Raw genomic sequence first — 70,441 nt, forward strand, 5'->3', positions numbered from 1 at the left:
GAGCAACCAATTGGAAACGATTTAAGTGTTCATCAAAAGGAGAATGGTTAAATAAACTATGAAATACCATGTGGCCCCAGGAAATCATGAGACAGCACTTTCACTCTCAGGAATTTAATACTAAGGACACTGATGTGGGAAATGATGTATCTACAGGAAGAACAGACAATTGGAAAAAACCCATATGCTCATCACTAGGGGACTGCTTGAATTAAGAATGTTCTCTCCATATAATGGAATGCAAGCTGCTGTAAAAGAGAAGGAGAAGCCGTGTGCTATCTGCATTTGCTAAGATCTCCAAGGTACATTGTTAAGTGGAAATAAACACCACACGAAGTGAGTTGCACGGTATGCGTAGACTGTCACCACTTACATTTTATTTATTTTTTTTTTAAAAAGATTTTTTTTATTTGGCAGAGAGAGAGAGAGAGATCGCAAATAGGCAGAGAGGCAGGCAGACAGAGAGGGGGAAGCCGGCTCCCCGCTGAGCAGAGAGCCCAGTGCGGTGCTGGATCCCAGGACCCTGGAATCATGACCTGAGCTGAAGGCAGAGGCCCAAGCTACTGAGCCACCCAGGCGCCCCACTACTTACATTTTAAAAAGAAAAAAAAAAATTTTTTTAATTCCAAGAAGGGCGCCTGGGTGGCTCAGTGGGTTGAGCGGTTGGTTAAGTGTCTGCCTTCAGTTCAAGTCATGATCCTGGGGTTCTGTGGTTGAGTGAGCCACATATCTCGGGCTCCCTGCTCAGGGGAGAGTCGCCTTGTCTCTCTCCCTCTGCCCCTTGCCTCGCTTGTGTGGTCTCTCTCTCAAACAAATGAATAAAAATCTTTTTAAAAAATAATGAATTAATTAAAAGACAAAAAAGAAAAGAAAAGAAACAAGATCATACACCTGTTTCGAGTTTGCTTATATCTCACTTTGAGACCGATCACCGTCTCTGCCTCTGAAGAGGATAAGAGAGATGTCCACACTCTCAAAATATTATGCTGTGAGCATGTATTATGTATTCAAAAATGAAATGAAAATGTAAAGGGGAGAGGTCTAGACCCAAACAAGATGAAGGGCGAGGGCTGTATCCCGGGAGGGACTGTGTGGTTTGGAGACCCCGGTGGATGCTGAGTCTGAGAACTGCACCTGAGAATCAGAACCATCTGGAAGTGGGACCCAGAAGGGGGTGGCCCTTGGAGGTAGTGAATGCCACCCCCCCCCCACTCCCGCCAGGCTAAGGGCTCAGAGACAAGGGTCTCTCTAGAATTTCCTTTTTTTTTTTTCCCTTTTAATAGCTTTATTGAGTTACAATTCACATATTATACAATGCACCCATTTGAAGTGTACAACTCAGTGGTTCTCAGTCCATCCTGGACCTGTACAACCTTCATGACAATTTTTTCATTTTCATCCAAATGTTCTAAAGGAAAAGAAGTCCTGCTTGTATTAGCAGTCATGCTCCATTTGCCCAACCTCTCAGTCCCTGGCCACTAACTTAGTATCTACTTTCTGCCTCTAGATTTGCCTATTCTGGATACTTCATATAAGCAGGGGCCTCAGACTGAAGGCGGACCTTCCCTTATCATTGTATGTACTTCTGTATGATCTCCTTTTTCATAACAAGCTATTTTTTTGTATAAAATCTGATTAAAATGATAACAATCATTGTAGAGAATTTGGAAATATAGATCAGCTCTAAACAAAATTAAAATCATTCTTAATCCTATCCCTGCCCCCATGAATGCCGAGGAAACCTCTGAATATTCAAATGTGTGCCAGGGGTGCTGGATTTGGGCAAGCTGCAGGAAGGCAATTTCTGCACTGGAGAGCAGCAGGGATGGTGGGGGCAGAATCTAGTGATTTCCAAGGCTCCGTTTATTTATTATTTATTTATTTGAATAGAAAATAATACCTTTATTTATTTGTTTATTTATTTATTTAGATCAGCTCTTCCCCCAGTGTGGGCTTTAACTCAGGATCCTGAGATCAAGAGTGGCATGCTCGAGGGACTGAGCCAGCCAGGCGCCCCCAAGACTCCATTTAAAGAGGCAGTGAGGGGCCCCTGGGTGGCTCAGTCGTTAAGCGTCTGCCTTCAGCTCAGGTCATGATCCCAGGGTCCAGGCATGGAGCTCCACGTCAGAGTAAGCAGTGCGGAGACAGTTTGAAACCAGGCAGGGCCCAGGGCCTGGCACACAGGAGATGCTCAGCAGAGTATAAGAGACGAGGAAGCTGACTCCACTATCCAGAGAATAAAGACGGGTGCTTTGATTCTCAGTTACCTCCCCCGCTCAGTCCTCAGTTAGTAGGCCCCTACTGTGTGCCAGGCTGTCTGGCCAAGTCCTGGGGAGATAGAGATGAGTAACAGGTAGGCCTTCTTCCCTTCCTAGCTCCTTTAAGGACTTTCTGTGACCTTTTCCAGGATCATTATCTCACTCAGTAATTGTGATGGTGATAATGATGGTGGTACAGATCTAATATGGTTAAGACTTCAGGCTCTGGGGTGAGGCAGAACTGGATTACAGTCGTGGCTCTGTTGCTCCGAGGGATGGTGGTGCATGGGGCGCTCTGTCCATCTTCCCCGGGCCTCTGCGTCCTCTCCTGCAAATGGGATCCTAGAGGCGACACTCCAAAGGGCTGTGGTGGGGACACACTGTGACAAAGATGCAGTGATGACTGACAGTTTGTCATCTGGCAGGCTCTTTGCTGCCCACAGCCCATGCTTCCCAGAGCCTGGCGCTTAGCGCCATCCCCCAGGGAATCCTTCCAGCCACACTGGGACCCAAGTACCATCACCTCCATTTTGCAGATGAGGAAACTGAGAGCTTAGACTGCTGAGCGGCGGGGAGCAGTTGAAGACATGGGCACCCTCTCCATCTGACTCCCAGGACCGGGGGCAAATGGGGCTGGGGGCTGGGAGGAAGGGGCTCTTCTCCACCTTCTCCCTCCCTTCCCTGGGAAAGTCCAACAGGTGGCAGGCCAAGGCACTGGGGGCCATTGTGTGGGGGGCCTGGGAGGGTCGGAAGGCCCAGTGTGTGTCTGGGAGAAGATGGATGCCTTCATTACCATGTGAATCCTGGGAAACCGCGCTGAGGCTGGGTGGTGGGTGGGCGTGGGCCCCAGGGCTGGGGGCTTGGTGTTCTCAGGCCTGGACCACACAGCAGCTGGGAAGGGGGGTCCCCGTGGAATCCTAAGGGGCCTATTAAAAAAAAACCTAGATAATGGGATTTCCCCTCTTGTTTAATTTCTTATTTTAGGACATCTCCATCCTGTGGGGCTTGAGAGAGACACAGACTGAAAACAAAAAGATTTTTTTCAAGGACAAAACCCCCCTTTTCCCCCTCTCAGTTGATAGTGTGCACATTTGGGCCTGAACAGTTTAAGTCAGAGCCTCGCGCTGCTTGGGATCAGCTGCTCTGTGGGGGCATTTTCCTGGCTGTTCCTTGAATGGCTCTTTCATTCTTGTAAAATCTGTCCTAGGTAAATCCAGGGGGATTAGCCAAGAGTCGGTGAGCAAATTGGGAAAAGCAGGTTTTAAGCTTAAGAGACAAAGATATCATCAATTTGACAGGAGCAGAAAGGCCGGAGCCAGCGTTTGGAGGGGAGGCAGGTGGTGGGGAGAGTAGGAGTGATCAGAATGACAACCATGTCCAGTGACAACGTATCCATGTCTCATGGATAAGAGAACCGAGGCTTCAGAGTGACCTGTACAGAGGGGAGCAGGGACCAGAGAATGACACCTGTAACACGGACTTACACACGGGAGGGCAGGAGGAAGGTTGTAGAAGCTCCTCAGTGCTGAGCCTTTCCAGAAACCTTTTTACAAGCCCAGACGCCCTCCCAGTCACGCATGACCCTGCTCTCTCTCTCTCACACGCACAAACACCAATGCAGGCATTTGCTCACAAATGTTCTTACTGACACACACTCTTTTTTTTTTCTTTTCTTTAAAGATTTTATTTATTTATTTGAGGAAGAGCAATGAGAGACACCACAAGCTGGGGAAGTGGCAGACAGAGGGAGATGCAGACTCCTAACTGACTGAGCTACCCAGGTGCCCAGGCACACACACTTAAAATACACAATACACGTCCACGCCACCAGGCAGGGAAACGTTCACAACACCATCCACAGAAGACATCAGCACCCCCATGCTTCTGCACACTTGTGCAGACCCGGACACACAGGGATTCTCCCAAGAACATATTCATTCTCTCTCTCTCTGCGTGCACACACACACACACACTCCAGAGAAGCACGGAGGATCCCTCCTGCGGAAAGGACTGGTGGGGGGGAGGCTGGGCTACTGCCCCAACTCCACACTTTGGCAGCTGGCTTCCCAGCCTTAGCCCTGGGGGTTTCTCTACTTCCTGCCCCCCATCTGTGATGCGAGTGTCCCGTGTACCTCTACCTCTCCTCCCCCATTCCAGGGCCCTCACTGGACCCTGGAGGAGCCGGAGAAACGGTGGGCACCCAGCTCTTAGCAGCAAGGGTGGGCACCTTGCCTGCGAGGGACAGGAACGTGGAGGCCTTGTCTGCAGAGCCAAGGGGCTCGTTCTTCTCTGGGTCCTTCCCCCTACCCCCAATCCCCACCCGCCCGGCAGGGCTGTTCCCCGGAGGGTGCAGGGCCTGGCTCCTCAACTCTCCCAGCTCCGGGGCGGGCAGGGCACAGAGGGGAGGGAGGAAGGGCTCACGGCGGAGCCCAGCGGGCCTCATCCGCCTCGCGGGGGTCTGTCTTCACATGCAGATAGCCTGTTTGTCTCACCTGGTCCACCTTTAAATAACAAAAAAAGGTTGGATGCAGTCAGGGTATTAGATGAGAGGCCCACTGACCAAAATGGGAAGGGGAAAGTCGTTAACTGTGGAAACAAACTAGATGTCAAAATAGATGCGCAGTAGATACAATTTGCGTTACAAAAAAGACATAATAAGCATAAAAAAAAAAGACATCTGAAATCTATGTTGAAGTGTCAACAGCAATGATCTCTGGGTGGCAGGAATATACTGCTTTATTTCCCCTTTTTAAAAAAATACATATTCTAATTTTCTCCAAGGCATGGATATAAGCTTCTGGATAATAAAAGGTTTTTGTAAATGATTATTTAATGACAGAAAAAATATTACAAGGGGTGGTGGCCACATGTGAGCTCAGAGCTTGGGCACGCTGTTGGATCAGTCTGTGCGGGTCCCTTCCGTCCTGTCTGTGTAATGGACACTTGCCACATGGAGGGTGAGGTGAGGTTTAAGGATCTAATTCATGTAAACACTTGGAGTGATGGTTGGCACACAGTAAGTGCTCATAAAGGTAGCTGCCCCCCCCTTTTTTTTTAGGATTTTATTTATTTATTTGAGAGAGCAAGAGCACTAGAGCGAGCAGGCGGGCAGAGGGAGGAGAAGAAGTAGGGGAGCCTGACACAGGGGTCAATCCCAGGACTGCAGGAACGTGACCTGAGTGGAAGCAGAAACACTTAACCGACTGAGCCACCCAGGCGCCCCGAAGTAGCTGTTCTTTTTCTTCTTCTTCCAGTGCAGGTTTCTCTTTACACTGCCCAGTAGGGATTGGACACCTCCTGGGTGCCTGCAGGGAAGGGTGTGCTCCAGGCCCCTAGGCTGACTGCACGTGCAGGTTCACGCACATAAAGTTCCTCCCAAAGTATGGAGCATCAGCTACATGCCAAGCACATGCAAACAGGAGCCAGGCCTTTGGCCCAGAGCCTCTTGGTAGGAGGTGCTGACACATCTCCCGCTCTCCACCCTGCCCAGCACTCTGGTCCTGGGCCCCTTCAGCTCAAAGATGCTGGAAATCTAGGGGATTTTTTTGTTTGTTTGTTTTGTTTTTTAGATTTTATTTATTTATTTGACACAAAGAGAGAGATCACAAGCAGGCAGAGAGGCAGGCAGAGAGAGAGGAGGAAGCAGGCTCCCCACTGAGCAAAGATCCCAATGTGGGGCTGGATCCCAGGATCCTGAGATCATGACATGAGCTGAAGGCAGAGGCTTTAACCCACTGAGCCACCCAGGCGCCCCTAGGCTTTTTTTTTTTTTTAAAGATTCTATTTATTATTTGAGAGAGAGACAGAGAGAGAGAGAGATTGGGAGAATGAGTGGGAGGAGGGGCAGAGGGAGAAGCTGATTCCCCACTGAGCAGGAAGCCTGGGACTCCATCCCAGGACCCTGGGATCATGACTTGAGCTGAAGACAGATGCTTAACCAACTGAGCCACCCAGGTGCCTGGAAACCTAGGATTTTCCTAGCACTTCATGAGGCCCAGGACTGCTTCAGGGGTCTTAGGACATTTTTAAGGTTGAGGCTGGTGTGGGTTGAATAACCTTCAGGGGAAAGGACATTGATGAGGGGAGTTGGGACACCTGGGTTTGTGGCTCTGCCATGCTGTGGAGGGACATGTGGATGGGTGTGGGTCCATCGCTGCCTGGCTTTGAGTTCCCAGTCTCTCTTGTCCATTCACGTCCATGGCCCTTGCCCTTTTATCACTCAGAACATCATCATCTGGGGCCTGCAGCCCCACTCCTGGCTTCCTGATCTCCATTTCTAAAGCTCAGAAAGGACTATGTCACCCTGCTTAGAATCCTTCCTTGGCTCCCCACTGCCTCCCCACTGCTTGGTCTGGCTACGCTCCTTGGCCTGGCTTATTGGACTTGCTCACCTTTTCCTCTTTCTCTCACTCTTTCTCACTCTGCTGGCCTTTCCCCTCTACTCAGCCTGGGATCGCTCCTGGAAGCAGTGATCCCTCCTCTCTGTATTTAATTTGGAGTCCAACAAACTGCCATTCAAATTGCATCTTTGCCATTTCCTAGTCCTTTGTGACCCTGCGCAGCTTCAGACCCTCTCTGATTTTTATTTTATTATTATTATTTTTTTAAACATTTGTGTTTTTTTTTTTAAGATTTTATTTATTTATTTGACAGACAGAGATTACAAGTAGGCAGAGAGGCAGGCAGAGAGAGAGGAGGAAGCAGGCTCCCTGCTGAGCAGAGAGCCCGATGTGGGGCTCGATCCCAGGACTCTGAGATCATGACCTGAGCCGAAGGCAGAGGCTTTAACCCACTGAGCCACCCAGGCGCCCCCCCTCTCTGATTTTTAGATGCCTCCTTTGTCACATGGAAGTAATAGTTAATATTTCGTTCTGCTAGGGCTGGATTTCTTTTTATTCTGTTATATCTGTATTGTTTCAATTGTATTTGTTTTTGAAAACTATGTTCACCTGGCTCAAAATTTAAAAAATACAAAATACACAGGGGCGCCTGTGTGTCTCAGTCCATTAAGTGTCTGCCTTTAGCTCAGGTCATGATCCCAGGATCCTGGGATCCAGGGAACCTTTCATTAAGCTCCCTGCTCAGTGGGGAGCCAGCTTCTGTCTCTCCCACTCCCCCTGCTTATGTTCTCTCTGACAAATAAGTAAACAAAATCTTAAAAGAAAATAGAAAATATACAAAAGAATACATATACAAGAGAAATTTCCTCCCAAATTGCCCTCACATTTACCTGAATAGTATCTCTTTTTACACATCTGGTGGATACTTCCATAGATACCATCTATTGAGGACCTGGACCTGCTATGTGAGCTTCCCATGATTATCTCACTTAATCCTCACAGCCACGCACCAGGCGTATGGGGAAACAGGCTCAGAGACAAGACACTAGCTTGCAGCTATATGTCTGGTAAGCGGTAGACCCAAGATAACGTGTGTTCCTTTATGAAGTGCCTGCTATGAGTTAGGCCCCTGGGAATGTCCCAGACCTGGGACTTTCAACAAATATTGAGTGCCCTCATCTTTTGGTCACTGGGCCAGGCCCTAGGTTACAACAGTAGGGAGGACGGCTCAGCCCTCCCAGAGCTGATATTCCAGTGGAAATGGCTCGTCGTGGTCACCCCATTTCCCGGGTAAGGAAACCAAGGAACAGAAGAGCAAGAAACTGCTCACAGTCACAGGGTGGTAAGAGAAGAGGTAGGAGGGGCTATGGGATGCCTCCATAAGTTAGGCATGTGACTTTTTTTTTTTTTTTTAAAGATTTTATTTATTTGACAGACGGAAATCACAAGTAGGCAGAGAGGCAGGCAGAGAGAGAGGAGGAAGCAGGCTCCCCACTGAGCAAAGAGCCCGATGCGGGGCTGGATCCCAGGACCCTGAGATCATCACCTGAGCTGAAGGCAGAGGCTTTAACCCACTGCGCCAACCTGGAGCCCCGGCATGTAACTCTTGATTTGGGCTCAGGTCATGCTCTCAGGGTCCTAGGATGGAGCTCCATATGGGTTTCCTGCCCACTGGGGAGTCGCTAGTCTCCTTCTCCCTCTTCCCCTCCCCCTGCTCACTCTCTCTAAAACAAATAATTGTCTTAAAAAAAAAAAAAAGATCTAGGATAAACAGACCCGTTTCACTGGTGGGGAAACTGGGGGACACAGAAGGGGAGGACCTTGCCCAAGGGAACCCAGCTAGCGGAGGCGGATCCGGGAGTCAGGGCTCTCACGGGTTAGACGGCCCCTCCCCTCAGGGGGGAGGTCCCAGGGCGGTCCCCGCCCCCGGCGCTCGCGGCCGCGTCCCTGGCAGGCCCAGCGGCCGTTTCCTGCCTGCGTCGCTGGGCGGGCGGCGGGCCCATCTGGCGGCCCCCACGGGGCGGCGCGGGGAGGCGGCCCAGACTCGCTGGAGCCAGGCGCCGGCTCGCGCCCCCCGCCCGCCGGGGGAGCCCAGGTGTGGCCGCGGCGGGGGTGGGGGTGGTGCCTTCCTTCCCGCTCGGCCCTTCCTGACGCACCCGGGCAGGATGCAGCCTCCGCCTCCCAAGACCCGGCCTGGAGTCGCTGAGGGAATCCCAGCGGTGGGAAAGCCTGACGGGTCTGAGCAGCCCCCGGGATCCACTCCCTTGTGTGACTTTTGGGGGGTGTGGGGGAGTGCTCAGTCTTCCCATTTGTACAAGGACGCATGAGCTCTGACTTCCTGGATCTTGCAAGCTTTCGCCTTACCTCTCGGGTACCCCAGACAAGACTGGGGAAACCGGAGGCACCACTCCCGTCCCAAGTGTTGACTTGACATTTTTCACTTGTTCAGCCATTTTTCTTTTTAAAAATTTTAAAGGTTATTTATTTGGCGGGGAGAGAGGGAGAGATCTCAAGTAGGCAGAGAAGCAGGCAGAGAGGGGGAAGCAGGCAGAAAGGGAGGGGGAAGCAGGCTCCCTGCCGAGCAGAGAGCCTGATGCGGGGGCTCCATCCCAGGACCCTGAGATCATGACCTGAGTTGAAGGCAGAGGCTTAATCCACTGAGCCACCCAGGCGTCCCTGTTCAGCCATTTCAAGTCTGTTTCAGCGCTTGACATTGTGTTCCCTGCTGTGCCCAGCTTCTTGACCAGTACCCAACTCATTCCTGGTGTTTAGGCCTGAAAAGGTATCTCGAGGCTTTACCCCCAGAAGTTGGAGCCGCGCTGGGAGGGTCTTACCCATTTCACAGCTGAGGAAACAGGACAGAGTGGGCAGGCCCCTCCAGTCAGTGTGGCAAGCCAGCCCTGCTCCGCCAAGACGCTGACCCTCTTCTCCAGTGCCGCTCCCAACAAAGGGAACCCGGGATCCAGCAGCCTGATTTATGTCAAAACAGCACCTGTGGTGAACATCATGGTCTTGGAAGCCAGGCATCCTGGGTTCAAATCCCCCCTGTGTACTTAATTCTCTTTGCTGCCATTTACTTTATCTGTAAAAATGATGGTACTACCTTATGGGGTTGTTGTAACGACTAAATATTTCAAAAATACGTAACATATTGCTAGAAACATGTTAAGTACAAATAAAATTGTATTAAGGGCTCTCAGCAGGGCTGGTCTTCCCCCTTGGAGTCCCCTTCCACCTCCTGTAGCCAGGGGAGATTAAGGCCAGAGGGGAACACCTAACAAATCAGGGACAGGACTTGGGGATTTTGGAGCAGTTTCCCAAGAATCCACTCCCACCCCGGGGTGAGGCTGGCACTAGGCCCACCCAGAACCCTGCCCAGCCACCCACCCCCACCTCTCCAGCGTGCAGGCTCAATCCATGCCCGGCCTGGTGCCATTTTTCCATGGGACTCTGGTGGTGGCGGTTCACATCTGGAGTCTAGACTCGGAGGCTCTGCGGGCCGGGCCTACCGCCCGGGCTGGGCCACCGCTGCCCGCTGTTTGCTCAGCTGAAGCTGGTTAATTGGAATTAGAGTGGCCTCTGCGGTGCCGGCTGGCCGGGCGGGCCCTGGATGGCCGCTGCCGAGGTCTGTGGAACATCTGGCCGGGCTGGGCCGGTCATTAGGTGGCAGGCGCCCGGCGCCACTGCCACCTCAGCCTCTGCCGGGGGCCAGCGGTGACTCAATGAGGCCTTTGTAGGCCGTGGGCCACAGAGCCAACCATGCTGTGTGCCTGGGCCGCCTGCCCCATCTGCTGCCCTCAGAGGGGCCTTGTTCCAGGACCACACGGTCTCCCCTCCGGAGGTGGCAGGGGTCGGCAGGGATCCGAGAAGCCCCTGAAAGGGACTCCTGGCTGGGAGAAACCTTTGAGATTTCCTCGCCTTCCTTTCTGTCTCTATAGGCCCAGAGAAGTGGGGCAGCTATCTCAAAGGTGTCCAGAACACCAGCCAGGGACTCGGGCCCAGGGTCCTAGAGGGGAGCTGCACAGTCCTTAGGAACTTGGGAATTCAACATGGACTGCTTGAGGTCAAGTGCACATCTGTGGTAACCCACCTCAATGGTCTCATCTGCACAATGGGGCTCATACTAGTGCCTGGAGCCTAAGACTGAAATGAGGTGAAATCTTCGAGTGAGGTGCTTGGGAACAATTTAATACACGGATACTTCCCATTCTCTGCTCATACCTGTCTTTTGGCCACCTCCGAACTGTCTGGAAACGAGTTATTTTCAGCCTTTGAACCTGAAGCTTGGGCATGAGAGCCCTGGGTTGGGAGCTGGAGGCCCGAGTCCTGGGCTGGGGCTGGTGGTCACCCTCTTCCACCTGTTTTCTCCACCCAGTGACCCCACAGCAGGCAGGTGGATAAGGGCTGGGCCCACCCCTTGCCTGGTCCACTGGGGATTCTTGCAGGCCATGGCTCCTTGCTGTCTTCAGCAAACTTGCACTGGGCCCCATTCCTTCCCATTCCAGCCTTTCAGGGGCCCTGGTCCTTGTGCTGTGACTGGCCTCAGTGTGTGGAGGGGGTGGCTTCTAGCATCAGCATCCTTCTGGCCTTGCATAGTCATTTTGGGAAGAATGCTGGGAATGAGCAGAATAGGAATTATGGGGCCGTGATCTCCAGGGCGATCTAGAATCCATGTGCTCTCCAGCTGAAGCCATAAAGACCTGGGTCCTGCCAGCCTGGGAATAAAATCTAAATCCTTCCCTGGGATCCATGAGGCCCTGACCATTTCTCTAGCTTTGCAGATACTGGTCCTCTTGCTGAATCAGGTCAGCTTTTTGGTATCCTCCCTTGTTGTCTCGCCAGGGTAGGTGGGCGATACATGGAGCACCTAACAGCCTCACTGCACTCAAGTGTTGGGAAGAATGTGGTGAAGAAAACTAAAGGGGGGCCCGGGGTGGTAATGAAGGAGGGCTCGTGGGCCCCCTCTGCTGGCAGGAGGCATCCCTGGCGTGCTGAGCTAGCTAGGCACTAGTCGTGCATCCACGAAGATGGAAGGACCTGGAGGTCAGGGTCTCTCCCTGAGGTTTTGAGTTCCTAGTTCCCAGGAAGGGGCTTCCAGGGAAGTTTCTGAGTGGCAGGGTGAGAGCTAGTAAAGGCAAGATGCTGGGTGCAGAGAACCCCTCTAGGGGCATAGTGGCCTACCTGAGCAATGGGATGACATTTTTTTTTAAGTGGGCTCCACACTGGGCATTGAGCTCAAGCCCCAACCATGGGGCTTGAACTCACAACCCTGAGATCAAGAGTTGGACACTTAACCGACTGAGCTACCCAGGGGATCCTGGGATGAATTTTTAATGTAAGGCAAAGTCAGTCCACAATACAAAAATCTAAAAATCAGACCCACTTTTCCCGCCTGGCATCTGGGAGGGTGGGGGAGTTGGGGCTTCTTTTGCCTGCAGAGGATGAGAAGGGGCAGAGGAAGGCCAGAGAAGGGGGATGAGGGAACCAGGCCGTGGGAGTCCCCGCAGGAGGGATCCTGTTGCCCCCGCCCCTCTGCTGGAGCTGCCCAGCCTCCCACACCCTCGGCCTCCGGCGCCCTCTGCCCGCGCAGGCCTGTACTGGCCTGCCTCCACCTGCCTGGCCTGGCCCTCAGAGGGTCAGGCCCCAGCTGTATCATTTCTCCTTCTTCTCCAGCCCCTTCGATGCCGAGGCCTCTGTTCCCTCTTTGGATCCCTCTGTCACTGCTGCTGCATCCTTAGGATTTGACTCCTCATAACTGACCAAAAAAACAAAACAATAAGAACAACACCTTTAGAGGAGGGGGAGAGCAGAACTTCCAGGCCCCACCTCCCCACCATCCCAGGAAAATCCCTGGGCACACAAGGAACACCAGCCTGGCATTCACGGCCCAGCATCTTCCAGGCTTGGCCCCGGCCCCACCGTATGCCCTTCTCAGACAGGTTGCTCTCCTTTTTCTGTGCCTGGTGGTGCCAAGAGGTAGTGGAGGGCAGCGGCAGATGGAGAGGTTGGGCTTGGGTGGATTAACTTTAAGCTTCTTGGACCTTCCACTGGAGAGAGTGGGGAAAAAAATGGGGCAGCCAGGATGAGGCTACGGGAGGGGGGCTGCTTCCCAGGGTGCGTGGCAGGTGTCAAACAACTCAGCCCCAGGACACAGGCAGGCAGGGGGCTGCTCTTCCGGGAAGTGGCAAGGTGGCACTCTCGAAGGCTGCTACCCTGGCTCAGGTTTTGCTATGGGCCCCATTTATTGAGCAACTGAGTTCACGCCAAGGACAGTACCTGTATCTCTTCCCCCCCAAGGTCAACCCCAGGAGGCAGGAATATGCCCACTTAGATGAACAGAGAGAGGTTCTGGAAGAGGAAAGTGACCTGCCCAGGGTTTCTTATAGAGGCCAACAATAAGAGTATCTATTCCTGGATGATGAGGGTCGTTGCTCTCTGCTCTCTCACATGAAGCCCACACCACTGGCGAGGACGAGGTTCTAGAGCCCAGCTCCCGGCCCTGAGGCTGGGTATGGTGACTGCCTGGTGACAGTGGAGGACTTGCTGCCTGCCCCTGGCAATGCTCCCGGCCCCATCCACTGGATCTGGGGTGTCTGCCCTACCTTGGGCCCCGGGGCAGTGGGGGGAAGCAGGCAGGTGGGCACCTGCCAGGCATTACATGGCGCTGGGATTCTGCGGGCGCCGGCGGCGAGGGCCAGCTAGCTTCTGCTGCATGGAGTCGGCCAGGCTGGCGGGGGAGCCCGAGACTGTGGGGAAGTGAGTGAGCCTCGGGGTGTGAGGCAGGATTTCCGCCGAGGACTCGTAGCTGTGTGAGAGACAGAGAGACAGAAAAAAAGAGATGGAGAGGAAAAGACCAGGGGGGAAGGGAAGGGGACAGAGACTTCTCTTGGAAGGAGCAGGGAGCAGTGCGGTCTTATTTTTATCTTCCTCTGCATCTTCAGACTCAGTGGGAAAGCAGCTGGACTTACTAGGTGTATAAAAAAAAGATGCACCCATACAAAGGGACACCATGCAGCTGTGCAAAAGAGCAAGGATGTTCGAGATGTGCAGGTGCTGCTGCAGAAACACCTCTGAGACCTGCTGTTTGTGTGAAAAATCCAGATGCAGAATGCTCCAAGGGTGCTTCCATCCGTGCAGGAACGCGCACGCATGCTGTGGTGTCTGTGAGACAAGCGCTCTGGGGTGGCTGCGGCGCGAAGGGTTTTTCCCTCTCCTGGCCATGAAATTTTGAGTCATGTGAGTATGTGAACTAAGTTAATAAAAAAAAAAAAAAAAAGAGAGCATCTCTCAAGGGAAAAGTAAAACAAAAGATAAGGTGGAGAATTAGGGAGAGAGCTGGAGAAAGAGAGAGACAACCCGCTCTTTCACCTTAACCCGAGAACCTCCTGGGGGCGGGGGCAGAGGGGCAGAGAGTGCCCACGTGGCAGGACAGTTACGGAAAGCAGGAACTGAGCAGGTGCCCTCGCTCTGGGGGTTTAGAGCTTGACCTTATGTGGACACAACAGGACTGGGACTGACGGGGGGATGGTGACCCCAAGGCAGGGATGTGGCTGAGAATGGACGAGCCAGAGGGTGAGGGTAGGTGCTGAGCTCAGGGATCCGATCCCATCCGTCCCCACATCTGCCCCCAAGTTCACCCCCCAGCCTGGCCTCAGAGTCCACAGGGCTTTGCCAGCCAGGAGATATGGGCAGGCAGCTTGGGAGCCTGGGGCTTCTAGGCAAGACAGGGAGGGCAGAGGCAGGTACGGAGGAGGGGTGAGTCACAGGTTCCCTTGCAGGCAGCCAGGTGCACAGATGGCCCTGGCAGGCACTCGAGGGACAACTTGGAGGCCAGGCAGGAGACGCTGGGCGGAAGGCCCCGAGTGGGCAGCTTCAAGTGCAGCTGGGCAGCTATTTCTGGGTCCCTGGCAGGCGGGGTCAGTGGTGCTGGGGAGCAGACACCTGTTGGAGTCATGCAGGCCGTGGGCTATGGGTGGGGCAGTGCACAGGGTGTGGCAGAAGTGCATATGGCCACGGGGAAGGGGTATGAGTGCAAGTGAGACACTCGCTGAGACAGAGCTATGGGTGAGAGCCATTGAGGCGGCTCAACAGGGACTGACACCTGATTTCCAATCTGGGGCACCTCCTACCACACTAGGATCCTCCCTATTACTCACATGGGAAAGCTGAGGCTGGGAAAGGGAACGACTTGCCTGAAGTCACATGGTGTCACAGGCAGGCTGGGAACCTGGGGCTTCTGACAGTGGGGCAGCCTGGGGCGGGAGGGAACTACACCAGCCAGTCCCTTCCGAAGACCCAGCAGGCATCTGGATGTGGGGGCTGCCCTCCCCTGGCTCCCAGCCCCGCAGAAAGGTTCCTGCTGGTGCCACAGGCCAGGCACCCACGTGCTGGCAGAAAGGACAAGGGGTGGGGCCGGTGGCAGGAACAATGTTCCCCTGGAGACGTGTACAAGCAGCCCCAGCAGGCTCCACGAATTGCTTGCGAGTGCACCTGTGCCATGCAGGTGTCTGCCCCCCGCCCTGCCTTACCTGAACATCTCCGTCACTTCCCCCTTCGCCAGTGCCACCAGGACAGGAAAGCCAATGCAGGCGGGGACCAGGTACAAGAGGGCAGGCTGTGAGAGAACAGAGCTGGTGACCAACTGCTGGGTGGCACACCTGCTCAGGGCCATGACCATCATTCCAACCTTCTCCGGGGAATGACTGCTCAGGTTCCCAGAGCTAGTCAGTGGGTGCCTGGGCCTACACCTGGGGCTCCTGACCCCCTGAGCAGAGCTGCTCGTCCCTGGGAGGGAATGCAAGGAACCCAAAGAAAGTCAAGCATGCAGGGCTTTAAGGGTACCCAGGCGTCTGGCTGGCAGGATCTTAATGTCCTGGGACATCAGGTTCAGTCAAGCAACCTCCTGGGTCCACCCTACTCCCAGGGATTCTGCTTCCCTCAACTGGGGGTGGAAGTTTGCTCCAGGAGATGCTGTCAGATGCCGTTACAGTTAGACAACCTAGGCAGTCCGGCTCTAGAGCCTGTGCGGAGAGTCCTGGTGAAGCTGGGTTTAGAGGACAGGACGGAGAGCCTGCGGCGTATACTAGCCTGAGCTCAGCCTCCTGAGGAACATTTCAGTCCATCTCTACATCCCCTATGACCACCCTCCTTGTTCACAAGGAAGAAGACTGATGCTTTGGGAGGATAGGGGACAGTGCAGACCTCAGATATCTAAACGGTCAACGGGGGACTGGACCTCAGGCATACTGGATTCTAAAGCTTTCCCTTCCCTGTAGGCCCTGAAAGTTGAACATTACTGTTCAACCCTCTGTGACCTCTAGTGCTGCCAGTGGCCTAAAGTCCCCCGTGAGATGTGACCCTGCTTCCTTCTCCAATATTACCTGACTGGCTCTACTCTGGCGAAAATGACCTTTTTTTAAAAAAAAGATTATTTATTGGGGCAACTGAGTGGCTCAGTGGGTTAAGCCTCTGCCTTCAGCTCAGGTCATGATTTCAGGGTCCTGGGATCGAGTCCCACATGGGGCTGTCTGCTTGGCGGGGAGCCTGCTTCCCCTCTCTCTCTGCCTGTCTCTCTGCCTACTTGTGATCTCTCTCTCTCTATTAAATAAAAATCTTAAAAAGAAAAAAAGATTATTTATTTATTTATTTGACACAGAGAGATAGAGCGCACAAATAGGCAGAGCCACAGGCAGAGGGAGAAGGAGAAGCAGGCTCTCCACCAATCAGGAAGCCTCATATGGGGCTTGATCCCAGAACCCTGGGATCATGGCCTGAGCTGAAGGCAGATGCTTAACTGACTGAGCCACCCAGGCACCACACAATGACCTTGTTTTGGTCCTCCTTGTCACCTCTAGCCACAGGACCTCTGCACATGCAGTTTCTGCTGCTTGTGACGGTCTTCCCACTTCTGCCTAGACTCCTCCTCCTTCGGGCTTCTGCTTCCCTGCTACTTTTGTGGGGAAGCCCTCCCTGGCAGGGAGCCAGGCCCTCTTGTTGCCTACCCTCCAGGCCCCCTGCCATTCCCTATAGCATTCTCTGGCAGTCCGGAGCAGGACATAGCTCTGCCATTACAGACGTCAGTCTCTCCATTGCTAGGCTGTCACCTTCATGAGGGCAGAGTCTACGACTGTCTTGGTCACTGCTCTGTTCCTGGCATTCAGAAGAGGGCCTGGTAAGTACTAAGCAAATGGCTTCCTCATGGGTGCTCACGAAGTTAAGAGGGTGTTTTGGAGATGATTGGGGGTAAGGGTGAGGAGACCCCACTCCTAAGGCAAGTGAGGTCAGAGAACAGGGCTCTAGAGCCCACCAAGGCTGACCTTCAGACCATTTCTTGGCACCTGCCATGTGTGGCCTGTGAGCCACACTACTTCATACGTACTACCCTTGGAGCTAAAAACATAATCTGAGGCTTAGATAGGGATAAGGACTTGTCCAAGGTCACATGAGGTATGTAAAAGTGGCAGAGCTTCTCCCACTGTATCGGGTATTTGCTATGAGTTAGGCTTTGCATAGGTCAGGTTTTAGGCCTTTTGGATGGCAACAGAAATGACAATGACAAAAGTCTACACCAAAATATGTGAGAGGCAGCCAAAGGAGTACTCAGAGGGAGATTTATAACGTAACTCTAGGTGCATTTATTAGAAAATAAGACTTGAAATAATTTTAGATTTCAAGTTAAGAAGCCAGAAAAAGAGGGGCACGTGGGTGATTCAGTCAGTTAAGCTTCAACCTTTGGCTCACATTCTGGATCCAGGGCTCCTGGGATCAAGCCCTGCATCAGGCTCCCTGCTCAGTGGGGAGCCTGCTCCTCCCTTTGTGTGTGGTCTCTCATCTCCCTCTCTCAAATAAACAAAATCTTAAAAAAAAAAAAAAAAAAAGGAAAGAAAGAAAAAAAGCCAGAAAAAGAATAAAACACCAAAAAGTAGAAAGAAAATGACGGTAAAAGCCCAAATTGGGCGCCTGGGTGGCTTAGTTGGTTAAGTGACTGCCTTCGGCTCAGGTCAGGATCCCAGGTCCTGGGATCAAGCCCCACACCAGGCTCCTTGCTCAGCAGGGAGCCTGCTTCTCCCTCTGCCACTCCCCCTGCTTGTGTTCCCTCTTTCACTGTCTCTGTCAAATAAATAAATAAAATCTTAAAAAGAAAAAAAAGCCCAAATAGATGGGACAGAAAATAAAGCAAATATAAACTTATTAGAATTCAATTTCTCAAAAGGTCTCCTCACACCCACTTTGCAGACAATGAGACTGAGGATCAGAAGAGGGAACTCCTCTCACAGTTGGCCAGGATGTGGCTTTAAGTACCTCTCTGTCTCTAAGTCTTCATCAAGGCCAGGCCAGACAAAGTAGAGGGCTTCCATGGGAGGGCGGGTAGGGGAAAGGTGGTACAAGTTTAGCTTCCCCAAGGCCTTGAGAGCCAGGAGCCACTGAAGGGCTGCTGTGGGAGGTGGTGAGGTTGGTATTCTCAAGGCACCTGGGGCCTGCTCCAAGGTCAGTGCTGAGCAGAGGCTGGGATGTACAGCTCCAGACAGCAAGCTGGGTGGTAGGGCTCTTGACATTCCACCCAGCTCTGCCGTGTGACCCCGACTAAACTGCTTCCCTCTCTGTACAATGAAGACACCCGATCATCTTGAAGGGCCTTTCTAGGAGGCTGCCAGACCCCTGGCTTGGAGTGGGATTTAAAAAAAAAGATTTATTTATTTGAGAGAGAGTGAGAGAGAGCGCATGTGAGCACAAGCGCGTGGAGGGGCAGAAGGAGAGGGAGAAAGTCTTAAGCAGACTCCACACTGAGCATGGAACCTGATGCCAAGGCTCGATCTCAGCACCCTAAGATCACGACCTGAGACAAAACCAAGAGTAGGACACTTAACTGACTGTGCCTCCCAGGCATACCTGGAGTAGGTTTTTTTGTTTGTTTGTTTGTTTGTTTTTTAAAGATTTTATTTATTTATTTGACAGACAGAGATCACAAGCAGGCAGAGAGGCAGGCAGAGAGAGAGAGGGGGAAGCAGGCTCCCTGCTGAGCAGAGAGCCCGAAGTGGGGCTCGATCCCAGGACCCTGGGACCATGACCTGAGCCGAAGGCAGAGACTTTAAACCACTGAGCCACCCAGGCGCCCCTGGAGTAGGTTTTTGGATAGAGGCAACAAGGGCTGAAGACATGGGCAGTGGTGACTCCCACCTAGGGCATTGCTGGCACTGGGACTGCCTGTGTCTTAGAAAGGAAGAGGGTCCTCAAGAAACAGGTCCCCTTGTGTCCTGGATCCTTTTTCCAAGATTTCCAGAGAGATGCCAAGGTGGATGATGGGACAATGGCTTGGCTGCTGCTGGGGAGTAGCACAAGCCTGGGGCCAGGGTTAGGAGTCCAGGGCTCCAGCTGGGGCCTAGCTCGACTTGCTGCGTGACCCAGGAAGTCTCATGTTCTCTCTGGGCTACAGCATCCCCACACAGAGGACCTCTCCAGCCACTGCGGGAGTGCTCAATGGGGTCCTCAGAGTCTAACCAGGCAGAAGGAAAGGCTGCCACCTGGTGGCCACGGGGGGAATGGCGCTCAGATTGGAACAGATGGGCCTGGGAGCAGAGACTTCGCAGAGGCCTCTAAGCTAGTCCCCCAAGTCAGGTCCAATAACTCGGTGACCTCCTTGTTGAGTGTCACTCTTGGCTGACACAGCTCCCCAGGCTATTTGGAGTAGAAATGAATGAGAGGTGGTTTCTCACTGAGTCTCGGTTTCTCCACCTATAGGCTAGGGGGGACCCTGCCTGGACCTTGGACCTTCTGTAGAATGAGAGAATACTACTATCTACTTCATAAGTATCATGGATACTATAGAGAGTAAGTGAGTTAATGAGCAAAAGAGTTTAGCATAGTGCCCGCCACACAGTAACTGCTCAACGAACAGCTACTGTGATGAATTCAAAGGTGGTTTCTCAGTGGCTGGTGGCCCTGGGAAGGGGGAGACCAGAGGGAGTGGAGGATGGAGGGGACAGTGCCAACAATGATAGCGAATACCACCTGGGCCAGGCAAAATTCTGAGCACTCTCCTTATACTAACTCATTACATCCTAAAAAAGCCCCAAGCTGGCTACTATTACTATCCCAATTTAAAAAAAATTAATCACCGAGGGAAATCAAGCCTAACTTCAGCAAGCTGCCCAGAGCCCCGCAGTGAACAGATGGAGGAGTGTGGACTTCCTCCCACCTGTGTCCCTTCAGCCCTCATTCCACCCGGCCTTTCCCACTGCCAGGGGTCCAGAGCCTGGGTTTGGATGCCACGTGACACAGGTTTGGATCCTGGCTCTACCACGCGCTGGCCGCGTGGCACATAACCTTCATCAGCTCATGAGGGCCCCCGTGAAGAACTCGGCAGAGCCTGGCACATGGGACGTGCTCTGATTTCCAGTCGACGGTAATCCTGTCTGCTGGCTGTCCCCTCTCAGTATTACCCTCTTCGGGCCACAGTGACCAATCTCAGCCTTTATCCACTCTGATTCACTCTACGGCAGCTCACTACCCAATGTGCTGGGAGGAGGGCGCAGAGGCTGGCCTGCCTGGGGAATCAGAGGAGAGGGCCCCTGACACCTTATCACTCAACTGGTAAGGTGGGCACTGGGCCAGAACACCCAACATCCACCCCAATACTGTTACGTCTGCCCCACTACGGAGGTGCAGAAGCCAGAGCCCCTCTTTCCTAGACTCCTTGCGGTGGGAGCCACAGGACACTGATCTGGCCCATGAGATGAGAGCAGCAATCTGCCAAGAGGGTTCTGGGAAAGGTTCTGCCTTCCTGATGAAGGCAACAAGCATGGCTGGTATCTATGCTCCTCCCCCTTGCCACTCACATGCCTGTGCTACCTGGAGCAGCTACTGGCATCCTGAGATGGCTGCAGGTGAAAGGCCAAGGGTCACAAACATGCCCCTGCTGACATCGCTGGGGAGCACCTACCCCTGGACTGCTTGTGCATGTCACAACAAAGAAGCCCTATGTACGGAAGTCCCTGCTAGCCACAGTGGGAGCACTCGCCACGCATCCCCCCGGCACGTAGTACAGCCCCGCTCACCTGGGCATGCTTGAAGATGTGCATGATGAAGATGGTGAGGCCCAGGCCGAAGATGTAGGCTGCAAAGCTGGTGTAGAAGTAGGTATGGGTGTTCTTCTTTAAGCTTCAGGAAGGTGTGGGGAGAAAGAGGAGGAGGGTTAGTTGCAGGCATGGGAGGAGAGCCATCTCTTCGGAAGGGGGAGCTGGGGAAGACCCTGGAGGTGTGCGATGGCTGAAAGGCTGGTACTGGGCATGCATCCCGGGACTGTCCCAGCTATAGGTCTTTGGACAAGTCACTTTCCTTCCTTAGGCCTCCATTTATTCATCTGCAAAATGGGAAAACCGTGATCCATCCGCTCAGTGACTGTGAATATCAAGGGCCATAACCTAAAACAGTGGCTTTAAGACCTTAGCTAGCATACAAATCACCTACAGAGCTGACAAAAAAACCCCAAAACAAAAAATTCCAGGTCCAGTTCCCCAGGGAGTCTGACTGACTAGGTCTGGGGCAAAGTCCAGGAATCTGCATTTTGAGAAACCACCTCGGTGAAGCTACGAGTCACGCTTTGGGAGACCCTGATGCAGAAGCTGCACCGCTGACTTCCTCCTTCCCAGAGCAGTGGCGGTAACAGATCAGGGAACCTGTCGCACATGCTAAGTAGCTGCTGACCTCGTGGATAAAGTGCGGGGGGCTTCCGGGAGGCGAGCCATCGGAGAGCAGCCTCAGGGCCACATCGCACTGCCGTTACCAGACTCCCCTTCACCTCAGCTCTGTGACCTCTGTGTGTCCCCGGCACCCAGCACAATCCCCTCGCCCCGCCCCCTCCACCTCCGACCCCAGCTGCCGCTGAGCCCGGAGCTGCGGGCACACTGGGAGTTATGCTGCCGTGGAGCCTGGGGTGAAGCCGACCACGGTGGGCATGCGGCACAGATTCCAGAACCAGCTCGGAAAGGCTGGCCAATCCTGCCCATCCAGGCTAGAAATGAGGTTCTGCTTCTGAGAATGAGGTTCTCATTCTGCTAGGAATGAGGCAGCCAAACGTGACTTTGTGTCGCTAGCCAGTGGCCCAGGGACGCTCGTGGGCTCTCTTTGCGTCACCTCTGCACAGCCAGAAGTACAGCTGGCTGGCACAGACGTGCCTCTATTTACTGATTGGCCGGGTCCCTCCCAAAGGCTAAGCCCGTGGACGTAAGCAGAGGCAAGTTTCACAGACAAACCCGATTTCAGAGACACTGGTACAGTTTCTTGTTACCACTGTCAACACCATTACCGCTTTTGCAATTATGAGGCACAAGGAGATTAAGAATAAAGTTCACAAACCACCTTGAAATTCAGTGCACATTCTGTGAACCTTCCACTGGGAAGACCGCGCCACCTACTGGTGGCACGCCCAACTGCATTAACAGTGCAACCTTTCCTGTTGCAAGTGGTGACTCGAATTGGCCCCCTTACCACTCCGTGCTCAGTTTCCACAGTGGACTCCAAAAATCTGAGTGAGGGGAGCACGCAGGGAGCAGCCAGAGAAGCTGGGACACAGTGACCTGAGCCTGGGCTGATAATGCATGATGACGACTGGACTGCAGCTGGGTCTCCCTGTGGCCCTGTGCTCAGCGCTCCCTCCAGGTTTTCCTGGTAATGCCAAGGTCTGAGCTCTTGTTTACCACAAAAGTTAAGAATGAGAAACCTTAGCCCAGAAAGGTCAGATCACTTGCCAAGGTCACACAGTGAGAAAGCACTGTGAGTACCACTAGGACCTTCTGGGTTTAAATCCATTGTGAATATGATCCTTTTTTTCTTTTTGGCCACAGGGTCTTTGAACACTCAGTACGTCAAAGTGCAGATAAATCAGAATCGCACCGGCCACTGCGGCGGTGGAAGGTCTGATCAGAGGTCACCTCTTCTAGGCTCCGGAAAGCCACCAAGGAACCCCTGGGGTACCCTGCCCAGGGAAGACGCCCCACTCATGGAGCTTGAGGGCTAGAGTTTCCAAGTAGCTTACCTGATGTCAAACCGTAGCAGCAAGGCAATGAAGATCCCTGCGGGCAGAGAGCCAGGGTTAGTGGCAGGGAAGCCAGCACCTTGGGAAGGCCTGGGAATGGAGTCTCCCGCCTGGGATGGGGAGGAGGGGGGAGGAGTGGGGTAGTGAATGAACACTCAACCTGGTGTTCCCAGTCATGGAGCAGTCACTGGGGCCAACACTGCTGACCGCCAGCAGAAATCCTGTCTACCATCAGACCTCCTCAGAACAATAAGAAGGTCCCAGGAGTTAGCTTTGGTCTGGGACTACACTGACCTCATAGCACCCTACTGTGTCACACTGGGCCCATCTACCCAAATGTTTATGGAGGCCTTCTAAGTACCAGGCCCTGGAGACAACAGGAAGCAAAATCACTGCACCCACAGAACTCAACCAATGTGACGGGAGGTGGACATGGCGATCCAACAGGAACAAAATTTGCTCTGAGATCCTAACTGTGAAAGGGTGCTTTCTATGTCATGGGTAGGTATATGTGGGGATATGCCAGGCGAGGGGACATGGGGGGGAAGAGGAAGAAGGGCTTCTTTAAGGAAGTGACGCTTGCCAGGGAGCGGGAACAGCACATGCAAAGGTCCTGAGGGAAGAGGGGTTAGGGTGTGGCATGCGTCAAAGAGCCAGGAAGGAGATGCAGGGGATGGACCAGCCAAGTGGGGCTGTGGGGCACAAGGAGGAAATGGGTTTCTTCCCTGAGTGAGGGAACACATGGAAGAATTCCAAGCAGGGGAACAACCTAAACAGATTCTGGGAACAGGCCTCGTGGCAACTGCTTAGTTGGAGGGCGGAGGAGGGGCAAGCAGACCATCAGGAGGCTCTGCGGGAGGGCGGGGGAGGATGACTCACTCTGCCCACCCACTGCACCCCTACTGGCACTTCCAACCCCAGCCCAGGCACCCCAAAAGCCCAAGACTCTCCAAGACACAGCTGGCCGGGCCAGCCTCTGTCTGCTACTCACATACGACGACCGTCTGTGTCTGTCTCCCTGCTGGTCTCAGGGCTCAGACAGGGCAAGGGCTGAGCTGATCAGAAGCACTGACTGGCAGCGTAGGACTTCTTTTATTTTATTATTTATTTATTTCGAAAGATTCTATCCCTAAGCAAGCTGTATACCCGATGTGGAGCTTGAACCTACAACCGCGAGATCAAGAGTTGCACGCTCCACTGAGCCAGCCCGGCGCCTCAGCAGATGACTCATGTTCAGTTGGGAAGTGAGGGAGTCTCCCCCAGAGACCTGGGAACTGTGAGGAGGGAGTGGGTGGCTGGAGAGGGAAGACAAATGCCACCTTTCTGGAAACAAAGCTGGGGACTCAGCATCCCCCCGGCGGACGAATTCTACAACTGGTCTCCAACTCAGGGCCTTTACCGCCTGTCAGGCACCTGGTCCTCACAGCAACGCTCTGCGGCAGCCCATTCTTTGAGGGGGTGCCACTGGGGTGCTGCGAGGGTGCAGTCAACTTTCAGCTACTGAAATCACTGGAAGACTTAGATATGTAGGTACACGCAGGGGTGTCCTGTGCACACCCCAAGTCCAGAACTATGACCACACAGGATACTGGGGAAGCTGTGGGGGTGCCTGGCGCAGCCCATGCCCTGCACAGCGAGCTGGCTGCTTTCCAGGACTCGACTTCTTCTGCCCGACGGAGCTGCGCACCCCCTGCCCCGGCCTCACAGCCCTGCGAGTTAGTTATGGAGAGTCTTGGGTTCAAGACCATCTCCCCACATGCCCAGGAACTTGAGCAAGTCTTTTTGAGCCTCAGTTAGCTCATCTGTAAAATGGAAATACCTTTACCTCACTGGGCTTCGAGGAGCAGCAAATCAACAATGTAGGAGAAGCAGCTGGCCCAGCAGGTGCCCGAGAGCCACGGCAGCTGCGGTGACCACCTGCCTACTGCTGCCATTGCTGTTACGGGCCATTCCTGACAGGGAAGGCTTTTTCTGCAGATGGGTGACCTGGGCTGGGGCCTTGCTAGTGCATGAAGCTAAGAAAGTCCCTTTACTTCCAGGCCTCAGTTTCCTCGCTGGTAAGAGATCACCTCTCCTTCACGGCCACACAACACCAAAGTGTCGCAAGGGAAGTGGCTGTGCCACCATCCCAGAATATTAGAACTGCCATCGTTTCTTAGAGTGAAACATAGGTTGGCTTTTCATTTGCTCTGCACTTTCTGCTTTTAAGCAAGCACCAGGGGTGCTTCTTGTCCTTGGACTTTGAGCCTCTGGACTACAGGAACAAGTGTGCCCTTCGGATACCTGCCACCAGGCCCGGATCTGCAGAGACACACATCCCGGATCAGCCATAGCAGCGGCCCGCAGAGCAGCAGCTCAGCTTTGCCCCGAGGCTTTGGGCTGGCAGCTGAGGCTGCCCCAGGGTCAGGCCAGGCTTCGGGCCCCCAGGGCTGTGTGCCCGGAGCCCAGGTGCACCGACGAGCACCCACATGTGGACAGCTCTGTGGTCTGCTCCCGTGGACAAGCCCTTTGCCGAGAGGACAGGAGTGCCCGCTCGTGGTGCCCCGCGTCCGTGCACGCAGGCACGCTGTCCCTGGGACCGGGGAGGAGGACCCTGGGGACGGTGGCAGTCCCAGCGGATAGGTCCTACTCAGAAACACTGGCAAGGGGCAGGCACGTGCATGAAGGCTCATGAGATGTGCTTCTCACAGAATGTACTTCAGTCTGTCACAGACACTTCTTTTAGCTGTTCTGGAGTAAGGACTATTCAGTCAGACCAGAAGCTCTGTGAAGACGGTCTTGCTCACTGCTGTCCTCCCACGCCCCCACCACCCATCCCCCCGTCCCAGCTGCCCAGCTCAGCACCTGGCATGTGACTGGTGCTCGACCATGGGCTGACACGGGGCTGTCTGGAATCTCCGTCGCTTCCCCACTCCCAGTGGTGATGCTGCATCGCAGTACTCCTCCTCCTCCTACCCTCTCTCCCCCCCTCCTCCTCTCAGATCCTTCCAGCACTCGCACTGGGGCCCCCACCCCGGCCCGCTCACCCGGAATGACGATATCTCCGAGTCCCAGCATGGCAAAGTTGTCCGCTTCGAGGCCCTTCTCCAGCAGGTCCTGGGGAAACACCACTGTGGGGGGAGGCAGGGATGCGAGGAACTGGTGAGAGGCGAATTCAGACAGTCCATCCCCCCACCTCTGTTGCATGAAACGCACACACCTGCATTTAAAGATGGGTGAGCGTGGAGGCAAAAGGACGGGGACAGGCTGAAGGACAAAGTCTCCACCTGGAACCACAGTAGGTTAGAGGGGGACGAATCTAGGGTCACCTAGATCAAACGCTGCCTGCCTTTATGGTGCTAGGACTCACACAACATACCACTCCAGTGCTCTTTGGTAGCTATGGAAGCCTCTGGTGATGTGGGATTGACCCTAAAGTCACATGGATGAAAGAGACCAAAGAGCCCACATAGTGCTGACATCTACTTGGCTTTCCATCTCACTCTGGCGAGGGTGGGGACAGGTGGTGGCCTTGCTCTGCGGCAAAGGGGAGCCTGGGCTGGAGGCCCTTCCTGGATGTGCCAAACTCCTACAAACTCCCTACATAGAGCCCCTCACTCAGAGATCATGCTGGCCTACTCGTTTAGACAGTCAGTCATGGATGGACAGAGATGCCTCCTCTGTGCCCGGTTAATGGCAAGAGGTGGTGGAACTGGATCTCATCCATAGTGCCTTGCTGTTTTTTTCTTTTTAATATTTATTTGAGAAAGAGAGCTAGAGAGCACAAGGGAGAGCAGGGAGGTGGAGCTGTCCAGGCGCCCCTCCATAGCACCTGTGAACAGAAGAGCACTTAGGTGCGGGCTCCAAGGTGAGACTGCATGGGTCTGAATCTTGGCTCTGCTCTGTGACTTTGCACAGGTTACTTAGCTGCTCTGTGCCTCAGTATTCTTACCTGTGAATGGGTACAAGAGAACTGACCCCCAAAGAATTGTGAAAATCAAGATGATTTGCACACATTGTTAACTGTCACCCCATGCCTTCTTTATCAACCCAGTTCTGACTTGGGGTGCAGCAGCCTTCCCAGGGAATGGATCCAGTGGCACAAGACTGGGGCAATCTGGACAACCCTGGCCCCTGAATTCCCGACTTCCTTTCCAGCTAGGGGTGGCCATATGACCCAGTTCCGGCCAAGGATACGTAAGCAGAGGTACGCCAGGGGTTCTAGGTGAGCCTGTGCCTCCCTAATGAACACACAGATACCCTTCCCCACCTACTTCTTCCTGCCCTGAGTGCCCAGTTACTGTGATTTACAGATCCCTGCATTCGACCTTCCCAGTCCTGGTACCATTCAATTCTAAGAGGTGGATGTGAAAACCAGGGCCCAGAGAGGTGAATGAAGATCTTGCCTAAGGCCACCCAACCAGCTGAGATTCCAATCCAGGCAGCCCAGCTTAAGCACTCTTGCTATCCTGCTTGAGCACCACGCCTAGCAGATGAGGGCAATGGGCCCTCTCCCCACACCAGAACCCAAGTTTGACAGTGTCACTGCCCTCTTCAGAGCCTTCCAATGGCTCATTCACTGCCCCCTGGGCAGTCCAGGCTTCCTGGAATGATACTCTTGGCTTCCCAAATCCGGCCTCTTTTCTGCTGCTCTCCTAAACTCAGCCATGTTCCCTCCCCAACCCTCTGCTCCCAGGGCCCTCTATGCCTTTCCCTGCCTCTGCCCTTCGCCGAAGCCCTGTTCCCCCTTTCAAAGGCCTGCCCCGCCCCTGCCTCTTTGGTGAACACGTGTTCTTTATCCTTCATGAACGCTTTCCTGGAACCCGGGCTGGCTTCATCTATCATGACACGTGGGGACCAGGGGCTGCCCTGGCTGTCCCAGCACCTGTTCTCCTGCCACAGAACAGCCTTGCTTTTACACCCCTGGTTCTGGGGGGCTGCCAACTCAAATACTCTGCTCGCAGATACCGAGGAGGGCCGTGACCCAGGCCTGTCCATTGTGATCCTCCGTCTCCCCAGCAGAAGGGCCTGGCTCATGGGCCCATTGGTTTATTCAAACCAAAGCTGGCAGAAACTTGTTTCCCTCCAGTCACTGAGCTGGGACCATCGCACCTGGGAGCAGTGTGCATCCAGAAGTGTCTGTCCAGCTCACGGAGGCCCATCTGCAGCAGCAGCAAGACTTTGAGGACAACAGCTCGCTCTCGATCCTCTGAGGCCAGCTTCACCCTGGCTGCCCAGTGCCCATGGTGCTTGCTTCCCAAGACCAAAGCCTTGCCAACAAGACTCTCCCCTTACTTCTTGCTATCAGCCTGACTCATTCCATCCTCTTCTTTGGGTCTTGTAATCCCAGAGGGGACCCTTGAGTGGTCTGAGCCTTAAACTCAAACCTAATCATGCTTCCTCCCCCGCCGCCCCCAATACCAGTTTGGGTTTGGGCCTGTGGGGGAAAAACTCCTTCTCTACTGAGGCATGAAGTTCCTTCTCTCTGCCTCTGGGCATGGCTGAGTGAGGAGTCAGTACTAGGAGCTGTGGCAGCTAGCTTGGGACCACGAGGCAATGAGTTGCAGGGACAGGTGGCCGCGCTGAAGATGGTGGGGTGGACACTGAAGCCAGCCAGCTCTTGGTGACTGCACTTGGTGAGGGTCGGTAATGCACGGCTGAGACACTGTGCCGCGGGCCTGCTACAGAGAGGGATGATACTTCTGTGCTGCTTACTGATGCCTAGATGCCCATCACTGGATTTTCTCATCTTTATAAACAACGGGTAGCTACATGGAAGAACAAAACCTGAGCCATGTGAGGGGTGCGGGACAGACCATGCTGGCTAGCGCGCCCAGTGAGCGGCTTTGGGCCTTAGTGTGGAACCTCCTTTCCTGGAGAGCCCCCACGGGCCCCGCTGCAGGCCCTGTTAGACAGCCCTGCTGTCTCCTCCCATCACACACTACACTGGGGCCAAGCGGCAGGACGCCAGGGCCTGGGCAGTGTGGTTGCGTGTGAACACAGCCAGATGAATCAAAAGAGGGGACGGAAACCAGGCTGGAGGCACAGGACAGCGTGGAGAAGGAAGAGATGCGTGTGGAAGAGCCAAGGGAGAGGTATGGACCAAAACAGGGACCACGAGGGGGGAAGGGCCATGAGGTGGAAAGAGAGGGGCTCCCCACAGTGGATGTGGTCACTTACATTTTATTGGTGCCTCAAAGGACTTGGCCACTGTCACCATCACGTTGGTGCCAAATACCTAGGAGGAGAAGACAGGAGTCTGGAGGGAGGTGAGGGCCAGACGGGAAAGGAACACTGTCCTAGGAACTCCTTTTCTTTTCTTTTTTTTAATCTTATTTTTAAAAGATTATTTATTTATTTATTTGACAGAGAGAGATCACAAGTAGGCAGAGAGGCAGGCAGAGAGAGAGAGGGGGAAGCAGGCTCCCTGCTGAGCAGAGAGCCTGATGCAGGGATCGATCCCAGGACCCTGAGATCATGATCTGAGCTGAAGGGAGAGGCTTAACCCATTGAGCCACCCAGGCGCCCCTCTCTCTCTCTTTTTTTTTAAAGATTTATTTTAGAGAAAGAGAGAGGGAGAGCACCTGGGGATGGGCGGAGGGAGGGAGAGAGAGAGAGAAACTCCAGAAGACTCCTTTCTCAGCTCAGAGCCTGATGTAGCCTCGCTCTCAAGGCCCTGAGATTATGACCTGAGCCGAAACTAAGAGTCAGATGGTTAATTGACTGAGCCACCCATGTGCCCCCGTCCTGACACAATGCTGCCTGAGACCCACAGGGACAGGGGCAGGGAGTGATGAGGTGCTCCAGATTAGATGTGAAGCTGAGATTAGGTGGCTACTGATTTTGGTCATAGGGATACCTCGTGGGACTCCTGGTTCTGGGCAATAAACAGGGCAATTTGAAGGAGCTGGGAAAGGGCCTTTGATGGCCCAGGCTGGGTCTCCTGTATGTTCAGGGCTCTGCTCCTCCTAGGAGATGAAGTCCTCCAGCACCATGAAGTCCTCCAGCACTACCCACTTAAGGGGGAAAGAGGCTGCCTGAGGCCAGGGAAAGGTGCCGAAGTTGGGCTGTCCTTGATCCCTCAGTGATGGCTGTTGGGAGTGAGCGTGGCATGTGAGGGGCCGGTGTGTGCCAGAATGTGCTGCCCCCCAGCAGCCTCTGTCCTCCAACTGGTGCCTGCACTGGGCCCATTCACCAGTATTAACCTCCTCTGCCTCAACTTCTCTGGGTCCCAACTTGCTTGCCAGAAAGAAAGAGGAAAGGAACAGCTCTGCCAGGACCACTGGGAGAAGAAGTGAGGGTGGCTAGAAGGCCTGGGGCACAGGGTGGGCTCTCAGCCATGTGGGGAATCTGCTCTCTCATTTGTTTCACAGATGAGGGCAAGTGGGCCAGAGAAGACCTGCTCTGGGGTCTTAATTTCCAGGCTGAGGCAGTCGCCTTCCATCAGATGACTGCCGCAAGACAGGGACAGAGGAGACAAGCAAACCCCCTTAAAAAATAATTACTTATTTATTTGAGAGAGGGAGAGAGAGCACAGAGGAAGAAGACTCCCCACTGAGCAGGGAGCCTGATGTGGGGCTTGATCCCAGGACCCTGAGATCATGACCCGGGCCGAAGGCAGATGCTTAACCAACTGAGCCACCCAGGCGCCTGGCAATGGGCCCTTTGTGCCCCAGCCCCACTCACCCAGAAGACATCGTAGATGAAGAGTCCACCCAGCAGGATGCAGCCAGTGCTGACGTTGTTCAGGTGCAAGAGCTCCACCCCGTTAAGGGAGAAGGCCAGGCCAAAGAGATTGTTGGCAATCCAGTGCTGGGGAAAGGCAGGAGTGAGATCGGCTGTCTGTCTACCCTGCCCCCTCGTCCTCTCTCATGCTCCCCTCATCCTGCCCCCGGCCCTGGCTCCTTACCTTCCTCAGCAGGTACCAGACGCCAACGATGCTGCTCAGGCCCAGGCATACCAGGTCCTTGGCGTCAAACTCATAATTGATGATCTCTGGGCAGAGAGGCCGGGTAAGTCCACTCCCCGGGGCGGGGCTGCCCCTCCCACCTGTCAGCCCCTGGACGGAGGAGGGCATGGCTGTGGGCACTGTCAGAGCCTCCCCAGCACCCCCTCCCCGCCCCGATTTCCTAGAGGAGGGCCTGGAGGCCCAGAGAGAACACAGGCCTGGTGCGGGGTCAGTGGGAGATGGTCCATGGTGTCAGAAGCATGGACTCTGCATTTGTAGCTGGGTGACCTTGGGGGAGGCAGTTCCCTCTCTGAGCTTTAGTCTCCTCCTCTGTAAAAAGGGGACTGCGGCACCTCCCCCACAGGGCTGCTCTGGGGAGCAAGGGAAGTGGTCCTCACGAAACACTCAGCACAGTGCCTGGCACACAGTGGGTGCTCATCAATGCCAGCTGCTACCCAGGTCTTTAGCTAGGTCCCAGTCCATTCGGGAATCTTCCTACTTTGCCATCAAAGGAAAGCAAGAAGGTTGCTGGCAGCCCTACATCACCAGCAAAAGAGGAAGAGGAAGGTGACAGTTGGAGCCCTGGAGAGAAAGCAGGAGGGAGCCCCTGTGTTCTCCTGAGGGGGGCCCTGAGGCAGACATTCCCTATCACTTCCAAGTTTCCCAGTGAGGAAGCCCAGGAAGGTGGTGGGGCTTGCCCAGGGTGAGAGAGCGCAGCCACTTCTTTCAGATTCCAGAGTGGAATGGACTGCTGGTTGGCCCCAATTTTTGTTCTCTCTTCTCTGGTGATGGCATCCTGGGGAATTTTTTTTGGTTTTTAATTCAAGTTAGTTAACATAGTATAGTATTATTTTCAGGAAGCACCTTGGTGATTTTTAACTGGATGTGAAGCCAATAGGCTCATGGCCACTTCTTCTGACGTGCCCTATAGCTAAACGGACCCATGATATGGTGACAGTACACCATTCTGGGCCCAAGAGTCACCCGAATGTGACAGAGCACAAGACAGATGGAGCCTTGGACCTCAAAGACTCTGTGGTGCAAGCTTAGCTTTTTTTTTTTTTTAAAGTTCAACAATCATCTCTTAGGCACAGATGCATTTGAGATGCGAAAAGGAATGACTTAAAGTCACCCCTCTCTGGGAATAAGGCAGAATGTGGCAGGCAGCCGTAAGAGAGATGACATTCCCAAGCTCAGACTTTGATGCAAGAAATACTTTTCATTTGGTCAAGCCCTCGCCAATCGTGTTACAGCACCAGTACTCCTATCCGAACCAACCCCCAAAGCCCAGGCTTTTCCTAAGATCCCAGAGTTTTTGTTTTTTCATTTTTTTTTTTTTTAAACAAAGAAGCCCTGTTCCAGGTCTCAGGTGGGAGAGTCATCACATTACATACAGGTATGATACAAGTTGCTACGCCGGCCAACATCACCGCGTGCTGCCGCGGGCCAGGCCGTGTGCTGAGTGCGCCCCTCATCACTGACCCCCAGTCCTAATAACGTGCTGTGAGGGAGGTACCAGATGTATCGTTTTCATTTTACAGCTGGAACAAACACAACAACTCGGAGAGGTAAAGGCATTCACCCAGAGCCCCCCGTGTAGACAGCAGCAGAGCTGGGTTCCCACCCAGGCAATGTGACTGCAGAGCCCACCTTTTCCATCCCTTGCTCTAGTGGAGAACCCTGATATTGGAGACAAAGGGGAAGAGAGGTGAGCGAACCCCAAGGCCAGGGAAAGCAGGCGGCACTGACCTTCCTTGTTCTCCCCAGAGCCCTGTGTGAAGAGCAGCTGGTATTGTCGATTTGGAAAGTTGGCTGGAAAAAACTTATTCATGAAGGGGCTGGAAGGAAAGACAAAGCAGGTCGGCAAACAGGACCCCCATGGGCTACCGCAGCCCCAACACCATCCCAGAAGTGCCCATTCACAGGTCCTTCCTCCCGGCACCCTCGCAGTTGCCCTTTCGGGGAGTCCTCTTGATGGGGAGGAGTTACCAGCCCTATTTCACAGATGGAAACGGAAGCCCTGAGAGAGTAAGGGACTGCCCAGGGCTGACTCCCCATCTGAGCAGGGACTCAAACACAGGTCTCTGGAATCCTAGTGCTTCCACGCTGCCTCTTGGTTCTCGTCTAAGAAACACAAAGCTGGGCCAGACTTCCATGTAAAATGCAGCTTTAGAACAGGAACGGATGCCAGAGTCTGGTCCGTGCACGCTCTGAGTCCCTTGTCAAGAATGCATATTCCTTGACTCTTCCACACCTATTAAGTCAGATGATCTGATGGTTACTGCTTACCAGGCCTGACGAGTCCTGAGTGTTTTATAAACTCAGCTGGACTCAATCAGCTCGATGAATCACAGCCCCGAGGTGGAGGGGGGAGGAGCACCTCACATCCACTCCTTCCAAGAGGCCTCCGCTGCTCAGGATGGGCTAGCCTCATCTCTGGAAAATGGTCTCAGATCACCTGGTGTACTCTGTGCCTTGGCCAGGCAGGGAACAGAAACTTTCTTTTCTGGATCACTTTCAGACAAAGATGAACAAATTAGGGCCTCCTGGCCCAGCCTGGCCCTGGGGGCAGCTCAGCCCAGAAGACTACCCTGCCACATGCTAGTGGTGTGGCTGTGGGCGAGTCACCGCAGTGGCTCATCTCCTTAGCTCTACGTGGGAGTAACAATACCACCTGTCTCAAACCATTGCTGTGAAGGTAAGTGAGAAGGCAGGGGAGAGGCTTAGCCCAACTCTGGACCCACAACAGGGATGTAAATAAGAACTCTGAGCGTCCGTCAATGCTGGCACTTGTCCAGAGCCTGAGCTCAAAAGCATTTGGCAACACTGGATCAGCCTGACAGTGACTGATGAGGTGGGCAAATCCAGAATGGTGCTCCCAACTGGTAGGTAAACGGAGGCAGGCCAAGAGGTACCCAGGGCACAGCAGAAAGGCAGGGAAAGAGAGCTTCCTTTCTAAGACCCTGGTGGTTGGAGAAAGAAGATGAGGAGTTAAGAATTATTCCAGGGCCTGTTTCCCCACTTGTCAAGCAGGTTCCCCGTCTACAGGGCTGTGGCACAAACAAGAGAGCCCTCTGAACCCAAATGTGGCGGGCACAAGTATGCAACCAGGAGTGGGCTTCCACAGGAGGGCTCTGAGAAGTGGGGGGCAGAAGCTGGGAGAGATGAGGCTGGAAGCTACCTTCAGCTCAGTTTGCTGAATCACTTCTGGGAGATCCTGAAGCCAGAGCGTGTGGGCAGAGACAGAGAAAAGGCCCGAGGATCTAAGGCCTTCACTGCAGACCGGCCTCTTCCTTAGGAGCTTGATGTTTCATTTCTGAACCAGCAGAGCGCAGTGGCTCCGGAACCAGACTTCGTGGATTCAAATCCTGACTCTGCCACTGATTAGCTGTGTGATCTTCGGAAAGTTACTTAACTGTTCTGTGCAACTGTTTCCTCATTTGGAACACTACAATAAGATCTTCCTCTTAGTTATTAAGATGATTAAATGAATGCTTGGCAGCCTGTAAGCTTAACTACCACTCTGACTTCAGGGAAGAACTCTCTGGACTGGTGACTTGGTTATCCTGAGCAAAGAAGGGTCGCTGGATAATGCAGGGCAAGAGTCAAGCAACCTGGCCGGTGAGCCTGAACTTGAGAGTGGGGGCCCGTCTCACCACCTTCCCCCACCCATGGCAGGCCTGGAGCCTGGGCGGCAGCTGGTAAATGCTCACGGAGCGCCTCTGAAGGCAGACCTCTGCAGCAGGCAGAGACTCTCTCCAGCCCTCACGGCTCACATCAAACCTAAAGGTCACTGCTTCCTGCTGGGACACATCCTGGTGTCCTTCTCCCCTGGGAGTGGAAAGCAAGGGTCGATAAAACTGATCTTTTCTTCCTAGGGTGGTAGGTTTTGACCTTATGGGTCCTTTTCCCTCTAAAGGTCAGCTGGATGGGGTATGAGCTCAGAGATGATAAAAATAAGCTGAGGTTCCCTTGGCAGGAAGGCTTCTGGTGTGGGCTTGTAAATCTTGGTGGCTGCACAAGGTGAAGGCAGGCGGCAGGCTGGGGGGTGGCAGCAGGGGTGGAAAGATCCACGAGAATCCCCACCAGGGGCTGACTCGGCTGGGGGCCAGGCTCTTCCAGTCCCTCGTCAGGTCTGTTCCCCCAGTCCTCTGGGGACCGAAGGACTGCTGGGAAGCAGTGGCCAGCCCACCCTCTATAATCTGTTTCCCCCTCACTCCTGCCAAACTGGGGAGAATATGGGCCTTGAAGTCAGACATACCTTGGCTCAAACCCCCTGCCTCTACCAGCCATGAATCCTGGTGGTTACACAACCCCTCAGGGCCTCGCCTTCCCTGAACCCCACCTTCGGACCCTCTGGTTTGGATTCTGACGGAGGTCTGCCTCCAAGTTTGTGAATATAAACAGCTCATAGAAATTCTAACTATACTGTAGACTTTCGTTGAGAAAGTATTTCAGAAAACCCAATCTGACTGAAAAAGAAAAATGTTTTTGGCTCAGCTTTCCATATACCATGATTAAATTATGCTTTCCTCCCTTTTTGCTCAAATTATGTGCATCTGATTCAGTTTTTCTCCATGTAAATTTTTCAAAACAATTTCTCTCATCCCACCATTTTTGGTCTGTATGAAATTTTTCACAGGACAGCTCTGATGCTGTGTGGTGAGTGCCCCTCCTGCCCATGGTTACTACTGTATTTATGAGGTCTGATTTTGCCAGGTCAAATATTGTGCTATAAATTTCATCAAGAAGATGATTCTTCTGTTAAGTTTTAGTCACTAATCTATTTTACCATGTGCAGTTTCAGTTGCTATTGGTTCTCTGTCAATAATTTCTACCAGTTGGGGCGCCTGGGTGGCTCAATGGTTTAAAGCCTCTGCCTTCGGCTCACGTCGTGATCTCAGGGTCCTGGGATTGAGCCCCGCATCGGACTCTCTGCTCTGTGGGGAGCCTGCTTCCTCTTCTTTCTCTCTCTGTCTGCCTCTCTGCCTACTTGTGATCTCTGTATGTCAAATAAATAAATAAAATCTTTAAAAAAAATTTAAATAAAAAAATAATTTCTACCAGTCAAAATTATGAATTAGTTAAAAAAGACAGATAAAATACACTGGGTTCTCTGAGGTGGTGGTTGGGTAACGGGGAGGCCCGGGAATCTCAAGCCTCTCACAGATGAAGGGGTGGGATGGATGAGAATTAGGGGGACCCTAATCAGCATGGGGAAGGATGGGTCCCAGTGCTTGGAAGCGACTGCCCCACCGTCCCCCAGATCCATCAGAGAGCTCTGCCCTGTGAGGTTGGGTCTGCCACGGTTTTGTGAGGTCCAAGTCACTCAGGTAGGTTCTCTAGGCCTTCATTTTTTAGGACGGGGGCTGGACTAAAATTCTTATCAGATGGCCAGAACAAGACTGTATGGGGAAAGGGCAGGTAAAGTTGAAGACAACACTGAACTCAGTCAAAAGACCAGAATTCCAGTCCCAGCTGTATGATCTTGGACCAGAAACACAACTCATGGCGCACCTGGTACAGTGCCTGAGCCATGTTATAGTCGTGGCTCACCTGATCCTTCCCACGCCCCAGTGAGGAGGTGCTCGCAGTGTCTCCATTTTTGTTTTTTGTTTTTTTTTTTAAGTGTCTCCGTTTTATAGGAAATGATGCTCAGAGGCCTTGAGAAGCTTACACAAATTATTGAGCTGGCAGAGCTAGGCCTCGGTTCCAGGGCCAACATCTCCTGAACCCACGCTCTTGAGTACCACAATGTCCTGCCAGTGTGCCTAGGGAAATAAGGTCAAATCCAACTGGCTTTTTTTTTTTTTTTTTAAAGATTTTATTTATTTATTTGACAGAGATCACAAGCAGGCAGAGAGGCAGGCAGAGAGAGAGAGAGGTGGAAGCAGGCTCTCCGCTGAGCAGAGAGCCCGATGCGGGGCTCGATCCCAGGACCCTGGGATCATGGCCTGAGCCGAAGGCAGAGGCTTTAACCCACTGAGCCACCCAGGCGCCCCTCCAACTGGCTTTTGATGCCTTTTGTGAACAGGCCTGGCGCTTCCTCTCTGACTACTGCGGAAAGATCCCTAATGCGCTTTTACTGCGCACAGATCTTCTACTCCTAGCTTTCCCCTCTCCTTCGTGTCTCTTCTAGGTTTCCCACCCTTCAAGGCTGACTTTTAGCTGCGTTCCTTCCTTCTGGGAACCTCCATAGTCTACTGGCCACCTTATGGTCAGTGGTTCTCAACCCAACACTGTATCCACCTGAAGGGACCAGATGGAAACAGGCGGGGAAACTTTTGTAGTCACAAGTTAGGGGGCAGACTGGGGACATAATTCTCATTTAGTAAACAGGGCTAGGGAATGCCAAATGTTTACAACACATGGAGAATTGGCCTGTCCATGACAGAAGAGCAGCACTCCTTCAGGGTCCCGGCCTAGGTCCTTCATCCCCACTGGACAGACACAGCACGTGCCTGTCTGAGCAGGTGGCAATGGGAACATGGCTCTGGGGCCACTCAGACCTGGGTTTGAATCTTGGCTCTGCTGCTTATCCATTGTGCGATCTTGACAAATTCCTTCATCTCTTTGAGCTTCAGTTTCCAAAGATAACAGAAGATTTAAAGCAAAAGCTAAGGGCGCCTGGGTGGCTCAGTCATTAAGTGTCTGCCTTCGGCTGGGGTCATAATCCCGGGGTCCTAGGATCGAGCCCTGCATTGGGCTCCCTGCTCAGCGGGAAATCGCTTCTCTTTCTCACACTCCCCCTGCTTGTGTTCTCTCTCTTGCTGTCTGTCTCTGTCTCTCTCAAATAAATAAATAAATACATACATACGTACATACATACATAAATAAATAAAAGCAAAAGCTAACCTTGTAAGTTACCTGGCAGGTTAGCACAGGAAGTAATAGTAACGACGACAGTTAACAGTTATTGGACACATTAGGTGTCAGATACTGGGCTAAAAGCTTTCCCATGACCCATGAGGAAGGTTCGGTTATTTTCCTCCACATTCGGCTGAGGAAATTGAGGCCAGAGAGATTAAGTGACTTGCCCCAAGTCACAGGGCTATTAAGTAGCAGAGTCTGGATTCAAATTCAGGTAATCAAATTCCAGAGGCTGTACTCCTAACTTCTCACTCTACTGCCCCTCTCTCAGCAGGAAACAAGATCATGCGTGAGAAGCCGGGCTTACCACGAGGTGCCAGCAGCCTATAACACCTGGCAAGTGGCGCTGCTGTTACCCGTCTCAGCACCGTGACAAGTGACATCCTGGTACTATGATGTGATTAACCTTCCCAACAACTGTGGTGGTGGGAAACACCCCCTGGATACTCTTGTCAGTCCTTGGGAGGGGACTGTGCCACAGAGGTTACAGGTCTTGTTCTAGCTCACCCACGCTGTACTGCAGGGGAAAGGAGCCCTTGGGTTGTACAGCCAGGATTCAAACCTGGCTCTGAATGACGCCAAAGGTCATGTTCTCATCCAGGACCCTGTACTGGCTCCTGAGAAAGCTGCTTCAAATGTTGCAGAGATGCCTTCTGACCTGATGGTGTGGGACAGGGCCAGGATCCCCAGCACGAAGAAATACATGGACAGCAAGAGGTTGATGTACTCCTGGGAGAATATCTGAGGCAGAAATAAAAAAAGAAACAGGAAGTCAGGGTTGCTCATGGCTATGGGGAAATCAGAGTCCCTGTTTCTCTTCTGGAGGTTGGTCTCATCCCTCTGGAGCTAGGGAACGGTGGGAGGAAGAATCTCAGAGAGTGCTAGGGGCCTTCTAGCTTCTGTGGCTACAGAAGAAAAGGGAGGAACCTCAGGCCCCCGGAGGGACACCCAATGGAGTCTGTGTGTGCCTGGTAGCTCCATTATCTGGAGACAGGCAATACTATGTCTGTGCTCAGAGTCCTGGCATGGAATCATGGGGGAGGACAGTCCTGAGTGCAACCCCCCAAGGGAGCCTCAGAATGCACTCTTCCAAGTTTCCTTCTCCCTGCTCAAAAATCTAGGGAGCCCCCTATGGTGGCTACCAAGGCCCCAAGCACGCTACTTGTAAGTCGCTTGTGCCCTGCCCCATCATCTACATGATGGTCTTCTGGAGGACTCGTCCCATGGTGATGGCTAGAAGCTGTGACAGGAGACCCTGCCTGCTGCTGCTTCTCAGTCTTATTGTCAAGTGGAACTGGAATATGTTCTCTTTCGTGATACTCCAAAGCTGCCTGTCATTGCTGGGAATCCTGGACTCTGGGGAAGGCTCTGCCATCTCCTTCCGTAGTCATCCTCTCCTTCCTGAGTTTGCTCTCCTGAGGGTCTCTGGCTGGGGGCGGGATTCATGTGCTATGGTATGGGGCACAGGAGCACCGGGTGCTCTCAAGGAGGCCGTTACAGAATCTGTTTAAAGCCTGTCTGCCCACACTGCTCCCCTGCTTAAAGCCTCGCCTGCACAAGCTCAAGGCCCACACCCTCCGCGGGCCTCAGCCCCTGCGATGGCCACCGCAGACCTCAGCTGTGGCTCACAGCACGCTGGGGCCACACCAGCCTTTCTGAGGGCCCTGTCTGTGCCACAGCCCCACCACTAGGCAGCCGGCCTGCGCACATGCTCTTCTGCTGCCCTGGACATTTCCCCACCCTTCTCTCTTCGACTCTCAGCTCAGAGCAGCCTTCCTTGATACAACCACCCCTCATTAACTCAGCTCACGTGTACTGACTGTCTACCACATTAACGGCATCGTGTGAACTCTGGGGACACAGCAAGAAATGAGGCATCAAAGTCCCTGCCCCCATGGAGTTTATGTGCCAGCAAGAGAGAAAGAATCTCAAAAGATACACGTATGTAATATATTGTCAAGTGGTGATGGGTCCTCAGAAGAAAAGCAAAGCAGGGCAAAGAGACAGAGAGAAGAGGGGAGAGCTGCTCTTTTAGACTGGTGGTCAGTGAAAGTTTCTCAATGGGAAGATACTCACCTTGTTCAGGAATAGAACCTTAACAAAGCGAGGGAGCCACCGTGAGGGTATTCGAGGGGGGGAGCACTTAGGGCAGAGAGAAAGGTGAGTGCAAAGGTCCTGAGGTGGGTATGTTGCTTATGTATGTGGGGAAGAGTCAGGGCCTATGAGCCTAGAGCTGAGAGAGGAAGGGGCCGGTGTCAGGAGATGTGGCTAGGACTGTTGAGAGGCAGAGAGACCCGACAGTGCCATGAGAAAATCTAGATTCCTCTGGTGAGTCAGGCCAGTACTGGAGACCAAGGGCAGGGCTGTGACATGACTGGACGGCCTGAGAGGATTCCTGTGCTGCTGTGTGGGAGACAGACTGCCCAGGGCGAGGGTGGAAGCAGACAGCCCAGTGAGGAGGGTACTGCAGACTCTGGCAGACAGAAGACGGTGCCTTTGACTGCAAGTGCAGGGAGGGCGGCTCCCGGGGTTTGTGGCCGGCTGAGCAGTGAGGTAGGTGAAGGTGCTGCTGTTGGAGGTGCGAGTGGGGCAGGGGTAGAGGTTCATGCTAGCTGGGGGCTCTTCTGTGCTTTTCTGTTGCTATGCCTTGCTGCTGCAGCACTTCCCAGGACTGTAGCTTCACATTTATCAATGTGACTGACTGGTGTCCATATCCACCAATTAACAAGAGACTCCTGGAGAGCACGGATGGTCAGTTTTTCTCACTCAGGGCCTTGTATACAGCAGGTACTCAGTAAACGTTTGCAGAATGGATGGATGAGCAAAGCAGTGGCCTAGAATGTGACTACCGTAAGAAAAAGCCCTATGAACATACTTCATAGGCACGTGGGCCATGTTTTATGACGATGTGGTCTACCTCTCAGTAGTGTTCCTTCCCCCTGGGCCCTTAGGAAGATCTCTCTGGCTGCAACTTACAGCGAGTTGGCTGGACTGTGTGGCCTATGGACTGTGCACCCAGTCTCACCAAGCCTGGCTTTCTCTGTGCTTTAGCTGCTAGAAGCGCAGAGCGACACCAGTATCAGAGCCACTCTGACGAAAGTACATGTCTTTCGAGTTTACGGCCTGGGTTCAGGGTATGGTCCTCACCCAAGGCTTTGTTTTATCCTATTTTAATTTTCTCTTTCACTCCAATTTCTTCTTTTACTTTTTTATGCTTATGCTGCTGGGTATAATTTTTGTATGCTGCCTCAGAGCAATCAGTTTTAAATGAGGTGGAATCAGATACATTTTATAACGTTGAGAAACATCCCACCCAGCGTGGTGGTGGGGAGGAAAGGGGCCGAGGGATCCCACAGTTTGGAAAACCAATTCACAAGCCACCAGCCTGGAGTTTGGGAGGAATCTGTTGGCTGGGTTGTCCAGGTGGATGCCTCTCAGAAATCCCAGTGTGGACCCTCTAGAGACATGAGTAAGAGGTATGCTGTGTCCTCTGGCGCACGGCAGGCTGGGGCTTACCAGCCTGCAGTGGAGGACAGGCTGAGCATCCAGTGGCTTAAAGAAAAATTGCTCCTACCCTCCACTGCCAGAAATTTCTTTCTGAGGGAACCTAGCTGAAGGAAAGAATCCTAAGTACTAAAAATGTTAGAGGGTCTTGAGGCAAGGGCCTGCGGTTGTATCCCTGGCACTCAGCACAGCAGAGACCTGAGAAATCTCTGCCAAAAGCTAAGCTGGAGGCAATGGGCCAGATGTGCAGACGGCCTCAGAGGGATCTCAAAAGTACAGGGGAGAGAAAAGGCATACAGAGGGAGATGCACCGCACAGCTCTGTTTATGGAAGCTGGACTCTCAGTAGACACAGACAGACCGACACCATACATTTTATAAGGAGACACACATCTGAAGACAAAGCAAATGCATCAGAGTGTTTCTTGTGGACAGGGACATGGTGGTGGGACATGGAGACGGGCACTAGGGGTGGAGGGGCGCCTTTCATGGACTGATGACGGGATGCTATGAACCGAAGCATGGAATAAGTCCAACTCTTCACCAAGGTCCAGGAAAAAAAAAATCCGTGAATACCTAATGTTACTTGATGCACGCTGGTTTGTAAGAGTAAAAACCGGAATGACTTCTTTTGTTTAAAGTGGGGTGGGGGGTGCTGGAGGTGAGCTGTGGTCAACCTGCCTGTGGGGGGATTCTGAAACCATTAAGCAGCATAGTTCTGATCCAACAACGAGGGAATGATGGGACAGGAAGCAGGGGTTAAATATTACGTCGTGGACTCACTCACAGACTGGCAAAGATGAGGAATTCTGATGCCACCCCACGCTGGTGAGAGTCAAGGCAGCCAGCCCACTGCTCCCAATCAGGGGAAACGGAAAAGGGCGCCATCTTTCGCGGGGATTTGGAACTATCTGTTCAAACTACAAATGGAGATGCTACGTGACCTGGTCCTCCTACTGCAAATACACTTGAACACACGTGCCCAGGCCGAGATCCTGTACCCTGGGGCTGGCGCTCGCAGCAGCACCGCTGTGACATCCCAGCACCAGACATCCCTCAGAGGCGCAGCCGTAAAACAGAGCCACAGGCAGGTGTTAAGATTAATGAGGCAGACGTGACTGCACGGATAGAAAAATATCTCTACGGTGAACACCCTGTACCTCATACATATATTTGTTTTTAAATTTTAACATAAACGTAGATCTACGCGGAAGATCCAGGAGAAACTACACTGGGGAGAAGATTATGGCTCATTTACGTCTTCCCTTAGACCAAAAATGTTTTTTTTTTCACCATCTACCTGTGTTTTTAACATGTGAATTAAAAGTCGTCCTTGAGAGCTTTTAGTGACCAGGGAAAAAGCGCTTGTGAGGCACGACTGCAAAAACACAGGACATAACACTACAGCTAGGAGAGGATCATACTTATGTGAAAAGCATGCTTATTAAAAGCCTGAAAGGAGACATGCCCAAACGTTAATAGTGACTGTTACCTCTGCGTATTTTTCCCCCGCTCTTTAAAAGTTTTCTGCATATCTTACTTCCATAATCAGAAAACAGTATGTGTTATAGTAAAAAAAAAAAAAAAAGAAGAAGAAGAAGAAAAAAAGAAAAGCTTCAGAAGAGTTTGCAGTTAACATGAGAGAATGCTTATGATGTTATTAATGGGGAGTGAAAGCAGCAGCTACAAAACTGAGTACGCCACGTGGCCACAGCTACGGAGAAACCATGCACCGGGAAAACAGCGCAAGGACACACCTCCAAAGGGAATCTGTGATTGTCTCTGGTAGTGGGGTTTTGGATGACTGCTGTTTTCCCCTTTTTACTTTTCTGTGTTTTCCACGTTTTCAACACTGAGCCTGTGTAACTTTTATTGGGAAAATAAACCTCGGTAAATTAAAGAAAAAAAAAGGCAATTAGTATGGTAGAGGCGCATTGGAGACACAAGCTATACCCCGTCCCAGCATAAACAGTACAGTGCAAACCAAAATGGTATCATGAAAACAAAACAAAAAAGCCACACAGAGAAAAGAAATAATGACTATGGGAAAGAGTCCTAAACGCCATCGGTGGTTATCTCTGTGTTGGCAGTCGGTCTAGAGGTCAATTATTAGGACTTTTTTTTCACCCTTGTTTCTTTATTTTCTACAAATGAACATGCATATCTCCTGTGATGGGAAAAACAAAACAAAACAAAGTTATTTAAACCAAATAACACAACGGGTGGCAAAGGACTTACTTTGAAAAAGAGATAGAGCCCCAAGAGTGTGCAGCTGGCGATGATGGGGAAGCGGGCGGCGTCCCGGCTGGTGATAGTCTCTGGCATGTCCGAGGCGTTCTAGAGCAGACAAGAAAGGTGCCTGTGAGTCGGGAGTGCAGTTTTGGCCTCTGGGGCTGCGGCTCATTCATCCTCCCACCACATCTTTCCGACCCCAGGCTTTGGCAATGCGGTTCCCTCTGCCCACCCTGGGGCAAGATACTTCACCCTGCCATTTTGCACGAGGGCCATCTGGGCCTCAGCAGTGCAAGTGTGGCATATCTGGGGACAAGAGTGATGGCAGAGGCAGTTATGGCATGAAATAATTGAGAGAAAACCCTGGATACTGTGACAACAGATTAGTCCTAGACCTCATGAGAACTATTCCCGGTTTCCTTATGGATTAGCTACCAGGTAAACACGATGAATTTGTTATTCAATAGGTCTGAGTAGAAACAACGCAACAACTGATAAAACTGACAGCAATTGAAACTGTACACGGCAGACGCCAACTGCAAGGAGAAGCAAATCTTGACAAAACTTACACTTAAGAAATTTGACTGTGGAAACTGAATCTGGTAAGAGTAAAAGCCACAATTAAATCCACAATGGCAGATGCTACAGTTGGCGACAATGTGCTTTGGGTAAAGACACGACAGAGGATAAATATTTACATGAAAAAACCCGGATGTAGTCAAAATAATTTCAGTATTTTAAAAAAGGAAAAAAATGGGAGTGGAGCAACAGCACAGAATAGGGATTTTATCAACTTCATAGAATTCCAGCCAGAAAACTTTTTTTTTTTTAAGGATTTTATTTATTTATTTGACAGAGAGACACAGCGAGAGAGGGAACACAAGCAGGGGGAGTGGGAGAGGGAGAAGCAGGCTTCCCGCCAAGCAGGGAGCCCGATGTGGGGCTCGATCCCAGGACCCGGTGATCATTACCTGAGCCGATGACAGACACTTAACTGACTGAATAAACCGCCCCTCCCAGAAAACTTACTTACTTACTTTCTTCCTTTTTTTAAGATTTTATTTATTTATTTGACAGAGAGAGAAATCACAAGTAGGTAGAGAGGCAGACAGAGAGAGAGGGGGAAGCAGGCTCCCCGCTGAGCAGAGAGCCCGATGTGGGCCTCAATCCCAGGACCCCGAGATCATGACCTGAGCCAAAGGCAGAAGCTTAACTGACTGAGCCATCCAGGCACCTGCCAGAAAACTTTCTAATGAGAATCCACCAGTGGCAGTATAATTCTGGTTTAAATTTACATTAAAAAACACGAAGTTGAAAGCTTTCAAGATCATCATGCTCTCTCCATGCCCTCTCAGCTAAGCAAAATCCTCAGTCATCAAGGACCTTGCCAATGTCACTGCCATGAAGCATTTCCGGATTTCCCACTGGCTAAGCCTCCTCTCCCACTGCAATTCTCCCTGCACTTTGTATGTCTATTCCACTTTATATCCTAGTTACCAGAGGTCCTAGTAATGCCAGATGAAACTTCTGCTCAAGTCAAAGTCAAGTTCTCTCTCCACAGGCTCATCTCAATGCCTAAGATTCCACCATCACCACGTCTATCCTGTGAATAACGCACCAGCACCCTGGGGACAAGGGATCATGTTCAGCTGCAGAGTCTCATTAATTTTTTTGGCTCACGGCTGCCTCTTAAAAACCAACAGGACAAAACATGCTCAAGGGGAAGCTGCCTGGAGAGGGCAGATTTCGGGTCAGGCAGACCTTCTGCCCAACAATGGAAGGAAAACTGCAGAAAGGGAAGGAGACAGGGCAGAGAGCAGTAAGCCCATGCAATGGCCACAAAATGGAGCTGGGATGTGCACACACTGTTGGTTATAGTGCAAAATGGTCCAGCCTTTTGGGGAGGGCAACTCAGCATATGCACCAAACTGCAATTTACACGTGCCCAAGGGCCCCGAGAAGGTTCACAGAGCAGGAACCACAAAAAGCTCTTATTCACAGGAAAAAATGTTATCCTCACTCTTTCTTTCTTTCTTTCTTTCTTTCTTTCTTTCCTTCCTTCCTTCCTTCCTTCCTTTCTTCCTCTCTCTCTCTCTTTCTTTCTTTCTTTCTTTCTTTCCACCCTCACTTTTAATAAGAGAAGCTCGAAGTGAAGTGCACTGAGATTCCAGTTTTCATCTGTCAGAATGGCGGATGTCCCCACTGGGTAACAGACTGAGCTGGTGAGGCTACAGGGAAACAGGTGCTGACCCTTGGTACCTTCAGGAGGGTAAAATCGGTCTTCCTGCAGAGAGCACACTGACGGTATCTGTCAAAATCACAAGTGCATACACCTTTGACCAAGCACTTCCACTTCAGGGAATTTTTCCTACAGATAAAATTCACACACATGCGAACAATACACATAAAGTATGATAAAGGCAGGGCACCTGAGTGGCTCAGTGGGTTAACCGTCTGCCTTTGGCTCAGGCCATGATCCCAGAGTCCTGGAATCGAGCCCCACGTCAGGCTCTCTGCTCAGCGAGCCTGCTCTCCCTTTCTCTCTCTGCCTGCCTCTCTGCATACTTGTGATCTCTGTCTGTCAAATAAATAAATAAAAATTTATAAAAAAAAAAAGTATGATAAAGGCATTCAGTGCTCTAGTAAACGGCTTGCTGGGTGACTGAGGCACATCCTTTGCTCTCGGAGTCTCAGTTTACTCCTCTGTCAAACAGGATCACAGTCTCTAGCTTTATTTACCTCTAAAAGGGCCGAGAGATTTCAACTAAATGAGATATGGGATGCAGAACAGCCTGGCAAAGTATAAAGTGCTGTAACTGTGTATGAGGAGCTGGGACTGTCGGGGAGAGGGGGAGTGGGGAGGCGTTTCACCAAACCCCAGCATGTGCCTGACTGAGGTGGCCGGGAGGGAGACCCTCCTTTCTGGAGTACCCAAGGGCAGCTCTGCTGGTAGGAAGGGGTGGGGTGGGTGAGCAGTACTGACTCCCTCCATCTCCCCCAGCCCTGGGTGTCTGCTTTTGGCAGCAGCGTGCTGTGGGGCTGGGGAAAATTTCCCCACCCCTCTGTGTACCTCCACAAGTTCAATGTATGTCCCTCTAGCAGGAGCAGAGGCCCAAACGTAAATTAGACAGTTATTCATCTCAGAGTCCACAGGCAGGCAGGCCAAGACCCTGACATGCAGAGAGAACACCACGATACAGCATGACACATGACAAAACAAGACATATACGGCTGCGATACCCAGCCTGAGTGCCAAATGGGTGGGAGAGGGCTCTGATGCCAGAAAGTGACTTCTAGCTCTGCCTCTTTCCAGCTGTGGGGCCCAGGAATGTTATTTCTCTCTCTCAGAGCCTCAATCTCCTCAGCTGTATGGTGAATTTCAGGATTCTATGACTTTTTTTTTTTTAAGATTTTTATTTATTTATTTGAGAGAGAGAGAGAGAGTGTATGTGCACAAGCCAGGGTTGGGGGAGAGACAGAGGGAGAGGGAGAAGCAGACTCAACACTGAGCAGGGAGCCCAATGTGGGGCTTGATCGCAGGATGTTGAGACCATGACCTGAGCTTAGGGCAGACGCTTAACCAACTGAGCCACTCAGGCGCCCCAGGATTCTATGAATTTTGCATTGGAAATACTTAGTATTGTGCCTTAACTGTCACATGAGCTGTCTAGACTCTGTATTATTATAAGTAGTAGTAGTAGCAGTGGTATATAAAGAATCACAAGAAAGCAGATGGCACTTAGGCAAAGCCTTGAAGGTCAAGCATGGGTTCTGGTAGGGTGTAGGAGCCAAATATATACAGAGTTGAGGAATTCGCTTTGTGTACAAGGCAGGGAAACAGGAGGCAGAGGGACCTGCAGTTGCAGAGCACAGGGGATTCTGGTCTCACCTACAAACCAGCGTTAGGGCTCATTTCCACATATTCCTTTCTTCCTTTCCTCCCCCCCCATGTTGGGTTCTGCACTGGGCATGGAGCCTGTTTAAGATTCTCTCTCGCTCTGCTCCTCCCCTCACAAACACCCCCCCCCAAACAGTTAACCTTTGTTGTTACAGAAATATAAAAAGTTGTTAGGATTCTCTACCAATTTGATGTGGGTTTTCAAGCCAGATGCTCTTAAGCAAATGCAATAGCTCCCAAAACACAAAACGTAATTAGTGAGAGAGAAAGAGTGTGTGAGAGTGTGTGTGTGTGTGTGTGAGAGAGAGAGAGAGAAAGAGAGAGAAGCTGACACAAATAGCCGAAATAAATTTAGCTTCCAGTGACATTGTGGATGTTCAGTTATCAGGGCGGAAGCAAAAGCATCAAGGGAAGACAGATGCCGGGCTTCGAGTCATTGGCTCGGCCTGAGCTCTGGGAGTGCTGCTTCCAGGCCATGTCCTAGAAATGATCTGGGACTTGTGGACCATTCTGTTCATTTCACCCCAGCTGGAGACCCCAGGGTCTCCTCCTCTTTCCACCACATTCATTCACTCACCTCACCATGACTCTGCTTCCTAAGCATTTCTAGAACTCAAACTGGCACCCCCCCCCAACCAAATCCTGTGCCCCACTGCAGTCTTCACGGCGACCACCTGACCAGCCTCCTTCCTGTTCTCCCTCCCGCCCATCACTGACTCTACCAGGAGCTCTTTGTGAAGCCTAGACCTGACTGGATCCCTCAGTCTGGCTCAGAAAGCCCTGGGACCGGACTGCTGCGCAGCCATTACACAGGAACTGAGGTCACTGCTGGTGGGCGTATAAACTTACACAACCTCTAGGGTGCGTAATTTGGTAAGATCCATCTAAATCAAACATGCGCATGGCCTTTGACCCCGCAAATCAATTTAAAAAAAAATCCTACAAATACAAACAAGTGTGAAGTAATAAACATATAAGGAGAGGAATTTCAGCATGGCTTGTCATAGCAAAAGACTGACACCCATCTGAATAACCAGTGGAGAACTCTAAATCAGAGGTTCTCACATGAACACCCAGAAGAATTGTCAGGAGGGGCTGTGAAAACAGACTGCCAGGCCCACCTTGAGTCTCTAACTCAGAATCTACGTTTCGAACCAGCTCCCAGGTGAGGCTGTGGCCGCTGCTGCTGGTCCAGCGATCATACTCTGAGACCAGTACTCTAAACAAATTGTGGGGCACAGGCTGGATCCCACAGAGCTGCCGAAGAACATGACCACTCCGTACGCACAGATACACTGATCTCCAACATATACTTGGTGAAAAGAGCCAGGCGCCAAAAAGTGGATTTATAACAAAATGTAAGTTATACTGCAAAAATGCAGGGAAAGCATATGCTTATTTATTTGTAAAGGCACAGAACTTCTTGGATATCCAAGAAACAGGTAACAGGGGGTGCCTCTGGGGAGGGAAGCTGGGTAGCTGGGTGGGACGGAGGCTTTGCAATGCCCTCTGCACCTCTGGAATTCTATACCACAGGCATGTGTTACTTACCCTCCCTGACATAAAATAATGAGGCAGATCTGCAGATATGGACAGGAAAATGACCATGACACAGCGTTAAAAAACAAACAAACAAACAAACAAACAAAAAAACCCATGTCAAACTGCAGAGCAGTATGTACTATAAAATCCCACTGCTATAAAAATAAATTTACATCTGTGTATACACACAGGCACACACACATTTATATATACATAGAAAAGTTCTGGAAGATTACACACCAAAGAGCTAACTGGGTTCCTTTAAGGAGTGGTACTGAGGAGGCTTTTCCTTTATACTTCTGCATGGCTTGGATTTTTTTTTTTTTTTTTTTTTACAAGTGTGTGGTCATTTTGTAGCTATGAAGATGAACTACTGTGTTGCCTTCAGGATTGTATCATGCAGAAAGGCTGCAGGCTGCCTGAAAATCTTTCTGTTATGGCTTCCAGGGCCCTGCCCCGGGGGCTTGCATCGCACTGCTCGCTGCCCCTCTGAATGCACCCTACAAAGCCATGCCTCCCTCTCTCCTCTTCTGCCTGCTGAACTTTCGCCCATCTTTGCAAAGGCAGCTGCGGCCTCCTCTGGAAGGCGTATCAGGATTCGGTTTAGTTGGCGGCTTACACATCTGTTTCTCCATGGGGCACTGAGCTCTGGGAAGACAAGGCCTGGCATTTGTTGTCCCAGCACCCCTGGTACCCAGCCCAGGGCCTGGCACAGAGCAGAAGCCCAGTCCAGTTGGCTGAGGGGCTCCTCTGAGTTACAGGCCAAGGGCCTTTGAAGTAATCTGATCCCCAGCTATTGCTTGGGTTGGGATTTGCTCCCTTCTGGGAACACAGGTCTCTGAGAGGGATGGGCACCCCTCTAAGACTGCACCTCCCACAGCTACTTCTTCCCAACACACTCCTGGATGCTCCACCTTCTTCTCTCCATGATTTCACAATTTGCCCTGCCTGTTATGGACAACTTGGCTCCAGAGATAATTCTGTCCTCACATGCCCTCTCTCAGCTGGCTTTAAGGTCTAACACTGGTGGGAAATCAAAACTCCTGGGCCCCCACACTAACTTTTCTCTCTCCTTGCCACATGACTGGGAAACATGACTCAGGGTAGAAAAAGGGAGTTGCTGGCTTTCCCCCCCGCAGGCCCAAATGCCACTTGTGTGGGTCTTTAGAGGCACATATATCAAGGACAGCCTTGGATTAGGTTTAGCAACACCTAGTTCTGCCCTTTATTGGCAGAGGGATCAAGAGTAGTCATTTCTTTGACCCTCAGTTTCTTTCTCCATAAGACAGGGAAAATAAAACTGGTTCCATCTGTAACATTCAGTTGCTGGGAGAACCAAAGACGGTGAAGGCTTTGTTCAGGCAGAACATCCTGGTTATTGGTGGTGGGTCTGGCTGTCTGCAATTTCATGCAGCCTGCAGGAGATGGTGGGCAAGGTATTCTAGAGGCCATGGTGGATGGAGTGCTCTCTTCTATGCACACCCTCTGTTCCCACGACACCAGAGCTTTGGCCAACTCTTCAGCTATCTTTTTTCTTTAAAGATTTATTTATTTGAGGGGTGCCTGGGTGGCTCCATCATTAAGCGTCTGCCTTTGGTTCAGGTCATGATCACAGGGTCCTGGGACTGAGCCCCACATCGGGCTCCCTGCTCCGCGGGAAGCCTGTTTCTCCCTCTCCCACTTCCTCTGCTTGTATTCCCTCTCTGTCTCTCTCACTCTCTGTCAAATAAATAAATAAATAAAATCTTTAAAAAAAAGATTTATTTATTTGAGAGAGAAAACAGAGGAAGAGAGAAAGTGCACAAGCATGAGCAAGAGGGGCAGAGAGGGAGAGAACCCCAAGCAGATTCCATACTCGTCGCAAAGATGGACACAGGGCTCGATCTCACAAGATCGCGATCACGATCTCAGCAGAAAGTAAAAGTCAGACGCCTGAACCCTGCTTAGAAGAGGCAGAATGGAAAAGCAAGTAGGGCCATCTAAGCCCTGACTATTTCCCTTTGTGTCTGCCCAAAGAAGGACCCAACAGAGAGTTCTCTGATCTTGGGTAAGGAAGGTGGTAGACCTCAAGTTGTGTAATGGTTTGAAAAGCCGCACTTGAGCAGTTTCAAAAGTGGCAGCTGCCTTGTGGACCTGCCCTCTTCGGGTAAGACAGCTTCCGCTTAGGTTCAGCTTCAGGTTTTGGTGGGGGAGGAGCTACAGATTAGGAGGGGAGAGGGTGCCAGGAAGTGAGAAGCAATCGGTTCAAGGGGCTGGAGAAGGCTTAATAGGGAAGAAGATGGAGAGAGGGGGAGATGATGGGGTCCTTCTAGGTGTCCAATGGGACATATGTTGAGGACGATCAGGAATGGGTCTGGCCTGGTCTCATAAGGGAGCCCAACAGCAGCTCAGTAGGTGAGCTCAATTTGGTGGAGGGACTGTCTTAGGGAGCACAGAGAGAAAAGCTACTTCAAGGTAGGGTCAGGGTCTGGGGGGTGGGAACAGGGTGTGGAGTTGGGAACAGGGTCTGGGCTCAGGCTAGGACAGGTCCAAGACTGGGAGTGTCTACCAGTCAGGAAGACCAAACCAGCAAAAGAAGGGGTCTATGCTTGGTTAAAAAGAGAGGCACTGTGGTGCCAGGTTCTGAGGGGCTGGTTGAGTGAAACTGGTCTGAGAAGTGAAGCCAAAAACTGGTGCCTGAGCTGCGACTATATCCTTGGTTTAATTTTTTTGAGGCGGCTCAAGGGCCTGATCTGGAGGTTTTAGAAGAGTACATTATGGGTCACAGATTCCAGCTAGACAGGTGTCACAGTTTCAGATGCCAGAATTTGCCCTAGGGTGGATGAGGCAGGGTTCCGAATGGAGGAATGACAGGGGACTGTACCACTCAGTTGTCAGGACCAGCGCCCCATCAGGTACAGACGGGGGTTGACCCAGAACCCAAGAAGAGGTGCCCCATATGGGATAAGCAGCCAGAGCAGAGGGTGGGGCCGGCCTCGCTGGGTCCAGCAGGCTCAGAATAATACACTGCCCGAATCCCGGTGTGAGGCTGACAGTGTTTGCAGCATGACGGACAGAGGCAGGGATATGTCAGGGTCCGAGCGAGGGCAGAAGCCGGTCCCTGTGAGGGGAGGTGTCAGATCCCGGAGCACCCAGGGCCAGCTCCCGGATATGGTCTCGGGATGGGGAAGCGGTGGCGATCCATGCCGTGAAGGGTCAGTGTCTGGGGAGAAGAAGTGTCTGTTTCGCCAAGGGCGGGGGGTGGGGGTCCGTGTCAGTCGTGTCCCAGGTGGGAGACGGAAAGCACGCGCGGTTTTGCCTCCGACCCTACCTTGCCGCGGGCGCAGCGCACCGAGCGCAGGGCACCGAAGAAGATGGGCAGCAGCGCCATGAGCAGGAGGCTGCCGTAGGCCAGCGCGATGCCCTCGGGCGTGGAAGGCGGCCGCGTCGTGCCGTTGGCTGCGCCGCCTGCCTCCGCGCTGCCGTTGTGCGGGTCGCTGAGGGCCGAGTCCATGGCGACACTGCGCTCGGGGTCCGACTCCAGCTCCGGCCGCCGCAGCGGAGACGCAGACGCGAAGACGGGCGCTGCAGCGAAAAGCCACGTTCCCTTAAAGAAACAGGAAGTGACGTGCTGCCCTCGCCGGTCCGCGCCGCGCACGCGTGCGCGTTCACGTCTCCCCGCCCGCACGCCCTCTAATGGTAGCTGAGGGCCGGGCGACCAGTTGCTAAGTAACACGCGATGGGTCGGGAAAGGAACCCTGAGACCGCTGTGCTGGGCATCCATCCGGAGGGAGACCTGAGGATCCCATACCCCGGTCCCAGACGACTTCCTCAATCGCCTTTTCCTCTCTCCACAAGACCTCATCCTGATAACTCAGAATTTGTTCATTCATGCGTGATCCATCCGATATTTAATTGTTCCTTCACTCTTTAAATATTTGAGTATCCCATTATATGTCAGACGCTGCCCCAGGCTCTGGGGACACAGAGAGGAACAATAGAGGCAAAAGTCCGTCCCTTTACTCGTGTAGCTTGCACTTTTAGCGCGGTGGTAGGGGAAGGGGTTGGGAAAACAATAAAATGAAGAAAATAAATAAAAATATGGAGTCTGTAAGATATTCGTATGTACTTATGTATTCTATAGTATGTTAATGGACATAAATAATTCAGACAGACCTCCCTCTCTAGGAATCTAGTCCACTTCTGGATTTAGCTTGGGCCAGGGGACAAAAATCAGGGGGTTGGCTATGCAGATGGGAAGTCCTGGAGAGTTTCCAGTGTATAGGTGTGTAGGGCTGAGGAGAAGGTGTGGGCAGGAGTAACCTGAATTTGGGCACAGACCCATGCTGTCTGGGGCTCCTGGCTATGCAACTGCTACCCTAGTTACAAGCTGGAGGAAGTATGTGGCCGGCAAACTGAGAAATTTGCACAGTGCAGACACCAGGCACTGGAGAAATTTTGGGCCAAGTAGTGGAGAAAAAATCATGCTCTCCAGGAACCCAGGAAGTAAGCCAACCTGAAACCTGGAAAGGAAGGTCCATTCCCCCTCCAATGTGCCTTTAGTACCCTGTAGTGAAAAAGCTTAACGATGTGAGCTGGAAAAGGAGAACTGCTTAGAAGGCCCAGTTCCATTAATACAGAGAGGCAAAAAGAGTGGATTTAGAGCTGAGACTCAATGAGTTGATAAATGACACAGATGGTATAAAATCACATGTCCTGGTCCAAGCTTGACAGGTGGGGAGGTGGGTTTGGAGCATGGGAGTCATGGTGAGGGCAGACAAAGATAAGGAGTCAGACTACAAGAGTTCTGTTTTGTTTTTGTTTTTAGAGAGAAGGGACAGAGGGAGAGGGAGAAAGAGCACCTTTTTTATTTTTTTAAGATTTTATTTATTTATTTGATGGAGAGAGACACAGTGAGATGGGGAACACAAGCAGGGGGAGGGAGTGGGAGAGGGAGAAGCAGGCTTCCTGCTGAGCAGGGAGACCAATGTGGGTCCTATCCTAGGACCACATGATCATGACCTGAGCTGTAGCCAGACACTTAACAACTGAGCCACCCAGGCGCCCTGAGAGAGAACATCTTAAATGGGTTCCACATCCAACAAGGAGACCAAAGGAGGCCTCCATGTGTGGTTCAATCTCACAATCCTGGGATCATGACCTTGGCCAAAAACAAGAGTCAAGTCACTTAAGTGACTGAGCCACCCAGGTGCCCCAGACTATAAGAGTTTGAATAATAGGTTGTTTGGGGTCACCTGGATGTCTCAATTGGTTAAATGTCTGACTCTTAATCTCAGCTCAGCTCTCAAACTCAGGGTTGTGAGTTCAAGCCCCACATTGAGCTCTATGTTGGGCATGGAGCCTACATTTTTTTTTTTTAATTTGACAGACAGAGATCACAAGTAGGCAGAGAAGCAGGCAGAGAGATAGGAGGAAGCCGACTCCCCGCGGAGCAGAGAGCCCAACGTGGGGCTCGATCCCAGGACCTTGGGATCATGACCTGAGCCGAAGGCAGACACTTTAACCCACTGGGTCACCCAGGTGCCCCTGGAGCCTACATTAAAAAAAAAAAAAAAAAAAAAAAAGAAAGAGTTGTTTGCCTAGTATGTGCCAGACACTGAACTAGTAACTTCATGTGTGTATAGGTGTGTGTGTGTGTGTTTTATCTCCATAACATTAGTAAGAGATGAACTGGTCCCATTTTATAGATGAGGAAACTGAGCCTCACAGAAGTAAGCTAAACTAGCCAGCCCAGGTTACACAGCCAGAATAGGAGCAGGAGCCTCTTGAACTCAGGTCTGTGGGACTCCAAAACCTTTGCTCTTTGCAACATTCCAGCTACGTGGGAGGCTAAGGAGTATGGATCAGAATAACTTAGTTCTGGGCAGATGGTATCCAGCTTCAGGCTGTGTTTTTCAATAAGCTGGTCATGACTGGAATGAATGGATAAAGGCAGTGTGCCTGATGAATTCGCCCATCAATAATTCAAGCCACAGGATTCGCCCAGCAACCAGGCCTCACTGCTCTGTGCCTCCTTATCGGAGAGGCCAGGATTGGAAACTGGAGATAGTCCTGCTTCCCCCCCCTGGCTAAGCATTTGATTTAGTTTGCTCTGGGGCAGATCTGGCCATCACTCTTTACATTGCAGAGTGGGAGATTGTAAATATGACCCAGGGAACTAAGGGTGTGACCCAAGTTCAGAAAGATCCTCTGGGGGCTTGGATTTCTGGCTTGGAGCAGACCCATCTTTTTTTTTTTTTTTTTTTTTTTTAATGTTATCTATGGGGCGCCTGGGTGGCTCAGTGGGTTAAGTCTCTGCCTTCGGCTCAGGTCATGATCTCAGGGTCCTGGGATGGAGCCCCGCATTGGGCTCTTTGCTGGGCAGAGAGCCTTCCTTGCCCACCCCGCCCCCGCCTGCCTCTCTGCCTACTTGTGATCTCTCTCTGTCAAATAAATAAATAAAATCTTTAAAAAAATGTTATCTATTTTTAAAAAGATTTTATTTATTATTTGATAAAGAGAGGGAGAGGGGGAGAGAGAGAGAGAGAGCATGAGAGGGGGAAGGGCAGAGGGAGAAGCAGACCATCTGCTAAGCAGGGAGCCTCATGTGGGTCTTGATCCTGGAACTCCAGGATCATGACCTGAGCTGAAGGCGGTTGCTCAACCAACTGAGCCACCCAGATGCCCCAGACCTGTCTTTTTCTTCCTTTTTTTTTTTAAAGATATTATTTATTTTTTTGACAGAGAGAGAGAGAGAGAGATCACAAATAGGCAGAGAAAGAGGGGGAAGCAGCCCCCCACCGCCAAGCAGAGAGCCCGACATGGGGCTCCGTCCCAGAACCCTGGGATCATGACCGGAGCTGAAGGCAGAGGCTTTAGTCCACTCAGCCACCCAGGCACCTCCCCAGACCTGTCTTGATATTGTCTGAAAACAGGAATGAGATCGCCTGCAGGTGGGTGTCCTGTGGCTTTAACTACTGAAGCCTCCTATATGGGGTTACTTTCCCAGAGGATGTCTGAACTGAGGTCAAGAATGGAGCTTGTTTAGAGCCTGGGATAGTTAAATTACCAAATACTTGTTCCAGAGAAGGATGGGTCCCCACTCTCCTATTCACTTGTTCCCGTATCCAGTCACCGTGAATGGATTTCAGATTTTCCAACCTTTTTCCCATATATGCTCACACACATACTCACCCACACTTACACATACTATTAAATGTTTAATTATTCCTGAAAATAACAAGCAAAGATCATGAATGGATGCTGAAACTGTTATAAGGTTGAGGAACAGGATTGCCATACAATCTTAGAGTGTCACGCCACGGATTACCTGCTAATTACAAAAGGAAGAAGTTTCCTTTATGATGGAGCGACAAAACAGGAAAGGATGGGTTGGGACAAAATGACAAACTGTGCTACAATGTGCGGGACACGTCATCTGTGTGGTCTTCTTGCCAAACATGTTTGACCCACACCTACTCAGGAAGGAACATCAAAAAAAAAGTCAGAAAAAAATACAGACTGTTGAACAGTCTACAAGACAACTAGCCCGGCCTCTTCAAAAGCGTCAACTCCTCGGGGGGGAAAAAAAATCCCCATGGGGATTGTTGCGGATGAAAGGAGACAAGCGTAAAGTACCATCTGTGATTGGATTTTGGGTCACAACATTTTAAAATAGGCTGTAAAGAAAAATTTCAGATGAACGGGGAAATCTGAATACTGGTTGTTTGGGTGTCATTGTATCGTGACTGTAGGATCTTACTAATCAAGGTGTGGTGCCCAGGTTCCCCCTCAAAGCATCCCCTGGGAGCCTGGAAGCAATGCAGAATCTCCACTCCACCCAGGACCTTGAGTCTGATGAACTCATCCCTCTGCTTCTGAGATTGAAAATAAAATACATGGGGCACCTGGCTGCCTCAGTTGGTAGAGCATGGGACTCTTGATCTCTGGGTCATGAGTTCGAGCCCCACATTGGGCATGGAGCCTACTGAAAAGAGAGAGAGAGAAAAAAAGAAAATACAAGATCTTTGAAGCCTTTAAGAAAAAACTGTCATTTCAGAGTTCCCTTTGTTCTTTATTGAGCTGGGGGCAGAGGTTGGATTTACAAAAGGAATGACAAGTGTCCTTCTGACAGTGGGTCAGGTTCTGTGGTTTGCAAGAGCTGAAAGCCCAGCTGGAGAGCATTTTAGGCAAAGGTGGAACTGTTAGGGTCTTGAACTCCAAGGATATTGTAAATAACCAAACCACTGGACAGCTGGACCGGACCTGCAGGGACAGAGTGACCTCAGTGACCCTCAGCAACCAGGGCATCTATGCTGCCAGATTTTCTCTCTGTTCATCTCTGCCTTTATTCTCTTTCACAGCAAACCCGTGTGCTACAAATGGCACCCCCATGAGCTGACTTAACAGGTAATGATTTGCCTCCAGAACCCAGAGCTCCTGGGTTCATGAACCCTCTTGGTTCAGCGTGGTCATGATGTCCAGCTCCACTGTCAAAAGGCTTCTGGGGTGGGTGAGACTTCCAATACAACGATCTGAGTCGGGGGTCAGTGGGGATTTCCATAATCACCAGCCATGCTGTAGCATGTTGGAGTGATGAAATGTTGAACCACAGGATGTTAACATCACAATGTGCTCAGGGTGCAAATGTCACCATCTTGGCACTGGTATTTTTCTAGGGAGGGAAGGGTGTATATGTTGAGTGTGGGAAGATACCTGGACAATCTGCGTGATCTGAATGGGAGAACCTAAGAACCCTGGATGGCAAGCGTGTGGAAGAATAGAAATGGAAAATTTGCTCTGCTTTAGAAATGAACAGGATGGAGAGAAAGAGATAAGCAGAAATGAAGGAGCAAGTGGAGGAAGGAGAGGAGCCAGTGAAATGGCCTGAGTCTGAGACACTACGTGGAGAGAGGGGAAAATACCCAGAGCAGGCACGATGGGCTCCACACTGAATGGAGTGACAGGCTACCAACTGGGGAGAAAGAATTTTGGAATCAGAGGATAACAGGAGAGCTCTGGCTGCTGCGTGGGAAATGGATTGGCCAGAACAAGAGAAATAGACCAAAGAAGAGATGGTAGTGGCTTTGGCTAGGCTGGGCTGGTGGGGATGGAGACAAGTGGGTGTGATTAAGATACACTCAGGAAATTAATTCCTTCCTTCCTTCCTTCCTTCCTTCCTTCCTTTTAAAGATTTTACTTATTTATTTAACAGACAAAGATCACAAGTAGGCAGAGATGCAGGCAGAGAGAGAGAGGAGGAAGCAGGCTCCCCACGGAGCAGAGAGCCCCATGCTGGGCTCCAGGTGGGGCTCCATCCCAGGACCCTGGGACCATGACCTGAGCAGAAGGCAGAGGCTTTAACACACTGAGCCACCCAGGCGCCCCAGGAGATTTCTTAATTAGGATTTTATTTAGAAAATATAATCAGAAAGACTCCCTGATGGGGTGTAAGCGAGGAGGGAAAACTGAATCCTCAATTTCTAAACTGAGCTACTGGATGACGGAGACTCCATTAATCGAGAAAGGGAAGATGCGGGTGGGGGGGGCGCCAGGTGTTTTCCATCCTTCTCTTTCAATCTGGTATTGTTTCCTTGGGAGACGGCGGCTTCCCTTGCGCTAGTGTCCTCTCCTGCCAGCAGAGGGCAGCCTAGGTCAATGAACGGACACAGAGTGGGTGGTACCAGGATAACACAGATGGTTTTAGAGACACTGGCTACAGGAACGAGATTGCCTGGCTTATGGAAAAACATTAGGTCTGCTCTGAGGCTTAAATCCAGCCTTTGACTTTGAGGCCAGTCCAGACACAGAAATCCGAGGGCTGTCCCTGTCCAAGGCTCCTGGACACTCCAGGCCACATCATCTCTTCTGGGCTATTTCAATAGCTTTCTAATCCATCTCTTGGAGACCCCTCTGCATCTTGTCTCTTTGCTTGAAACCTTTCAATGCTCCCTCTGACCTCATGGTAATCTCATGCTCCTTACCATGGCCTTCGAGGCCCTGTATGCACGACCCCTGCCAAGATGTTTAGCTCATCCATTATTGTTCCCCTCTCGCATCTAGCTCTTTTCTGCCTCAGGTCCTTTGCATGGGCTGTTCCTCCCTTCCTGGTCTTCTCTCTCTCCAATTTTCTTTTTCTCCCCTCTGCTCCCGACGTTTTTAAAAATAGGATCCCCGCCCAGCACAGAGCCCAACACAGGGCTTGAACTCAGGACCCTGAGATCAAGTTCTGAACTGAGATCAAGAGTTGAATGCTTACCCGACTGAGCCACCCAGGCACCCCTCTCTCCTGGATTTTTTAGCTCCTTCTCATGAGTCTTAGCTTAAATATTACCTTAAAGTCTTTATTTCAGCATCTTAAAAAAATCCTCATAGCACAGAACACTGCAGTGAGCAATATTCTAGGTACAAGGATACTTTGATAAATCAACTTGTGTTTTTTGTCTCTATTTTCTCCTTCCCTTTCTGTATTTCTTGCCTAGGGAAGGTTTGTGTTCAAAGCAGAAGTTGCCTCCAAGACTCTTTCTTTTCTGGCTTCCATTCTCTATACATTTAAACAAGGGGGAACAGATAGGGAAACTGTGGGCTCCCTAGGTCCAGTCCTGCTCACAGATGTGTTTTGTGTGAACTTTACCTTCACAGTTTCAACAACTTTTTTCGCTCTGTGGCCAAAGTTAAAACAGAGCAATTTCAAAACAAAAATTTGGATATTTGGCTTCTCCTGGACATTTAGAGGATCTTGGCCATCTCAGGCTTGCATTTCCGTGGGTTGGGCACTAATATTTATTGACTACCTACTGATGCCAGGCCCTGTTCAAAGCGCTTTCTCCCATGAGGTTGTCATTCAACCGGGGACAAGTATTATTCTTTTTTTGTGGTTACAGAAGCAGGCACAGTGTGGTTAAGTGGCTTGCCTAAGAACTCACAGGCAGTTAACAGCCGCACCAGAAGTGAACCCAGAGAGCAAGACTCTAGAATGTGGGCTCCTAACCATTAGACCATGCTGCTTGATAGCACTTTCGTGGGCTGAGCTGAGCTCCTCGCTCTAGGTAGGACATGTGTTTTCTAGTTACCAAGCTTCACACTTTTTTTGTTGTTGTTGAGTTTGTAAATTCTTGTTGTAGAGAGTGTAGCTCATTTCTTCTGAGGGCAAGGACAGTGGGAGACAGAACTCTAGGACCTCTAGGAGGAAAGGAAGGTAATTTAATTTGTTTGTTTGTTTAAAGATTTTATTTATTTATTTGAGGAAGATGTATTTATTTACTTATTTTATTTATTCATATTGCGAGAGAGAGAGAGAGAGAGAGAGAGAGCGCGAGCGCGGGAGAACACAAGCAGGGGGAGTGGCAGAGGGAGAGGGAGAGGGAGCTGAGCAGTGAGCCCGACATGGGGCTTGATCCTACAACCCCGGGATCATGACCTGAGCCCCCTGCAGACGCTTAACCAACTGAGCCACGCAGATTCCCCTCCTCCTTCTTCTTCCCCCCCTTCCTCCTCCTCCTCTTCTTCTCCTTCTTTTCCCCCTCCTCCTCCTTTTAAGTAATCTATACCCCCAAAGGGGCTCAAAAACTCAAGATCCTGAGATCAGGAGTCGCATAGTCTTCTGACTGAGCCAGCCAGGCACCCTGAAATTAATTCAGTTTTTGAGAAAATAAAGAAATGAGTATTTCTTGCACACCTGAGTTTGAAGGTTGAAATTTAGATATGATGCAACAATCTGTAATTTTTTAAAAAAATTTTTGCTTTTATGAAGTTTTCTTTTTTGGTGTGTGTTTTGCATTAGACTGGGAGCCCCTTGATGGCAGAATGACATATTGGGTTCACCAGAGTTCGCTCAGCACCTCTACTGTCTAGACAGCACCGGCCATAGAGCAGAAGCTCAATCATCATCCCGGTAATTATAGTGCACATGGTGGGGGCACTTAATTCCCATGTACGGGGCCTGAGATTTGTGGAAATAACTAGCCCCTTTGATCCTCACGTCGCCCCGTGGGCAGGCATCTTCATGGTCCTCATTTACATTGAGGAATCTGAGGTACAGAAAAGCTAAGTCATTTGCCCAAGTTCCCACAGCCTGGTTCTTGCCTAATAAATATTCATGAGCGAACGCCTGAGGGTCGGATTCCTGGAATACTCTCGCTGGCCTTCAGGCTTTTCCTCATCCTACACGGCTGTGTCTCACAAGGTTGGAAGTACATGGGTCAGACCCAGGCAGGGGAATGTGTCAGAGTCTCCCTGAGGCCATGTCCTCGCCTTAGAATGATGATTGATCATTTTTCGTCACATCTGGCCTCTCCTTCTAGCCTCTTCTCTCTTCGTCCCCAGAATCATCCTACACTTCAACATAGCAATGACCCTAGGCCTCTAGATTCTTTCAGCTTCCCTGCTTTGGCTCAAACTCTTCCCCGAGCTGGCACCGTCTTCCCAATCCTGAGATTCCATTCTTCTACAAGGAGGAACTGGGAAGGGAGGCCAGGTCTGTAAGCCACGTCATTCCCGGGTAATACTAAAACACTGGATTGCGTCTGGTCTCCAGCAGCCTTATGATGGTGGTGGTGCAGAAGGAGGCCGGAAGAACAGTAGTGTCCTCGTGCCCATCTCTCTGGTGGGGATGCAGAGTCCCAGAGAGAAGAAGGGACTTGGTAAAAGCAAAGCAGGGGATCAGATTCAGAAGTGCGCTAGAGTCCCAGTCCAGAGCCCTTTCCACCATGGGGCGGCAACTCCTTTCGGTGTTACTCAGAGAACAGGGCCTGACAGCCCCCCCACCAAAAGAAAGCTCCTCAATTCTAATAGTGCCTGAAATTCTGTCATTGGAGATCACTTCCTTTGGGGGGCAAGGGGTGTTGAAGACTTTTTGGTTTCTAGGGGGCCCCAACTAATGAAAAGCCCTGTGAGGAGTCCTACACTAAGCTCATATCGGCCTGTTCCCAGGAGGACGATCTGGTGACAGGCAGCCAAGGGTGAGATGCCGTGGGAAGGAGATCCTGACTGAGGCCTGGAGGAATGTGGGAAGCACCAAGGCAGGCAGAAAAATGGGTCAGGGGTGGGGGGGTGGGGTTGTCAGCCAAAGGGCGGGGCAGCTGTGAGAGCCTTGGCCTGGGGACTCAGGAAGCTTGGCTTCACCCTCAACGTGCTGTGTGATGTTGGGCAAGTCTCTTTCCTCCTTGGAGCCCTGATCTGGGTCAGTGCTCTGGAAAAGAGTTGCTTCTGGTTTATCTTAAAGCTCTTGGTGTCAGGGAGTTGGGGCCCCAGGTGGTGGTTGCTGTGACAACTATCTCTGTGGAGACAGTGACCAAGGACACTGTCACCATGACTATGGTCACGAGGTCCAAGAGCCAACTGACTGGTTATCAATTCTGCCTTGAGAAAGCTTCCTCCCTGTCACTCCTTCCATCTCCCTTAAAATGCAGCATTTGTGGGGCTAGAGAGGTGTCAGGATTCGGGGACCTGCATCTCAGTGCTTTGTTTTCTACTGACGAGCCGTGTAACCTCAACTAAGGCTTTGCTTCTCTCTGGGCCGTTTTCTACATCTGGAAAATGAAGAGGTTGCCCAAGGCCCCTCTCACTCTAGATTCCTATCAATTTGCCTTTATGTGGGAGAAAAAGTTTCAAGCCAAAGCATTGTTTCCAGGAATGATCTGAAAAGTTCTAACTGTTCTGACCGTCACTCCCTGACCTGCCCACCCAGACCGGGACTGCCCCTCTAGGCAGGGGTTACCCGTTTAGTGGCCAGAGGTGGGGAGGACAGGCTAGTCCCAGAGGACAGTCCAGAGGGGCTGGCATGCTTGAGGGGTACGTGGAGGGCACCCAGGGCAGGGGCTATGAACAATGAGGAGAAAAATAACCAAAACATTTTGACGACTGTTATGGCTGTCACTTCCCATACTGGCTGAACACGAGCCCCTGCTGTATCTGTAATGGTGGAATTACAGGCACGGTGAGTAGCGAAGGGAGATGTTCTGAGTGGAGAGGGACCACACTGATGTCCACGTGATCAGGCCATGGAGGAAGTCTGTGGCTCTCAAACCCTGCCCTCATCTGAGAGCAGAATCAAAATCCTTCTTCCTGGTCTCCGAACTTTCTGACTGGGTTGTGCACGCTCCCTGGAGGGTCAGAGTTGCCAGTGTCTCGATTCCAGGATGGCTGGTGCCCAGACCAGTGGGGAGGGCACAGCAGGAACTGGCAGAGCAGAGAAATCTAAGGAGGAAGCAGAGAGCTCGGGGGACGCCTGCTCCTCCACTCCCAGGAGACCGGGCCCTGGGCAGGTGCCAAACCCTTGGCCTCCGGGATCTGTTCCTTTCCACGCACTCCTAGCCTGTTTGTCTCTCTCAGCAGGACTTTGCAAACAGCGTCTCTGGATGGAAGGATGGACGCGGCTGCTGCCTCCTCCCTGCACACTTTCTATTCCCAGCCCTGAGCCTCGGCCAGGGTTCCTCAGGAAAATTGGCTGAAAGAGACATTTTCCATACTCTTGACTCCTCTGCTGGGTAGCTGTCCCTGCCTCCTCTCTCTCCAGCCTCTCCTCCGGCTGGTCACCGGGACCCAGAAGGAGGGGAGATACTTGGTCCGCTGGATGCTGCTCCCTGACCCCTTAATTCTGTATGTCATTTTATCTTCTTGGGCCTCAGTTTCTTAATCTATGAAAAGGGGTAGCTACCCTGAGAAGCGGACTTGGTCGGTCATTTAAAAATTTTTTTTTATTCTTTTTTTTTTTTTTTTAAGATTTTATTTATTTGACAGAGAGAGGGATCACAAGTAGGCAGAGAGGCAAGCAGAGAGGGAGGGGGGGAAGCAGGCTCCCTGCAGAGTAGAGAGCCCAATGTGGGGTTCGATCCCAGGATCCTGAGATCATGACCTGAGCTGAAGGCAGAGGCTAAACCCACTGAGCCACCCAGGCGCCCCTAATATTTTATTCTTAAGTAATCTGTACACCCAACATGGGGTTGGAACCTGGAGATCAAGAATTGCATGCTCTACCAATGGAGCCAGCCAGGCATTCCGGGAGTCAGACATTCTTTGATTTAATCCTTAGCTCAGCTGGTAACTTAACTGTGTGACTTTGGACAAGATACTCAACACCTCGGAGCCTCAGTTTTCCCCATCTGTAAATGGTGTTGTCTCTTAACTGTTGTGGGGGTTAATGCAATAAGCTGTGGAAAGGGTTTAGCTCAGTGGCCTGCACATGGCAAGTCTCAACGAAGACCTGTTTTTTAAAATTAATTGTTATTGGAGCCTTCTTGGTGCCAGATGTCAGGGGCTTTACGTTCCCGATTCCTAATCCATACAACACCTGTGCAAAGTGTTTGTCACGCCCTTTGTAAAGCTGAGGGTCCAAAGGTTCAGAGAAGCTGAGTAACGTGTCTTAGTAAATGGCTGAGCAGAGGGATTCAAACTCAGATCTGACTGATTCCAGATTTCCTTCTCTAACCAAGGCTCTGATAACTGGAAGAAAGGACACCTATTTGCTTCAGGCAGATAATGAAGAGGAGAATGGGTTTGGCTGAGATTTTAATCCAGCCCTTCAAGCTGTAATTTCAAAGTTTCAGCTGGGGTTTTGGGCATCTAAGGGGCATAGCCATTGAGAGGAATATTGCTAAACTTTGTTACAAAGTAAGCAATGAGGCATCTTCGTCTCCAACCTTCCCTCTGCCTGTGCCCAAGAAAATGTCAAATGAGAAAAAACTAGTTATATGTAATGTGGTCATGGTGTGAGGAACTGGGCACTGTTGGTCTGAATATACAAAAAAGCAGTCCTTTTGGAGGGCAATTTGGCAGTGTCTGATGAAATATAAAATGTGCTTGTTCTTTGACCTAGTAGATTTGCATTTGGTAATTTTCCCTCTTCGTCCAAAAATAGTCACTGCCACACTGTTTGCAAGGGCAAAACATTTACGGTAACATAATGTCCTTCAAAGGGTACACTGTGTACATCCATAATGTGGAATATTTTATACCCACGAAAAAGAACAAAGTAAAAAAAAAAAAAACAAGACAAACAGACCGAAAGCAGAATAGATACAATACGATTATAATCAGAGATTTCAATGTGCCTTTCTCAGCAATTGGTGAAACAGAAGGGATAAAATCATTAAGCACATGGAATATTTGAACATCATCGGTAATTACCTTGACCTAACTGACAGTTTATAACACTACATCCAGTAATGGCAAAATGAATACTCTTTTTTTTTTTTTAAAGATTTTATTTATTTATTTGACAGACACAGATAACAAGTAGGCAGAGAGGCAGGCAGAGAGAGAGGGGGAAGCAGGTTCCCCGCTGAGCAGAGAGCCCGATGGAGGGCTCGATCCCAGAACCCTGAGATCGTGACCTGAGCCAAAGGCAGAGGCTTAACCCACTGAGCCACCCAGGTGCCCCCAGAATGAATATTCTTTTCAAGTACACTATGGAACATGGATTGTGGTAGGCCAGATGGTGAACTATAAAACAAGTCTCAAATTTGCAATCAAATTGAATTAGAAATAATGACCATGAAGATATGTAGAGCCTCCCTCCCAATATGTGGGCATTAAACAACATACTTTTGAATAACCTATGGGAAGAAGAAATCACAGAGGCTATTAGAAAATATTTTGAACTGAACGATTGTGAAAACACAGCACTCCACAATTTCTGGGCTGCACCTACAGCAGTGCATAGAGGGAAATTTACAGCTTTATATAAATTATATAGCTTTTTTTCTAAAATAGCTTTAGGGCGCCTGGGTGGCTCAGTGGGTTAAGCCGCTGCCTTCGGCTCAGGTCATGATCTCAGGGTCCTGGGATCGAGTCCCGCATCGGGCTCTCTGCTCAGCAGGGAGTCTGCTTCTCTCTCTCTCTCTCTCTGCCTGCCTCTCTGTCTACTTGTGATCTCTCTCTGTCAAATAAATAAATAAAAAAAAATCTTTAAAATAGCTTTAAAGGCTCATATTAGAAGAGAAAGTTATCAAATAAATGATGTAATTTCCTATCTTAAGAAGCTAGTAAAAAGGGGGGCTTGGGTGGCTCAGTTGGTTAAGCATCTTTCTTGATGCTTAACCTGATCAGGGGTACCTGATCAGCTGACAGCCTACTTTTCCCTTTCCCACTCCTCCTGCTTGTGCTCTCTCTCTCTGTCTGTCAAATAAATAAAATCTTTAAAAAAAGGAAGCTAGAAAAAGAAAAAAATAAACCTCAAAATTGCAAGGTAAATTTTTTATTTATTTTATTTTATCTTTTTAAAGATTTTGATATTTATTTGACACAGAGAGAGAGAGGAAGAGAGGGAAAGCATAAGCAGGAGGAACAGCAGTCAGCAGATAAGCAGGCTCCCCGCTGAGCAAGGAGACCTATGTGGGGCTCCATCCCAGGATCCTGGGATCATGACCTGAGCTGAAGGCAGATGCTCAACCGACTTAGTCACCCAGGTGCCCGACAAGGTAAATTTATATGTACGGCCTTCAATAGAGAGCCAGGGCACGTTGAATGAAAAAAGCAAATTATATGTAATATATAGATATCATGGCAGAAATTGCTTGTTGCTTCTCAATGTCCATTCTCCCATTCTTTAAACAACGAATCCCTGATTTTGAACTGACACGTGACTATTCAAGATAAAATACATTTCCTAGACCCCTTTGCAATCAACTGTGGCGATGTGACTAAGCACTGGCCAATGAGATGTAATCAGAAGTCACGTGCATGCGTACCTTCTGAGAGGCTGTGCCCCTCTCTCCCTTCTTGCTCCCTCCCACTTCCTGCTGGCGGGATTGTGGGTGTGACTGGTAAAGCTTGAGCCTCCTTACTGACTTAAGACGGTGGAACCACAAGATAGAAGGAGTCGTCGTCCCTGCCACACCAGCTTTGGGCTGCCTGCTTCTGAACTTCCTTTACAACGATGGAGAAATATACTTCTATCTTATTTCCATCACTGCTATTTTAGGTTTCATTCCTTGCCAATGAACTTAGTGCCCACACCTATAACTATGATTCCATTTATGTGAAAAATAGCAAACAAACCTATATATGTAGATCAAATAGATGATTTTGACTTTGGTACAGAAACCCCCAAGATAATTTGCTTCCGGACTGAAGACATATTATCTTACATAACAATAAGTCCAGAGGTGGAGCGGCTTGATTCAGTGATGGGTAATTCAGTGACTTGACTTCATCATGAAGGATCTTTTCTAGCTTGCCATCCTCTTGATTAGATCCTGTTGCAACTGGGAAATGGGGCTACAGTTCCAGGCATCACATTGATACATTACAATGACCAAGAGAAGGAAAAGGACGGTTTCTTCCTGATGTAGCTCTGTTTATTTTCCAACTCTTTTTTAAGAGAAAATAAACTTTTTTTCTAGAACCTTCCTGCAAAACTTCCTTCACATCTTATTGGCCATAGCTGGGTGGTAAGTCCATCTTTAAACCAGTCTCTGGTTTACAGCAATTGAAATTTATTTTTGATCCCTTCAAAAAGAGAATAACCAAGCAAAACCGTGTGAAAGAAAAGAAAAATGGCCAAATGTCCGCTATATATGTATATGGGCTGAAAAATCCATAAGGAGCCCCCAACTTTTCATGGTGGGAACCCCTGGGGGAGAGAAGTGGGACTGGGGGAGAAAGGAATTCAGTGGCAAATCCTAACATTGCCTCTCCAGCGACCTTCCCCACTTCTCCTTTCCTCACAAAAGCCATCTTGTCAGGACAGCAAAGGGATGACTCATGACTGGTGCAAACCCACTGTGGCAACCTCTTTCCACAGAGTCTCTCTCTCAGCTCCCCTACAGCTAGTGGTGGTCACGAGACACAGTTTGGCCAGTGAGATATGAAGGGAAACTGCTGGGAGAATGAATTCTCCTTCGGTAAAATGAAACCCTCTTTCTGACCTTTCCCCTTCCATTCTTGCTTGGGATACAGGTGAGAAGATGTAATGTTTGGAGTTGTTGCAGCCATATGGTAACCATGAAAGAAATGCTGAGATAATTATGGAGATGCAGACCCAGTGTCCTGGCATTTTTAAGGCCTCCAGACATCTTGTTAGAAAATATCCTTATAAGGAGTTCTGTCCTGGGTAGCAGAGGGCAGCTTAGCAGATAAATGCATCTTTACTTTTTACCATATATTTTCTGTTGTTTTGATTTATTCTTATCATTAAGAGGCATTATTTTTGTAACTCAAAGTTCACTTTAAAAAATATACTACTTGGCATTGGGCACCTTTGGTATCCCAATAGGCTTGAAGAGTCACTCTTGGAAAGGAGGGGCGGAAGGAGTTAAACAAAGGGAACGAGCTGTTCCTTATAATTAAGTACGAGCTTCATGGTCTGAGAGTTGACCTTGCAGATGCGGGGAATGGCTGAGAATACATTTCTCTATCACTATTTGGGTTTAGACCAGAGGTTACAAACTGTGGACCTCTGGTCAGAATCTGGTTGGTGGACATGTTTTGCTTATACTGCCCAGGATTTTTAAAAATTAAAATTAGCAATTAGAGGCGCCTGGGTGGCTCAGTCGTTAAGTGTCTGCTTTCAGCTCAGGTCATGATCCCAGGGTTCTGGGATCGAGCCCCTCATCAGGCTCCCTGCTCAGAGGGAAGCCTGCTTCTTCCTTTCCCATTCTTCCTGCTTGTGTTCCCTCTCTCACTCTCTCTATCAAATAAATACATAAAATCTTTTTAAAAATTTAAAAAAAGAAAATAAAATTAGCAATTAGTATTTAAGAATTAGGATACTTCACGTACCTATCTGGCTTGCTGGCTTTCTTGGAAAAACTGAAGTTTCAGACAATCCTGGGTTCATTTTCAAGCCACAGTAATTGCCAGCTTCGATTTGTCGCTCCCTTTACACAAGGCAGGTGCTCCCCGCAGACCACAGACCTTGGTGCTCCCTAATGTCTGCTTCTCCAGTCTATTTCACTGATGTATATTACCTATCTTACTCTGTGAGCATTTGTGTTAGTGACCCCTGGGTTTGGGGTTTAGAATTAAGGCACAATATGTAGTATGTAAGATTCAACAATTGCTTCCTAGGCAACTGGCCATGTACAAGGTATGTATCCTCATTCACATAGGTGGGCACATCTTTTTTTTTTTTTTTTTTAAAGATTTTTATTTATTCATGGACAGAGAGAGATCACAAGTAGGCAGAGCAGCAGGCAGAGAGAGAGGAGGAAGCAGGCTCCCCGCTGAGCAGAGAGCCCGATGCGGGGCTCGATCCCAGGACCCTGAGATCATGACCCGAGCCGAAGGCAGAGGCCCAACCCTCTGAGCCACCCAGGCGTCCCGGTGGGCACATCTTGAAGAAGGCTGGATTTGGAGAAGGCTGTTCTATAGGCTCTTCTGTAAAACCAAAAGAGCTAAGGGCACCCTTAACTGCCCTGCTGTGTCACTTGGGGTCTTAACCCAGACTTCTGAAGATGCAGTGCTGGGGAAGAGGAGTAATTCTGAGGCAAGACCGCCATCTGTGGCTAAAGTGTAAGGTTTTCTGAAAGGTGGATGGAGATTTGCCAAGTAGAGGTCTGAAGAAGCTGGTATTCCTGGAGAGAAGCATGAGCCCGAGGAAGGGAGGCGAGGGCAGATTCTAGGAATGATATTCTACTGCCCCCAACACCCCCCTAGGAGGGAAGCCCTTCAGGTTACAGTTTTCTCTATTTATTCACTGGACCAAGAGTGTGTGTAATATGTGTGTGTTGGGGGAGAGCGCAGACCCAACCACTACCTTGCCACATCCTCCATTTTATCCTGCTGCGATAGGCAGAAAACCAGTTCCCCAAAACGTCCATATCCTATTCCCTGGAACCTGTGAATATGTTACATAGCAAAAGGGAATTAAGGTCACAGATGGAATTACTTGCTAATATGCTGAGTTTATTATTTTTTAATTTTAAAAAGATTTTATTTATTTATTTGACAGAGAGAGAGACAACAGCAAGAGAGAGAACACAAGCAGGGGGAGGGAGAGAGGGAATGTGGGGCTCGATGCCTGGACCCTGGGATCATGATCTGAGCCAAAGGCAGACGCTTAACCAACTGAGCCATCCAGGTGTCCCCCATGCTGACTTTAAAATAGGAAGTTATCCTGGTAAGGTCGCAGATAGAATTGTTTGCTAATCTGTTGACTTTAATCCAGGGAAATTATCCTGGATTATCCAGGTGAGCTGAATGTGAGCACAAGGGTGGGGAGGGAGGCAGACGAGGGAGAATCAGAGGGATGGAACTAAGAGATGGACTTGGCCTGAAAGTTGTTGGCTTTGATGATGGAGGGAGGGTCATGAGTCAAGGAAAGTGGTCAGCCTCTAGAAGCTGGGGAGGCAAGGAAACAGATTCTCCTCTAGAGCCTCCAGAGAAGAATGCAGCCTGGCTGACACCTTGATTTTAGCCCAGTGAGACCCACGTTGGACTTCTACCATAAAGAACTGTAAGAAGATAGATTTGTGCTGTGTTAGGACACTGTGTTTGCTGTGATTCCTTACAGTAACAACAGGAAGTAAATATACCGGGCCACTTGGAGGGGCCACGTGGAGGTGAGATCCCAGCTCAACCTCCAGACTTGCGAGGTGATTCCAGTCACTCCAGTCTTCAAGTTTCCCAGCTGCGATCCCAGAGAGGGGCTGAACCTGCTCTGTCCTGCCTGAATTCCTGACTCACAAAACCTAGAAGCATAATAAAATGATTGTTTTTATGACACTAAGCTTTGGGCTGGTTCGTTAGGCAGCCTAGTAACTGGAACGGCGACCTATCCTAACCTTGAACTTGAACCACATGGAACTGGGGAAAATTGCACACATTGCTGAGCCCAGAACTCCCATCCCATCATTAGTATTATTTTTAACTGAACCCTGGTCCAAACAGAAGGGAACACTGCTGAAATTGAAACTGAACA

At 50.8% G+C, this 70,441-nt stretch overlaps 1 protein-coding gene across 16 annotated transcripts; it reads right to left on the reverse strand.

Moving 5' to 3' along the window:
• Positions 1–11,894: 11,894 nt before the first annotated feature.
• HM13 (histocompatibility minor 13) lies at positions 11,895–52,205 on the reverse strand. Of its 16 annotated transcripts, none has more exons than XM_032858952.1 (15): positions 51,914–52,204; positions 43,170–43,268; positions 42,689–42,817; positions 38,087–38,169; positions 32,308–32,396; positions 30,520–30,659; positions 30,297–30,422; positions 28,791–28,848; positions 25,658–25,741; positions 22,632–22,668; positions 20,653–20,755; positions 15,127–15,212; positions 13,257–13,403; positions 12,518–12,645; positions 11,895–12,353 (listed from the first exon to the last, which is right to left on the reverse strand). In XM_032858952.1, the coding sequence occupies exons 1-15, from the start codon at positions 52,094–52,096 to the stop codon at positions 12,316–12,318; spliced, it is 1,530 nt and encodes a 509-aa protein (XP_032714843.1). In that variant the 5' UTR covers positions 52,097–52,204; the 3' UTR covers positions 11,895–12,315. The 16 variants fall into 16 exon arrangements, 14 of the variants coding, with proteins under 14 accessions (XP_032714843.1, XP_032714841.1, XP_032714842.1 ...); XM_032858950.1 differs by having other exon boundaries at positions 12,472–12,645; XM_032858951.1 differs by having other exon boundaries at positions 12,472–12,645; positions 30,520–30,605; positions 51,914–52,203.
• Between the last annotated feature and the right edge of the window lie 18,236 nt (positions 52,206–70,441).

The sequence above is a fragment of the Lontra canadensis genome, unplaced genomic scaffold, assembly GCF_010015895.1.
Source record: "Lontra canadensis isolate GAN:19392208 unplaced genomic scaffold, GSC_riverotter_1.0 scaffold16, whole genome shotgun sequence".
In the NCBI taxonomy this organism is placed as follows: Eukaryota; Metazoa; Chordata; class Mammalia; order Carnivora; family Mustelidae; genus Lontra; species Lontra canadensis.

Coding starts and splice junctions, on each gene's coding strand:
- HM13 (XM_032858950.1), bottom strand. CDS start 52,096: ATGGACTCGGCCCTCAGCGACCCGCACAACGGCAGCGCGGAGGCAGGC. Junction 30,660..32,307: donor CTCTGGGGAGAACAAGGAAG/GTCAGTGCCGCC, acceptor AGGGGCTGACAG/GTGGGAGGGGCAGCCCCGCC. Junction 13,404..15,126: donor GAAGTGACGGAGATGTTCAG/GTAAGGCAGGGC, acceptor TCTCTCACACAG/CTACGAGTCCTCGGCGGAAA.